Consider the following 53,637-nt stretch of genomic DNA (forward strand, 5'->3'; position numbering starts at 1 on the left):
AAAAAAAAAAAAAAAAGAAAAAGAGAAAGAAATAAAAACAAATAAATAAATAAATAAACAAATAAAGTAGGGACAGAGCCAAAGGACAAAATGAGCGATGTGATTTTTTTGAACCACACACAAAAAATGATGCAGGATTATGTTGTGCGTGCTTTGCTGACTGAATAACCCCAGAATTGAAAAAAAAAAGAGCACAAATTATTTTCTAAAGGAAAAAACGATTTTGTTCACAGACAGTTCTGTGGCCTGAGCTGGAGACTATTCTAAAGCCCTGGGCTGAGGCGTGACTGATGCAGGGACCAGTGAAGCAAGATCATTTCTTTGACAAGCCCTACCAAGAAAGAAAGAATGCCAAGAAATGAAAAGTTCAGCACAAAGCAATGGTATCCTTATTGGGCAATGTGGGCCATGTGATGCACACACACACACACACACACACACAAACATCTGACTGTGCAGGGATTTTTTTTTGAGATGATGATCATGAGGCATTACTGTGCGTCACTGAGCCTGGGTTACGCTGATGAAACATCACTGATGCTCCATAAATAATAGGGGTTAAAGGAGAAACAGCAATTAGCAGTGATGAAGAAATTGGAAGAATTGCCTTTAAAAGAAATAGCAAATGTTACAAGCAGACCTATCAGCATATTAAATGTTATATTTAATCTATTTCTTTTAATAATTAGTCTCTGCTAATATAAAATTAAAAAAAATATATAGTTAACCGATAAGACAATACTTTATTTAACAATCATTTACTTGATTTATAGTGGGTGGGACCAAAAATCATTGCCCGAAGCCTTTCTCAAGGCTGAAGGCAGAGCTATCGCACAGGGTTTATCTTTTTCTGTCCAGGGGTTTAAGCTAGCAGATCAGGTACTTCACCAAGTCACAGCACAGAAGGTGATAGGACAGCATGGAAGAGAGTTCAGTATTCAGTATTCACAACTCTGATTTTTTTTGATCAGAGGACCTTCACGGACAGACAATCGGACTTCACCGTGCTGGGCAGGTGATAGGTCTGTTTACGGTGTCTGTGTGCTCTGAAAGATGTCCTAGCACTGAAAAGGGGCGTCTTCACCTGGGTGTCATGTTTATATCACTGCTGACTGGAGCCAGAGGTAATAAATACCTGTGACTTAGCCCCCTCATTAATATTTTTTGCCCACTCTGATTAAGCTTTAAATCAAAAAATAGCAAAAACAACAAAACTATTTGCCAGAATATATGTGAGTTGTCACAGGCAAGTGAAGGGACAGTCGGGGAGGGAGGAGGGGGGGTTGGTTGGTTGAAGGCCTCGCCCTAGTACTCACAGTTCGCCACTGCTGAGCTCTGATATGTTTGCTGTTTGGGCTACTTAGCATTCTCAGTAGGAAGTTGCTAATCACACTGAGGAGATTTTAGGACCATCTGCAGGCGACCAGGATTTACACACTTACACAAATCAATCAATTGATTTGTCCATTCATACTGTGTCGAAACTGGTGCTTGGTTCCGCATGATTTCTTGACTTCAGCCGTCACAGTCAACAGTTTGTGTAGCACACACATGAAGACATAAAAAAAAACGAGACTATTTGTCACATGATCACAGAAAAGAAAAAGGTGAAAGGGAAGTGGAAATGCTGGGATAGAAGGAATCAGTTCTCATTTTCATGATGCTGTCAGCACAATTTGAATGATGATCACTGTCAACCAACTCATCTCAAATCTGTTTGTATTGATGGATGGGATGTTAAGGCAACAGATTATCAAAAACAAAGCAGCCGACTACACAGATGTTCATTTCTGGTCATCACTGTTTCGATTTATCACCTTTCTGGCCCTGAACGGAAGCCTCCATCTCTGTGCTGACCTTTCAGGGTGGGTACAGGTTTCCTTTCTCACCAAAGTTAGAAGAAAATACATCTCTAAAGACCACTCTTCTCTCTGATGAAAGCACAACAGTTAGTTGCAACATTCAGGTTTTATCCATGTCAGTGACTTGGGGTAAATCAAATAAGTTCAGTTTAATGCCTTGGAGGGGCTACTCTGTCTGTCTTGATTCTCTGCCTCCTTCCTCACAGACAAGTTTATTCATGGTCTTGCTAATTTGTCCTGATGGGATCTCGCCACGTGCACACCCAGTCCCAGCTTGGATAGGACAAGTTGTGATGGGAGTAGTTTCACATAAGACTAACATTAGCCAGAGAAAAGAGGCATGGGTAACCTCTTGTCTCCTGGGGAAGCTCGCCTGCATGTGAGGTGGTAAGCTCAACCCTGCATGTGTGGTTTCCAATAACACAGGTAATGAATATGATAATGGAGGTTCAGTCTGCCCCATATGCCAGTCATGTTTGGATCAGGTAAAGTGGCACATGCTATGGAAACTGTCACGCTTGAGGAGATGCAAACACTCCAGAGACGTGGGCAGAAAAAACACAATCAAATGCAGCTACAAGTCCCGGGTCCTGTGGGATGGCTTGCAGCTAACTCTAAATAGAGATTGCTTCAACCTCTTGCTACAAAAATAGTCTACCAGTGTGCTACTTTCATCTGTTCAAATGCACCCGCCACATAAATAGGCATGAAAAAGAATCCGTTGAATTTTAAATGCATGTGCATTTCTCTTAATAATTAAAGGGAGGTTTATTTCAATATGAGCTATTTAGCATTATGTAGTATATAGATATATAGAGCAACAAAGTCTGTGTTAGGGGGTGGCCGGGGGGGGCTTATGTGCTTCTGCTGGTGAAGCTTTGAAACACAATATGCTGTTCAGGGATAACCTCTTCCTCTGCATGTGTAAATCAACCACGGGACGGGTTATATTGATTTATAATGATTTTTACTGCATAATGCTAAATATACAATTGTAATGACGAAATTAGCAAACACTGTTGCTATCGAGACATAAAATTGTGTGTCTAGCTAGCTTGTGTAACTAACTGTATATCTGAAAGAAGCTGAACATGCAAAAATAACGGTGGAGAATCAGGTTATGCTGCAGGACTGTGTCTGAGAAGTAAATTTGGGCTAATAACAGCTGCTGTTCTCTGCAAAAGAGCAACAGAAAAAATTGTCCCGAGTCACCAGCCGAGCCTACAGGACGGAGGTATTTAAAACAGAAATAAAAGATTTTCAATGCACTATTCCTGAAAGTGTCACATGTTGCTTACCTCTCCCTGATACATGTCCTTTTCCTTGATTGTCAGAGAATGTATCCTGATTGTTTTGGGGCATAATTAATTGATTGGCAGATGAGTTGGTTAATTCAAACATGAGAACTAATCAAACACATGGTCTTTGCACAACCTCACAAACACAGATTTTACCAAATAATTTACAATAACCAAAGAAGTAAACATGAATCATTTGAATCTCTATTTTTGGTTTAAAATGTAAAATCAGGCAATGGAAAAATAAATGGCACTGACTCGTATACACCCCACCCAAATGAGGGGTGGGGTGCTCGTGCAATTTAAATGAGATTTAAATTGTATTTATTCCCTTAAGTCATGTTTGAGCTGCAATACATTTTAGTGTGAGTGACCCAGATTTTACATTTCAGTGATTTCACATCTCTGATTTCAAGCTTTATGAAAGACTGCTGCAAGTTTATACACACTGCACGAGCTGTCCTAGGGGAGAGACTTAACATACCCATGTTCCTATTTGTCTCTATATTGTGTATCATATTGGTATTGGTCTAAATATTTCTCTACGGAAGCAGTTTGGAATAGATTGTTTAGACACAATCATTGTTTTCTTTTTCATTCTTGGCATTTTTCACGCACAATACATCACATCTCACTGCACTGCACTTGAAACTGCTGTTTACTTACCAGTGAAATACAGCTTGTGACACATTCTCACATATAACGAGCTTGGACACCGAACTGGGGTTTTATAAGAAACAAATTACAACCTAGCATGCAGCTGTCACTTTGCTTTAGTCAGGAGGGCCACCCACTAAATATCACCTAGCTCATTAATGTAGCATCGAGCGTTATGGCTGCTGCACATGAAAAAACCCCCAGGTATTTCTAATAAGCACACACTTTAATGTATCACACTTAAACCCTGGTCTGTATTCACCATGCATTCCAGGACATGTGTGTTTTGATTTGGAGGGTTGCAGACTTAATAATATTCACTATTAATATATTACACTGGTATGGGAAGTGTCAGGCCTAATGCTACTCTCCCCTATAGAATGGTGAAAGTCAGTTTTACTGAATGTAAGCTCACAAGATAAGGTTAAACCAGGTAATTTTTTGTACACAACATGCCTCGTGGGGATAGTTGCCATTTATGCATGACTGAACTGGTCTGCACCACGGAGGGTCAGCTGCTGCGCTGTAGGTGGATAACAGGGCTGTATTTAATGCTTCTAACACAAGCGATCATTAAATAAGCTAAACAAGGAACTTAAGTGAATTAAAAGCAAAATGTTTTCCAGGTTCGCTCCAGTGGGCGTGCTCACTTCCACCGCAATCCACTTTGATCGTGCTCCAACACCGTGAGCACTTGCTGCTGTTTCATTGCAAACACAAATTGTGGATTCTGACTCACATAACACTGACTGATTTGTGGCCCCACAAAATGAATTCACTGGGCCGATGCCAGCTGTGCAGCCTCTCTGTCTTCTCATTCTGTCACTTCCTCTCTCGTTTCCCATCCACAGTCTTTCGTAACCTTCATTCTCTCTTCCTCTGCTCTTTTTCCGTGGGTGATGACATTCACCGCTATGGTGCATGTAATAGCTGAGGTTGACACTACAGGCCCTCAGTCTAGATAAAATCTTTTTAGTGCCACAGAAAATCCAAATCCATATGCATTTTTGTCAACTTTGATTCTCCAATGCAAATGAGACACAAGCTTCTTTTCAGCAGGCATGGGGTTCAGAATCAGACATATAATGGAAACACATTGGGCTATGTGTGGAGCATAGACCATGGTCATGGCTTTAAAAATGGAACAAGAAAATGATGTGCTCTGCACTGGGCTCACATCCTGCATGCGGTAGCCTTGACAACACTGTTAACTTCAGCGTTGAACACGGGTGGTGCAAATGACCTCTCCACTGCCATTAAGATACAGATAAAAAAATGCCATATGGCTGTCATAATTACATCTGTCATGGTCCACACCAAAAATAACTCTCTGGATGCAGAACAGTTAAATCATGCTGGTTTTTTTTTCTTGCTGTTTTGTTTTTACAGATGAATGGGTAAACTAGAGGAGCGGTTGCACTGTGCCGCTACACTCCAGGTATAGAATGACAGCTCACAAATTGGATATTTTTAGAGGATGATAAAATCACTATCATTCTCCCGTCTTTGTCTGCCTTCAAAAGTGTCCCAGAAACAATATGATCAAGGCAATCAAGAGATTATCTTATCTGATGATTTTTAAAGTGGTTGATAACACTGCTGTGTGCGACTGAGGCAAGCAGCTGAAACACGGAAAAAGGAAGGAGAGATTTTTTTTCACCTGTTTCTTCTGTTTTGGTGGGACTGAAAGGGGTTTAGTTAGGGGTCAAAGACAAAAAAAAAAAAAAAAAAAAAAATGGAAATGAATGGAAAGCGAGTGGAAAATGTTCTGTGGTGTTAGGAGGGAGAGGAGGAAATGATAGTCAAACAAACTGTGAAGATAAATGTTTGAGGAGAGAGAGAGAGAGAGAGAGAGAGAGAGAGAGAGAGAGAGAGAGAGAGAGAGAGAGAGGTGCTTCTGGAGCTGCTCCCAGCTTGTGTTGCTTGCACAGTGAAAGAGGAGGGGTTCTCTTGCCTGCATTAGCACTGCAATGTCAGCGAGGACTAGTGTATATCCCAGACTGTATGAATGGATTTTTGCATGGCTCCTGCAGGAAACTATTTAAAAGGCCAGCTATGCGCTTCATTAATTGGCTGCAGGCTGATGTGAGATACGTTTTCTAAAAATAGATCTTACACAAATGTGTGATACCCTTAATATATGTCGCACTGTCTTGTTCCCTGTGGCTGACTGCGTCTTCTTGTCTGTTACCATGAGGGAGCTAAAAGAGGTGGAAGAGCATTGTGATTTATCAGCACATGGGCATGGAAGGTGGACAGGGAGTTGAAAGAGGGGGCAACGCACTGAAGCCCAGCCAGCACATGGAACAATTTGCGGCAGTGCAAGAGAGCGCACAGCATGCTCAAATATGAAAAAAAAAAAAAAAAGAGGGAGGAAAAAGAGGGATCAAGGCCAAGCACCAGCTGTTAAAAATAGCTGCCCTCCCTGGCATATTTCTATACCTTCCAGCAGTTCTCCACCTAATAATAGCAAATATAACACACATAGCTCAGGGCCACTGCAAACAGAGTGGGGAGAGGCGGAATGGCACGTCTGGAGGATAGATGCGTTAGGTTATGGTAATGCTTTTGGAAGACAAGCTTCCTCCTCAGGACATGCAGCTCACTTCACCCAGTGCCTTAGCCCTGTTTAATGAGCTCCAACAGACAGAAATGAAGTACATGGAGAGGAAGCGGAAGGCAAAGGCGGTATGGTGATATATCGCTTGCCTGTCCGCAGCAAACAAGAATCATCTCTAGACATGCCATAAAACACATGCAGAGTGAGAATTCACCTTGAGCCCGGTTGAATATCAAAGCCCAGGTTGAGTGAGGTGCACACTTAGAGGAAAAGCTTTAAGGGGAAAGCATCAGATGCTCGGGTCACCTAATTGTGTGAACGTCCAACACAATGACTCTAATTACATCCATTTCACAGTACCACTACAGTGGCAATGTCATGGTCAAGTAGACAAGGCTGTGAAGGAATAGTCCAACAAATGATGGATGTCTCCCTCCACAACGGTGTAATACTAAATAGGTCTTTTAAATTCATTAAATACTTCCCTTACTTTGGATAAGCCCATGCAGGCCATAACCATTATACTTGCAGATCACTCTGGCACGGTGCAAGGTGAAACTCATTCCCAGAGATTTCACATATCGGGCCACTGTGGCGGAATATCCTCTGTCACTTGCTGTTTGTGATTGGTGAATACACAATGTATGTTTTCCCCTGGCACTCCAAACAACCGGGAAAAATATTGGAACATTGCATGGACATGAGAGTTGTGCTTGAAGGAGCACACTTTTTTTTTTTTCCTGGCAGAACCTGAGGGATGCTCGTTGAACTGAGAGTGGCTTTTGTGTGATTCAGCAAACAAATTACTCAAAATGTGACAGAAAAGAAGAAACTGCAAGACCTCCTGTGCACATAAAAAATGGAGGAGCTCAGACAAATGGTGTGGGCTCCTGCGCCACTTGAAGAGAGGCATCAGTCAAGCACGGCAGATGAAATTCAGAAGGCAATGGAACACAAATACAGCCAGTCGTATGCAATATGATTTCTAAATTGCTATTAGCCTTGGCGACGTAAAAGTGATACTGTTTCAAAATAAAACATCTGAAGGTGTAATTGGATGTGCAGTGTAACAGGGAGGCTGTTGTTAGCCAGGTCACACTTTTCCCTACCAGTGCCACCACGAAGATGTCTGATGGCATTCCTCAAAGCAAAATGGCATATATTTACAGAACAGAATGACATCAGTGTGTGTATGTTACCATGAGCAGGTGTAAACCAAAGAGCATTATGAAGTGTAGTAAATAATGAATTTTCACAGTGTGTTACTGTGAGATCATTCTGAGGGCACATTATGAATAAACTTACACTACTATCAGCAGGTTCATTTGGGGACTTCTGGGCTTTTTTGGCTGTAAAATTATAAAAACACGTCTCATCTCCTGACGGACTCAAATTATTAATGTTAGTTGTGACAATTTGTCACAAAATGCAAGAGAAGTAAAAACATCATATTATTTTAAGTTCCTCTTAAGAGGTGTTTTAAGGTAAGTAAAAAATTTTGTTTAACATGTTTTCCCATGTACAAGTCAAAAATAAGGAAAACTGGGGCTTGGAAGCACATCTACACTTACCTCTCATTAAGAAATTGTGGATCAGACTTGCTTGCGCTGGGTTGTCAGGTGAAAGAGCAGACCGTATCAAGATGGTTAGTGGAGGAAAAATCTGGGGCTCGGCCACAGACTCAGGAGTTTGTTGAGGAGTGAGGAGTTTGTTGTACACCAAAATGTGTGACTAGAAGACCTATCAGAACAATAAGCATCCGGTGACCGGTGAAAGAGCAGTGCGTATCAAGATGGTTAGCGTTGGAGGAAACATTAGAGAGGCTCAGCCAGAGTCAGACTCAGATGAGGAGTCTGCTGAAATCAGCGAACAGCAGACGTATCAGAACGGTAAGCACAGTTGAGATCTTTTGTTAGCTAGTAACTGGCAGTGGCTGACACAGTGTTAGTAGTTGTAGTAATGCAAACTCTGTTTGTACTGACAAGGTTTCAGATTTATTTGCCCACTCTGTTTCCCCTCAAGTTGATGGGATTGGTTCCTTTGGTATATGACATATGAAACCTTGGCTGTCTGAATCCATTTTTACGAGACTGTCATTGGTTCATGCAATTCCAAGGTGGAAATATACAGTCATGGAGTTGACTGCTTATTTCAGTAATGATATGTCTTATATAATATTGAAAAAACACCATATTGACATGTTAACAAGATTAAAAACTTAATTTTCATCAGAGGGGGTCTTTCACACATACAGACAGCCAGCATCATTACAGTGATACACCTGGTATCTCAATAAGAGATAAAAGTGTAATTGCCCACAATTGAAAATGTCAAAGTTGCAGAAAAATACATAATATATGCACATCTGTGTGTTTTCACACACACAAATAGAGCACCAATTAAATTTTTCTCCCATAAAATATCTATGATAAATCCTCTACAAAGACTGAACCGAAGCTTTTTAAATCCCAAATGGTCGTGTCATAATCCAGTAAATTCAGGAGTCTAATTGGATTTTAGAAAACCCCAGAATAGTAGCAGAATATTAAATACTAGCTCTGTCAAATTCTGAAGTGGAAAAGGGGTCAAATACGCCTACTGTGGCCTTCAAAGTCATTTTTCGCAAATCATTTACCTCGATGCAAAAAAAAAAAAAAAAAAAAAAAAAAAAAAAATGTGGTCAGTCACCAGAGCCAAACGTTAATGGTGAAGTTAAACTCCGGAACAAATATGAGAAGTAAGCCTTTCAACATCCAAATATAGACACTGGATTGTAACACGGAACCAAGAAACTAATTAAAGCCCGTCTGTGTGACTCACAGTGCCATGCAAGCATCCCAGTCAGCCACTTTCCCTTCAATATGCTGAGAGCAAGGGAGTTCAGACACGGAGCGCCTTGAAGCGTGACCTGTCTCATTCCACATCACAATGGATCTGACCAAGGCCAGACACAACAACTCACTTCTGTCCATGCTCTTGAAATAGCTGGCAACTGAGGAGGAAGTAAAGGAACAGGACCAACAAGGTGCACCAAATCTCTGAGCTGTCCTTTTAAAAATGCAAATCAAGCCTGCTTGAAGTTATTGTGGCTCAGACACTGGCTAAAGAGGCTGATGTTTAAAAATAACACCTTGCGATTCCTGACCTAAATTTAGCTCAAAAATAACTCCCTGGAAGACCAGATACCAACAGCGGAACATGGGAGTTAAAAAACCAAATCTCATTTACATTTCAGTCACACTCTCACATGCTGCCAGCATTATTTATTGATAATATTTTTGAAACAAAAAAAAATACACAAGTGAGGATGAATTATTGGATATCAGATGTTTGTTAATTAGCTCATTGTGCGCTCTGATTCAGAAGGCTTTTATTAAAGTGTTCTCCATAAGAGATGAAAGGCTTTCTTAAAATTTTGAAAGAGCACAATCAAAGATCATTTAATACTATAATTGTTAAGTCTGGAAAGTCTCCTTGAGGGAGTTGTGTGATAGTCTGAGACCATGTGCACATATAGTATCTTGATTTGTTGGGTTTCTAGCTTGACCTTTCATCCCCTGAAATTTTACCATCAAGCTGTTTCCGTGACATCTGAGTTACTGGGGGCATTCTCGCTTAATTAGAGGCTGAACCTGGTCCTGTGCCACTGCCTTCTCCTCCTTATGCATATTTCAGACATATCAGTGGAGGTGATAGCTCTGGGCACCCGGTGATTACCTCCCCATCATTTCTTTTAATTGCACCTAATGCCATTTAACTGCTAATGGCTTTTATACTTGGAGAAAGTTGAAATCAAAGGTGTTTATGAGGGGAAATGTTCATTTTCCCCTTTGAAAAATACTTCCCTGTGAGAAAATCTCGACAGGTGAGGAATTGGAGTTCTGTGTGCAGTAATCAGGCTTCTCTGTGAGCACACTAATGAATGCAGAGACTGATCCATCTCCCAATCGGCCCTCTGTAATGAAAAGAGAAGGCCTTCCCCTGCAGCACTACCTTGTAAGCCAAGTTAACGCACATGCATGCCATCCCTGTGACTTGCAGATTGGAATTTCCATTAAATTATTCACTAATCTCTATCTGCAAAAATGCCTCCTAAAAAGGCTGCTGTATAGTTTGTCCTGATATTTTATTTGCATTTATAGTGGTGGCAGTGCTTCAAGTGGTTGGGTGGGTGGGTGGGTGTGTGGAGGTGGTTCTGGCAGAGGTTTGTGCAGCATGCAGGTGATACAGAGGGAGCATAACAAGCTGAAATGTAGGCTAAGATGATGCTTGTCTTCTGTGATCATTTAGGACTGAGAGCATGCACAGTGCACTGTCTGTTTTGAACTACTCATCGTGGACTGCTGAATGTCAAGCTGAATTTTTCCATTCTCACTCTGACAAACTTCAAACAATTCAAAGACAGGATGCACTTTAGCTCTCCTGTTGTAAGCACCATGTTACGATATCTCAGATGACAAATAAAATGTTGTATAAACAGTTTGCTGAGGGCATATACTGTATTTTCCATGCAGCTAAATACTGGAGCAGTGGCTGGCAGTTTAAGTCTTCTCATCCACTAATACACCCATTCTCAAAACAACAAAACTAACAAAACTACAAAAGCCTCCCTCACCAAACACTGCAATCACAGCATCTGCAGCCTGTCATGAGACAAGCATTGAACCAATCACTGAAAAGCGGCACTCACTGAGAGCAGCAGTATCTTCAACATGCAGTACCACCAAGCGCATACTGAGCCAAGTTCGAGATTCAGTATACGGGTCACGTGCCCATACTGAGAGCTGTCAGCAGAGTGCACCGGTGTACGTACAAAAGTCTCATGAGGAAGAGAAGTCAAAGGTGGACAACTGCTGAATACCAGATGGCAGGAGAATTTGTTGCAATATGAGAAAATAAAATGATTATTTACTGTATTGCGATTTTCATTTTCATTTCATTTGCTAGCCTAATTGATAATGGCAAAATAAATGGGTGAGACATATAGGACAAAATGTCAGGATATGAGCATTTGCCAAAATATTAATAGTATATTATTAACTATTATTATTATTATATAATATTAATAGTTCAATATCATCATAATGCAGACTGACCACTGGTGGCATGAAAAATGTGGTCACACAGCACTATTTTGCCCTACACACTGATGGTGTAGGGCAGCTTTGGGAATACGCTGGATGATCATACCAAACTGTATTCTTTTTTGTTTTTTTTGTACATTAATATTCTGATGTTACTTTGATATGCAAGTATTCAAGTAATATGTGCGTGCCAGCCAGTAAAAGGTCATATTCTGATTATAGATTCAAGGATGATAACAAAGTTGAAATATGCAGATATTATCTTGGATGCTAAGCATTTAAAGCTCTAGCTTTTTTTTCCCCCTCAGTAATATTTGTTATAGCTCCTCTATATTTAAGTGTTTACAGAGACAATTGTGTTTTATATTTAAAGAGATATGAATAGCTTCTCCAGAATGTGACTTTGACTTGGGTTATGAGCCATGAACAATAACTGTGCTTATTACATTTTTCTTTCTATCTTTAACCAGAGGATCCTCCTACACATCATTGCTGTAGCTGATCAGAGAAACTTTTTGACCTGTGTCCTGTTCTGTGAAACCTCTGTCAACTTCTCCACTGTTGATTTTCTCCCTTTACCTTACTTAACACCTCCTCTCTCCCCCAACAGTGTTCAAACTATCAAACTGCACCAACCTCCCCATGCTCAGTTTACACTCCACTGAGCCGATGTCATCATTCCTACATATCTTGCCAGGTAGAATTGGCCTCCTTTTCTCCTTCCTGTTGTTCAACAGCTAAAAATAAAGCTCCCTTTTGCGGAGCTGCCATGAGGCTCCAGTCTGGTCCTCTGCGGGACTTAAAACTTCACTTCCTGACAAACAGACTCCACTTTCAAGAGTCAGAGGCAAACCTGGGTGTATGATTATTCGAGTGCGGAACTACAAACATCTCTGAAGCACTGCGTTGATCTCATTAATGAAATGGAAAAAATATACAGGAAATCAAGTCTGCATATAAACAAATACTATCCAGTAAGACCATTGTGAATGGTATATCAGACAAATACTGTAAAGTTGCAATAAGAATTCTATATCAACTTAAAACTTTGATAGTGACATTGAATAAGATGATTCAAACTTGTTGAACTTTTGCTAGTATTGCCGATCCCACTGGGAATCACACACTGTCCTGTGTGTAGTGGTTGAAAACCACATAAAGTAAATGGCTTTCTTCATCAGTGGAAGGAGAAGACATCTGCACATCTACAGTAGCAAGCCAGAAGGGACCACATGTTTCTGACCATCAGGTGGATTCACTGGGAAATTCTGATGAACTGTCGTCCTATCCCACTTTCTCACTTGCTGGTTTTTACTACCTTTAACTCAGTCAGATGTTTCTTTGCAGTTTAGATATCTGACACTGTTATTGAGATTGGCCTGCATTTACTGACAATACTAACAAAATAGCCAAGTGTGTAAAAGCCTTTGATACAGAAACAATTTGGACCACCTTTGACTAAAGCCTACATCCTCCCTCTTTTGCAACTCTACCTAACACTGCACTACAATGTAAAAAGTTTTCTAGACATTCTCCCTCAGGGACAGTCTTTGTTAGCTCTTGTGGAAAGTAGTTCATAAGATTCATAAGATTATTGCTGTGAGTGAAAACTCTGCAGGCCGCGTTCCAGTCTCCTCCTTAATCCACAGTACATGTACTGTAAATGAGTCACTCATTTTCACATCATGACAGCAACTTTGTTGAACTTCTTAAGACTTTCTCTGTCTAACAGGCACAATTACAGCTCAGGGTGTGCTGAGTAGAATAGAGCTGACAACAAAGGAACAGAGATCTATCCACAATTGAAATCTTAAAAGCCAAAAAACACAGAAGAGAGCAAACAGGGATGTTTTTTGCCCTGAATTTCTAAGGTAATTCAAATGGACATAAATGCCCCTTATTCTTGGATCCCAATAAAAGACATTTAGACAGGCAGAGATGACAAGATTGCCTTTATAATTTAAGCCCTTCAACTGATCGCCATCAAACATGGATGTACGAGACAGGTTTGAATGGGTCTGACACTTAGCAGCTTAGCCTGATGGTTTAATGGCACATGAGGCAGGAACTAAAGAGTAAGACAATGCTGTTTTTGGGATGTTTTCAATAATGTATTGATACACTTGAAGTTGAAGGCCAGATGGTTGATTCCTGCACAGCCATGTCTTGTTTCAGCTGTGCCCACTGAATGGAAAAAAGAACTGAATGATATAGCAGCATGGCTGGATTAGTCATCTGAATAAAAAAAAAAGGTCATAACGCTTAGTCGATGGAATATTTGATGAAAGCTTTGACAAGCTAATGTCAGAAAGTCTATAAATTCATTCACATGCAGGAGAAAACACTTCCAGCCATCTATCCAGCCCAATTGTCATACATACTAGTGCAGGTGGTTGCTCACCTTGATCACTGGTCAAGTTCACGCGTGAACAGGCAGACACCAGATCCATGTTTCTACACAGATGGGACTGGACAGATGGAGATTTTAACAGGGCAGCTGATGTCCTTGGGCACTGGAGAAATGAAGTCTTGTGGATGGAAAGTAGGTACCCTAACTGCCCGAAACTGTACTTTATGTGAGTGAGCAACCCTATTAATTCAAGCTTTGGTTTCAACCCATTAATATGCAGTATGAGACAAATGTCATGTCAGCACTAACTTTGAAACATTACAGAAAGAATACAGATCCACATAGGTTCCAGGCATTGAACACAACATCGATCAGGCCACTCTGCTGCAGAGAAATAAATCAGATATTGAAATAGCTTTGCTGCGAGTGTTTTCTGTATAACTTACATTGGATTTCTACCCACAGACACATTAAGTATACCCCTTCCGAGTGTAAGAATAAGGCTGTTTTCACTACAATATCGAGCTTTGACTTTGATTGCCTGATATTTCAGGGCCACAAGATCAAGTATGTTAAACACTTGGAGCATACCTCTTCAGTTCTTCACTTATCTGTCTTCAGTCAAGAGGTGATTACCTTCATTGTTTTCATCTTCTAGGAAGGGAACCTGGGAAGGGAACTGCACCTCTTACCAATACGTTTCTTCACCTCTGGCTTGGCAGATACACTATAATGGGACCTCTGCATGATCTTAGGACAACCAAATCAAATCCCTTTGTCATTGCTGGTGCAGTAAAATGAAACATGACTGAGAAAAGCAGGGACTACAGTGCTCTTTTTTGTTGGATCAACATTTTCTTTCCTCATTTCAAATCTGTAATTGACATGTTAAGATACTTAATCTTTACAAATGCATAAACCAATAGGAGATGCTTTCAACAAAAAATTGCTTTAGTAATCCTTTTTTACATTAAATTTTCAGACATTGTTATTTGTATTATTACTTAAAATGTATTGATTTCCTCCAGATACGCTCACTGGCCCCTCCCCTGGTGATGCTACCCTCCTTCAAAGCATTCACCATCCTACTATTATATGTGTCCGACACAGAAAAACAATAAAAGAGCATTGATTTTTTTTTTTTTTTTTTTTTTTTACCCTGTTGATTTTAAAGGACAAAGAAAGGGGAGTCCATTGCTCTGAAGAATGTGCTTTAATGGAAATGCAGAGAGATGCCTTGTCTGCTGGCAGGTGTCGCTCAGTGGGACCTATTGTTTGTATTTCCAGGGAGACACTGCAACCGTTTTGTGAAAAGAAAAAAAAGAAAAAAATCAAACTTTGTTGTAATTAGTTTGTGATAGGAGGTGGGCTAACAAGCTTAGGGACACATTTTGTTTATGCACTCCACTGGCTAATTTCTCAGCTTGAGTGTTGTTTACTTAGTAAATACAATTACAGAACACATTACTGTGCCCATTGGCCAATGTCATTAGGGACACATTTTATATAACATTTCAGGTTTATAAACTGTCATTCATATTAATCAGAGACACTAAGTAAATCTATATTCTTTGATTTTGTCTTGCTAACACTAACTTTTGACACCAACGCAGCTTTGACAAATATATAACTTCAAAATGGACCAGAACTATTATTATTGTATATTAATGATGCCTACAGGTAAAAAAAAAAAAAAAAAAAAAAATCAAATGAAATGCTCACAACAGTCATTTTGTTTACCTGAACACGTTGGGAAGGGAGAGCAAACTCCCATCATGTCACATGACTGCAGGGAAGAGAACAATGAATCACAGCGGTTAATCGCTGCTCTCTATTACCCAATGTGTCAAACCAAAAAATGGATCCCGCAGGTGCAGTTATTGTAATTAGTTTGCTCAAAGCAAATGGAGGAAAGAGCCAGCGCTTTTGCCAGTGGGGGGTAAGAGTGAGGGAGAGGCAAAGAGAGAGCTGGCTTCAAAGTGTGGAAAAAGGGGATAAGCTCAGCCAAAAGAAAAAATGCCACCATTTATAGAAGTCCTCCCTCAACAACAATCCAAGGACAACCACGTCAGTGAAACTGACCCGGAGGTGTTATGGTTCATTGAATATATTCTCACCCATCTGTCAACATGGTACTACCAATACCTGAAGAAGTCTCTGTGGCTGTGGCTGCACTGTGGGAGCAATGGGGAAGAGCACCCTGTGACCTTTGAAGTACAAGACGGTGGTCTCAATTAGCTGCATATCAGAGTGAGCAGGCCTGTCTCACAGTCCCAGTGGACGAGCACTTTAATTACATCTAAGAAAGGTAAATATACATCTTTATGACTGTGTTAAAAGAGGAGCTTGGCGGCCAAGACTGCACATTAATATCAGTGCACTTTTAATTCCCATACTCACAAAGATTCAGTTTGCTTTTGGTAGTTCTTAAGATGAAGGCTCATTTGTAAACATATTGTTTTTACACAATTTGATTGATAATCCACTAGATTTTTTCTAGTGAAATACTGGATGTTTCCATCTCTTCAGATGCCTAAATATTCTTCAAACTAAACCATCTCACAAAAAATAAATAAAATAAAATAAATAAATATTGGTTGAGGGCTGACAATTCATGTCCACACTAAAACATCTTCCATCATTAAAAATATGTTATGGGAGCTCATTCTGTGTCTTTCCAGGAGTTAGATGATCAGACAAAGACCACTATCATATGTGGCAAGAATGTGAATGCCAAAATCTTCCTTTAAGTAAGTCTGATATAATGTCCTGCAAATGTATATGGTCTTTTGCTGTAATCTGCCATCATCTGTTTTTTTTATTTGATGACAGTTTAGAAACACAGCAGCTTCGTAAAATGTAACCGACAGTTACAGCAGTTTGGGTTAAAGCAATGACACATCATCCGAATACAGAAGGTTTCGCCCAAAGCTGGGTGCTCAAGTCTTCATGCCAGGGTTGAGACCACATTAAGTGGGTATGCTGATGTCCCTGGAGCTCATCGTATTTCCCAGCCATGCACATGCTTAAGAGTAGCTGATAGATTTAAGGGGGTCACCTTGGCTTGGATGCTGTCACCTCACTGCCGGCCTGCCCCTCTCTCTCCCTACTGAAGCAGCAGTCCTTAGCGTATGAGCGATTTTGTGTGTGTGTGTGTGTGTGTGTGTGTGTGTGTGTGTGTGTGTGTGTGTGTGTGTGTGTGTGTGTGTGTGTGTGTGTGTGTGTGTGTGTGTGTCTCACATGAGCTAGCACTTCAAACTGCTACATCTCCATCGATAGACAATTACCTCAGTCCGGTGAGAATTTATCTGCGGGTTTGCCTTCATTTGCAAATTCAATTGAGTGAAACAAAAGGTTAATAGGTGTGAGGGAGGCAGCGAACATAAATAGTTTGCGAAGGAACTCTATGGAAATGGATTCTCATGTGAGAGAGGGTTAACTAAATTTTCTTTTACGATTTAATATGCGTCTCTCCAGCGCTAATCTGCATCAATACATCAGATAGCCAGATGGCAGGGAGTCATTGTGGGAATAGAATAACTGACAGGCAGAAGAGCTTTTAAGATAGATAGGGAGAGAGGGGCAGAAGCAGGAGCAACACACACTGAAATTCCTTTGTGTAAATAATTAAGCACACATGACCTACACAAAAACACCACCAGCAAAAAATCCATATACAGTATGTGGTAAAATGTACAATGGTATATATTCTTTATAGAATGTAATATTGTTATATACAGTATTATAAAGATCACAATCTAAATTTAAATCAGTATAGAAATAGGTTGAACCATGAAACAAAAAGGCACATACTGCCTGCGCGGAGAAAGCTCATACACCATTTGTGTATTTTTATTGTTGTATTTACTTTCTCTACTGGGTGTTACTGTACTAGTTGCAAAACATTCATGCTTGCCAGCAGCTAATGGGACAGTGAGCCTGTAAAAGATTTTTATATAAAATGGGGTCCAAAAGTCTGAGACCACGTTCCCATGCACTTAACTGATGTGGTTAAAGTCGAACTGATTTTTGAGTGAGGTTTGTTTGGTTGCCAGTGATGCTGAGACATGCACTGTCAGTTTCCGTGGTGGGCTACCAGCCAGAGCTTGTCATAATATTTTTCCACAGCTCTAGTTATGCACTACTGAGATTTAAATAATGATTTAACACATCTGTCTCTTTGCAACATCAGCATTTGGTAGGACCCCTCATGCTATTAAGCAGAGTCCAGACAGCAATGGCTAATCTTGCCCCCTCATTAGTTAACTGCTTGTGTGGCCATTAGATCTGTAATGATAGAATGAATTATTTTTACTGCCCGCCTAAATTAGACCAATAAAATTACAGTCAGTTGAAATATTTGGTAGCTTTATCCTTTGGTAATGCAAAAATGTACACTGTGTCCTCGCATATCCCTGAATTGAAATGAATAAAGGTTAAATTATGATTGACTACTGCAGTATGTCTTCATATGCAGCAACCCGTATACTGTCATGAACAGTGTGCACAAGTCTTATTAACTTGAAATGGCCCACTGCTATTCAGGAAATATAAACAGGAGTGAGGAGCAGAGCAAATCACGCCACACTGCAGAGGCATCACCTGCTGTCAGAACGGAAGATTTCCAGTGTGTTGATGCATGTTCTGAGCAGCCCACTCATTCAACATCTCAGCACAGTCTTATCTAAAAATACTTGACATTTTCGAGTGAGTAAAGCAAATTCACAAACAAAAACAGAGCCCGTGTCTTTCCACTGGGATGGGGTAATCCCTGGACATCTGTTGGTGAGGCGTCATGAGAGATGGGCCTGTGGAGAAGAAAGTATGGCCCTTTTTTTTTTTGGTCCTCTTTTTCGGTTAGTGCCTTGCTTGTGACTGTGACAGGCTATATCCTGTGTGAGAGCAGTGAGAGCTGGTTGGGCTAATGGCAGTGAAAGCAATTACAAAGAACAAGGAGACCCCGTAGGCATGGCAACTCTCATGATACTGTTTCAGAAAAGTGAAGTCTTGCCTGGTAGATATGTGGCTTAAGAAATGGGACCGTTTCAGAGGCATATGAGAGCAACTAAATGTGTCTTTGTCCATCACACACACACACACACACACACACACACACACACACACACACACACACACACACACACACAGCTGAGAAAAGACAGAGGTGAGAGACCTGAGCTTCCTGTACCCGCCAGTGCTCTTTCACACACACATTTTGACGCTGGGCTCTGTTTACACGGCTGGTTATGTGATAGAAGCCAAACTTTAAGTCTAGACTAGGCAGGAAATGTTCTGTTTACGCTTTAGTCATGGTTCTGCTTAGGCAGAACTATGTTTAGCTCTGATTACACTGTATGTTGTACACTGTATCACATGGACAGAGCCTGCTAAATTTCAGTTCTCCAGTACATGGTAATTGTAATGTACTGCAGTTAGTATAAGAACAAGAATGAGGTGAGAGATGCTTTTAAACCGGTGATTATGGAATATGTTTGTTAGAAAAATGCAATCAAAATATGTTGTATGTATTAACATTTTTACATTTCATATCAAAAAATAATAACATTCTGTCAGATGAAGAATCTGTGTATTAGATTGCAAGTAACAAAAGAGTTGAAACCATTTATTGAGGTGATTTGATCTTTTCTGTGGATGACATCAGTAATTGTGTTTTTTATCAGATAATCAGTAATCTGTAGCAAATCCCTTTTTTTTTTTTTAATCAGTCCTTGCAACCTTGGCATTAACCCTGTTTACATTCTTCAACAGCCTATTAACAGGGATTTACCATTCCCTTATATCTCTAGTCATTTTCGTGTTTACTTGATGTTGCCAGCCAAGCTGCACATTTAACATGGAGCCCAGCCAACAGTTTGAGGCCATGTTGTTTTATACACAACACTCATCTCGCATTAATGAAGAGGAGCAGGAACAAAAACTAAGGTGAAAGGTAACATGTTAATTTTTTTTCCCCCCCTGTCTTGTTGTGAATATTACCTCTCATTGCAAAAGCATTGCATTTCTGCTTTGTTTTTTTCAATCCCACTGAAGACCAATTTGTGTGCTGCAGTCACAGACTTTATTTTGGGGGTGAAATAATATTTACATGAATGATGACACATACAACGGAAATTTTTACTGGTTACAGTTACTGACTGTAACTGAAATGCTTTTAGTGCCTAAACCTCACCACAGACTCAACTCTGAATGCAAAGCTGGGAGTCTAGTGTGAATGCCAAGGGCTTTGTACACCTACCATCCAACCTGCTGTGAGTCACAAAGATAAATAGACAAATGAATGAATAAAAAATAAAAAAGGGACACTTCATTTTCCATGTACTTGAAATCAATAGATTAAATTCTGTATACCTTACAACTTAATGTATTTAAAGTGGCGTGTGCATGTGCGTGTGTGTCAAGTGAGGTTATCATGCATAATTCAACTCGTGTCTAAGTACGGAGGACCTAAGGTGAGAATGTGAGTTTGCACTAAGACAGGAGGCAGCAGATAAAATGATACTGGCAGAGTATCACATGGGCCTCTTGGGTGAACGAGGTACGTCATAAATAAATGCAAATGTTGGCTAAGTGCCCACAAAAGGAGCTACAATCACACAGAGAGCATCATTTCCTTTTCTCAACAATGCGCTAGGAAATCATCAATATGAGTCATGCTGACCCGTGGATTTGGAGAGGCAACAGTTACTTAGTTCCAATAAAAAAATCCTTCAACATTTATTTCATCCTTATTTGTTCTTCACACCTTTCTGTCTGTGAGGCAGTTGTGTTTACATCCAGACATGTCTTTCTGAATGAGGGCTGTAATTGAGCCAGTTTCCTTATGGCGTCAAACAAGCGAAAACCCGAGAAGGGAAGCTCACTGCAGATAGCGAGTTAAAGTGAGCATCATAATTGGAGTAGACACAAGTTGGGCTGGTGGGCACACAGATCGCACACTGTTAGGCCACACGCCTCTCTGATAGGATTCCTGCCCCTTTACATTTAGTGAGAGGCATCAGTGGGGATAAATAGAAGATCAGTAGTTTCCCCCTCCCAGATAGTCTCAGTTTAGCTCAGGCCAAGACCACAATCCAACTACTGAGCTACTCATCTGCACTACTCATTTAGGCCAAATGGGGACTCTTGCCTTTTAGCACCCACACAAGTGAGAAAATGACAGCATTACCCACAGGTTAAATGTACTTGTGAACTGTCACCATTATAGGTCATTATTTATTAAATGGCACTTTATAGGCCCTGCCACCTGGCATTACAGCTCTTGTTGATTACTCCTCAGTAATCATCTGTCTCAGTAATCTGTGTCCAAGAGGACAGCGCAGAAAAGAGGACTGGATGCTGCATGTATCTCAGTGACTGAGCCTTAGCTGAAAACCTGACAGAGGTTGAATATTAGTGTCTGATTTCTGAAAAGATGACCTGATCCCATATAAAGTGACAGCCAACAAGGGGGCACTTCCCTTATCTCAGTGCTGTGACTTTCCAGAGTCTCACAAAGCTCCCTGTTATTCACTTTTTGCCAGTCTCATGTGTATCAAAGTGCATCGACAAGGAGCTGCTAAGAGCCTTTTTTTGGCGAGCCGTTCCCCTCACTGGGTCCCTTCCTCTCTCCATCCATCCATCCCCCAGTCAGCCTCTGAGGGATGACTGACAGGATGTCCAAGACAAGGTGTCCAGGATTTTCAGGATCTTGTCGGGACTGGGGCCCTGGGGGTACGTAGAATCTACACTTGTCAACAGAGGTGCCAGCCATCATCAGCTTGCAGGAAATACAATATGATAGGCGCATGGGCTAATATCATGTGGTTTTCCTATAGTGGGTGCTATTTGGGGAGAATGTCCAGACGGTTACTAATGACCTTTGTCTGCTACCAGCTTTGCCTAGGGGAGCTGAAGACTGGTTTGGTCAGGTGGTCCATCAGGCAGAACAGAGGGAGTTGAGAATAGAATAGAAGTGAAAAGAAGTGTGGAGCTGCCCTCCCCTGCAGCAATGAGTATCCTGCATTTTCACACCATAGAGAAAAAAAAAATATGGCAACTGACAACCTGTCTCTATTATTGTCTGACCATGAATTAGTAATAAGTACACTAGTTCCCTTCACACAGGCATAATCTGCTATTTTAAAGGTCAATTTTTTTTCCCCGAGTCTGATGTAGTGAAGTGGTAGAGGTGACAGAAATCTGTACAATTACAGAATCTGCAAGAACAGACAATATCCTTGGATTTGATCCCTTCTGACTTACTGTTCTGCGTGTGTGTTTGTGTGGCCGGCCCATTAGACGGGCACTTACAGGACCAGTGGTTTCCATTAGGCCTGCGGATCAGCTCTCTGTTTTCACTGTTGATTTGCTGGGACTGACTAGCATGCAGTTGTCACTCATTACACAGAAGTCCGTCCACTAGAGCGTGTCTGCCTGGCTCCAGAACATCAGCTTGTCATCTCTCGCCAACTGGAGAATAACAAAGAAAAGACAAGGAAAGGGAGGGGCCAAGAGAAAAGTAAGATGAAGTAAGCCTTTGTGAACTCGACTGCAGATGTAACCGAATCCCTCCAAACACGATGACAATGTGCCTAATGTTTAGCTGTTGCTGTAAGAGCAAAACCGGGCTCAACATCAGAGAGCTGGAGCTCTGGAGTGAATTAAATGGCAACGATGAGTGAATGTGACAGAGCTATCATGAGAAAGAAAGAACAACGGAGCATCAGGCATGTATCTGACTTAATAAGAAGTGAAGTGGGAGTAATCCCTATGTTAGGTCTAAGAAACAGAAATGCACATGGCAAGAACAGCACAACCAAGTCATCAGTCATGGTTGTCATCTGCAGACCCTGCCCTGAGGAGCAGGCCTAGGCACTAACAATGTAGAATAATGCTCTGAGTCAGCATGCAGGCTGAATGTAAAGGGCAAACCCCATATTATGAAAGTAAATTACTCCTTACTCAGTTGATCAGGCTATGAATTAATGACATTACAAGGTTATTAACAGGAGGCATTATTACAGCAGATTATTTCTTATAGTGTAATGCTATCCTGAGGCACTGTTGCATCATGTTTGTAATAGTTCATCTTTGATTTCCAGCCTGTTTTTCTGCTCCAAATAAACTCATATTTTACTGTCACCTTTAAATCCACCAGAATAAACCAATGCTGTTTAAAAGTTTTATTTTCATTTGAAAGATATTGATAATATACAGATTTTCCCCATGCCTTTTCCTTGTGTAGGGTATCATCAATCAGTCCAACAAGCATGTTAAGGAGTCCTTCTGCAATTGAAAAAAAAAAAAAAAAAAACCCAGATGAATGTTTGCTGCATTCTTTAAACTACACTTCTCATACACACGTAGTCCAAGTATGTCCTTTTCAGTTCAGTCAGATTAAGCTGTTAAATTGTACTAATACACAGTATCATGTCCCTGTAAACATGGAGGCCCAGCATTTCACAAGAGCTGTGGGTGTAGCTACCCTAAATGTGAATGTCAGTTGGCTGTCTTTTGTGTTTAGAAGCTAATAATGAGAATGAGTGTAGAATTTATGAAGGCAGTCAACCATGTTTTCCTTTACCTGTAGGTGTCTGGAGGTAAAAGCAAAAAAAAAAAAAACACAGGAGCACTATGAAACGACAGGGGATCACAGGGTGCAAAGCAGGACAAAACAGAAAAATCCCGGTATCCAAGTATAACAGACAAAGTGACAAAGATGAGGCGGAAGACAGAGACTTAAATACACAAGGGAGGGAAGGGCAATTGAACACAGGTGAAACACATTAGGGCTGGGCAGACAATCAACGAGGAGGGAAACGGGACAAAGACAGGGGCAAAAAACAACATAAGACACACAAGGAAATAACTCCCAAATAAAACAGGAAATGAACCAAAAAGTCCAAACAAAGAGAATCAAAACTCATTAAAAAGTCCAAACATAAAATGTCTGTCAAACCATGACACTAACAGTACAACTAACAATGAATATGTTTGTAGGAAGTTATTTGCCACACTGGACACATTTAAGGGGAACAAGAAATATTTGAAATTAATATTTTGAACAGTGGACATAAACAATTTCTTGCCACAATCCCCTCGGTCTGGCCCAGTCAGGCTATTTGGCGAGAAAAACAATCAACACTACGGAAAAACGCAGCAACAAATACTTTACAAAAAGAACTTAAATATCACACTCCAAGTTGGACTCTTACCACATCAGCTTGCTTTGCACTTTAGCACATGGCAGTCTCCGGTCCGCGCCAGGATAGCAACACCAACAGCTCCAAAAATACACCATCTCATTAAAACATTAACAGGTTCCTAGGCAACATCCTAGGCACCAATATGAATAATATCACTGCTATCTGTGAATGTCAGGTTTGGAATTGAGTGTCTGGGTGTATATACTTTGTCTCTTTCTGTATATTAATATAGTTTTCACTGTAGCTTCTTGACAATTATCAACAGGTTTTCCTTGAACAAGCCATCTATGCAATGATCTAAATGATCAATCTACAAATGGATTGACTTATCTGTGGAGGCGCACTGTCCTTTCTCTGCAGCATCACCATTTTCCCCACTTGCATCAATCATGCTTATGTCCCATAATGCAATCAAAAGCTTAATGGCAAACACGACCCAGCAGCACAGTGCTGATGCAGGACATTTTTCTTGCTGGCATAAGTGGACACATAAATAAGTGAGTTAGGGTAATCAGGGAGTAGAGATACTGTGGTTGCGGCTTGGGTTATGTGCGTGCTTGTGTGTGTGTGTGTGTGTGTGTGTGTGTGTGTGTGTCTGCCTACGACGTCAGCCCAATATCGATCACATTCACAGTTGCAAGACCATGTTGGGCAACCTGCCTGCTAGCTTGACGGGTGTCCTTGCCGGCCTAATTCCTCTTGCACCACTTTGTTCCTCCTTCTTCTCTTTTCCTCACAGTGGTGCAGCACCCAGGAGGGCTGCTCATGTGACAGGTGTCCCAGTTGATACAGAAAGCACAGACAAAGACAAAGGTGAAACTGAAAGACACCTGCTTCTGCGGCTCCCTCTTTAATATCTCGTTAGTGACCTGTACGCAAAGTCACATACGTGCTTAAACGGTCGCTCTAGCACATCAGCAAACATACAGATGCAAACAAACACAAGGGTGTCCTCAAATGACTGGATTAAGGTCAGGTGAGGCGCCGCTATGTGTGAAGAATCCATAGAGTAGCTAGATGAGCAGCTGTGTGGCACATTGAAGGAAGAGAGGTAATCACTATTCAGAACGCAAAGCCTCCTTATTATAGGGATACACGGCAATGATGCAGGGCAGTCTTGCATGAAATTGAAGAACTGACATACTGTGTTTTCATCTCTTTTTATTTGTCAGCTTTGCATAGTTCAATACCAAGTGGAGTCAGTCACTCACTCAAGTCCAGTGACGCCGTGTTATCATTCCCCTTTTTCTCTCATGCACAACCTTTTCCTCTTCGTCACAGTGAACTGGGGCAACTGTTTGAAGCAACGTACTTTCGTGACACCTGGAAACTTGTGTGTCTGCATCTGGAAGGTTGCACCCCTGTGATTGAGGGAGAGAGACCTTCCTTTGACATGCAACACAAATATGGCCAGGAGAATGGGTCGATAAAGGGGCTTTGGGAAGGGACTGTCAGCAAAAATTAATATCAGCACGCGAGGACATAACACAGGAAACGGTTCAGTGGTTCACCAAGTTCTGGCAGTTATTCACAACGACAACTTTTCAAACACTGCTTTGCGTGGCTGTACTAATGCATTCATCCAGGGCAACAGAATCTACCTGGGTTATGAAGAGGATATTCCGGGTTTGTGTCAAAACCGTCTGGTTGTCATTTAAATTTGGTTGTCATCCAATATGTCTCCAATATGTCTCAGTTCATACTATTCAAATTAGTGGCGACATAGATGAAGAATATTGTTGGCCTCACCTCTAAACCTGAGACACGAGACAGACATGCTCTCTAAATTCTTGAATTCACTGGCGTGTCTTGATTTCTAAGGATTGCCTGTGGCTTGGCTACCCCTAAAGGTGCTTGATTTGCCAACGTTAGTATTTCCACTTTTCACCCCAGATATAAAACAAGACCGCCAGGTAGCTGCTATTAAACATTTCTACTGCCCACTTTGAACAATTTTTATACCTGGTGGCAACAGTGAGGGCTTCAGGTTTGGTTAATGGTCAACTGGCAAGTTAGTCTTTGCGTCTGATGTAATGTGTTACTGCCAAAAGGTTTTCTCTTTCAGAATAACTTCAACTTCATGTTTTGCCCCACTGTTGCAAATGTGTATCAAGTTCAATGATTTTATGGATAAAATTCAACTGCTTCACTCACATAACTTGTAGAAAAGTTTCACGTGCTGTCTGCAACAGGTCTTTCATGTAGTCAGTGGAGATGTTTTGGCAGGGATGTGCACGGAGGTGCTATCAGTTTGACAGACTCCAGCCTGAAGCGTGTGTTTGAAGTCTCTCCATCCTGCTGACCTGCAGTGCTGTCTCCACGGTACTGTAATGGGGGATTTACTGCCAAAAGAAATTCTTCATTTGGAGTTAAGGAACACCTGTTTTTTTTCTGCATGGACAGTTTGATTTTCTTTTACACAATTTACTTGAAATTGACTGACATCACTGGTACAATATTCACTGTTCATTTCTCCTGTTAAATCAGTGGATCTCTAACTTTTTCTGGCATGCCCCCACTACAGAAGCTGAAATAATCCCCCATTGGTTGGCCCAGGTTCCACTTTACCACTGCTTATGATAACATTTTTCTTGAAAGGTGAACCATCAAGATAATGATTGGAGAATAAAACAGTATTATAAGTGATTTAATATTTTCAAACTATGAAAGTAAGTCGAAAAATGAAAAATATTTTTCCTCACCCTGCTTTTGTCCTTTTCTGCAGCACAGACATTTCTTGTTTTGCACCATCTTCCTCTCTTTTACTGCTTTCTGATAAACTCTGAGTATCTCTCTCCTTCCACTTTGGTATATCCCACTGGCCTCCTGTCCCTTCACTCTCTACAGTGCACTTGACCCGCTCTCACGAAAACGTTTTCCTTCCTTTAGCTAAGCCCATTATTCTGTATCCTGTCCTAAATTCTACCTTCCATTAAATCTCAGATCCCCAAGGTATTAAAATGAGATGTTTTTGATGTTACCCTAACCCTAACCCTGCTTTTATATATAAAATGTGAGCATAGACAGAAAAAATACTTATATAGAAGTAAAGGGTGTAAATAACATAAATACTTTATCTTTTTATTGTTTTTGTATGTCCTGATATTCAAATAGTGAGCACCCTGGAAGATAATTTGACAATACCACACACAAGATTTTGTTTGTGGTTTGCAGATACACTAACAAGTCCTCTTTTTTCAAATAAAGTTGGATGTAATTGACTTCTAAATTAGCAATATGAATGTTTTCTAACCAGGCACCTCTATCAGCAGACTGACTTTTGCTCCTGTTTTCACCAGTGTTACTAACTGAATTAAAAATAGCAGTAGATAAAATTCTACAGTCATGTAGCAGGCATCACTTAGATTTCACATGTTGGTGGACATAGCACTGGCCAGAGGGAAACAATCAGCAAGTCAGTATCAAATATCAACCATGTTTGATAATGACAGGGAAAGTGTGTGGCCCCAACATCTACCTTGAACTCATTTGACATTCAACAAGAATTCATCGCATATGCAGGTGTTCTGCTAGGCAGCTATCATTTCTGGCTGCCATCCTTGTTTGTATCTAAGCATGGAGATGGGGAATGTTTTTTTTTCTTCTTGAAAAAAATTGTCTGAAGGATTGTTGATTTGTCCTGTGTTTGATAGGACTCAGTGAAAATTCTTAATCTTAAATATAAAAATACTGATTTCACAAGAGAATTTGAAAATACAGTCATCCTCCCTTCAGCATATGCACGTCCTTCTGCCAGCCGTGAGCCTTTGGCTACGGTCGGTACACGTTCAATGTACCGACACAACCAACCAATACAGCACATTTAGACATTACAGGAAAATGAAGTTAGCTGTCTAGAAGTACAGCAAGTTCTCTCCATCTCAGAAGCGCTTCTCCAATATTGACACATGTCCATCTGAATAGATTCAAACATGCATCTGCCTTTGTAGAAAAGCTGATAGGAATGCTCTCTCTCTCTCTCTCTCTCTCTCTCTCTCTCTCTCTCTCTCTCTCTCTGAAAAGACCTGTGTTTGGCTGAAGTCTCCTGTCACATCCTAGATTTAAAAACAGAGCCAAAAGAAGGTGCAGACATCTAGTTTGCTCTCAGACCACTTGAATTACAATATACTGAAAGGTGGCCAAAAAATGACTGCCTACCCCAGCTTTAAAAGTGGTTGCCATGGTGTTTTAGCTTTTTAGTTTACATCTCCTAGATCTGCTGTTTTAAGATGATTCATTCAGTATTCCTTGTAATTATTTTTTTAAGCAGCAGTACTGAAAATAGCTTAGATGAAAAATGTGTGTGATGCTCCTACGCAGATCTTAATGCCATCGCACTTAAGATCAGATCAAGAACTAAAAGAAACCAAAACAGAACGAAACAGCAGGGGAGAGCTTAATTCTTGCCACCCAACCACAGCCATGGTGGTGGATAAAGAGGCAGTCTGCTGGGGTAACAGAGGAGAGAGACTGTGGGTAACACTGCATGATGGTGTAAAGGGAGGTGGAAACCGGGTGTATGGAACATAAAAAGCCTTAACACTGTTACCGTTGACTGTCTGCGTGTGCGAGATGCGATGTGACAGCTGAGCAGGGCTGTGAGGGCAGAGATGAATTCACAAATGTTAGCCCCAGGGACCAGTGGGTTAGGGGGGAAGGAGGTGGGAAGGGGTGAGGGGGTGACGGTGCATGCAGGGGAGGGCAGGGAGGGAGGGTTGGGAGGTTATCAAGGGCTTCAGAGGGTAAACTATCTGCAGTGCAGCCAGAATTCTCCTTCTGCCCTTTGCCATGTTGAAATCGACCATCTGATGGTACATCAACAATAGAGCATTTATTATCTCATGTTCTATCATGAAACACAGCTGCAGGTATGGAGATAGCTGGGTGAAGCCTTCATAGCATTAGGTAACATCCAAGGTCAACAGCAAGGTCAGTACTTATGGTCTTATCAAACCACACAAACTTAAAGCTGTAATGCTCTTGCCCAGAGTTAGATGAGAAGACTTATATCCCTCTCAGATGTATACAGTAAATATGAAGCTACAGCTGGCAGCTGGTTAGCTTAGCTTCACATAAATGCTGGAAAAGGGGAAACAGCTAGATTGACTTTATCCAAAGGGAACAAAACCTACCATCACCTCTAAAACTCACTAATTAACACATTTTGTCATACTTTGTTAAATCTGCAGTGTCTCTGCCGGTTGCCTGGTAACCTCATGATGACAACAAGATTCCAGGAAGTCACTGCTCCAAGCCAAGAAACACACACACTAGCTTTGAACCATTTCAGGGGCTGCATCCTTTGGAGGCTGCATTTGAAGACTGATTGTGTTACAATGGTGTGACTTGACCGTCGCATTTCAAAGGCTCCTTCAAAAGCAGCCGAGAAATGTGTCCTTCTTTTCCTGGGCAAGGATCCAGTGGGTGGATCCTTTGTGGCCCAACCTATCGTAGCCCTAGCGTATTTTTGGTCAAAGCCAGGCTAACTGTTTCCCCAAATTTTCCAGTCTTTGGGCTAAGCTAGGCGAAGTACCTGGTGGGTGTAGCTTCATATTTAGTGGACTGTTATTAGATTGGCATGGATCCACTTATGTACTGTAAGTCTCAATAGCAAAGTGAATACATGCATTTCCTGAAATATTGAACTATTTCTTTGAGACTGATATATTGTATAGGTATATTGAAAATTTGCACAACAGTACCAACAGCCAACAGTACATCCTATTATACCTGCTAGTGCTGCCAAATTCATGTGTTGTGTTGTAAAATGGATATTGAGAAATTCATGATGCACTCATGGAGAATTATTACTTCTTCTAAATTGTCATCCTGATTATTCAGAAAAGCTTGTAGTTTATCCAGAGGGAATACTTCCAAACATGTGAGTCAAATATCTCCCTCCATGTGCTATTCTAACAACAGGATGTAACCCTGGTTCAGTCAGATAACAACCTTTCAATAATGCAGAGCTCCTAGACTTCCATAGCTGTGAATTGCAACTGTTTCTCATTTACCTTTGGTTACCACATTCTCCCACATTCAGCCCTCTTGTCACCCTATTATTTCTCTAACCTCCATCTGATGCTGCCCTACATAAGGGTCTGTCCTGTCCTTCCTCCAGGACAAATTCATTCAGATGCCAGGTGAGTGTGGTGCCACAGTTCCCAATCTTCCCTGAACAATACAACTCTGCGTCGCTGGACCTGTTTAAAACACCGGCCTAATACCAGATTGCAGATGACATAAGGCATCAGTCTCTCAACTCATCACTGCTCTGTAGCTCACACACAAACACACAGATGTTCACTCACAAACACACACGCACACTTCCTACCCTACCAGAACAACCTCTCAGCGCAGGCAAAATTAATCACAGATGCCACCAAGAGTGAGTCTGACAGCACTGAGAGAGCGGTAAACGTGTGTGTGTGTGTTCTGTTAAGCAAGAAAGAGAAAATCCGGAAAACCATTTAGCATTTTAAAAAGCTGCAGCGTCTCCAACTCAGCTGAGCCCCATTAATTAAAAGGACATGCCCTGTTGAAGCCCAAATGAAATCTCACTCTTATTCACAGTGGAAGACGTCTGTGAGAACTATCTTTTCCCTGCCCCATGGTAAACCCACGTAATCTAGGCTACAGACTTTATCATAATTGGATGAGGATGATTTATGCCAGGTAGAGAGTAATGATGAGAGAGGCACCTACTGCACCCTCCCCCCAACCCTACCCTCACACACACACACACAGTCTCTCAGCTTAAGAGGATGTCATGTACCACTGTATACACTTAGAGCTTCTTGCTGCTAACATACTGAGGGAGCTCTAAATTATCTTGATTGACATTTTCATCACACTGAGAGATTTGTCGTCACTGTTTTGGCATGTTTGTGTCATTTCAGAGGGTTTACTTTCCACTTGGTTTGTCAAGTTGGAACTGAACTCAGTAGTGAATTTTGAAGCTTATGCACATCCAAATACCAACCACTTGTGTCTATGTCTACTCTTTACATGTGGAGCCTAAGGTCTTTAAAGTCATTGAATCCAAAGGCTGCCACCTATGGTATGGATCCATGCTGTGACAAACACAACTTCCTGTGTGTGCTGAAGTACAGAGCTGACATCACATTCACAGCCTGCTGAGTTGATGGCCCCTAATACATCCTCGTGCAGGATAAATGCAGAGGATTTTCTTCCTCTAATTAGAAATTAAAATTCAACTTGAAAAAAAAAAACATTTTAACTTCATAACAAATATTTTACTGGATTGGTTTATTTTGGCCTCTGTGGAAATGTTCAGAGTGCCTTAGCAATCTACTCTGTAGTTAAATATATAGCTTATAAGACGTCATCAGTGAATCAGGATCAAGTGTGACGTCAATGAAACACAAATTGTGAGTTGAGTAATGAAGTCCTCAGCCAATCTTTTAGCCATGTGGCTGTGAAGCAGAATTTTTGTGTGTGCTTGTGCTTGTGGGGTTGGGTAAGCGTGTCCATATTCATGCCTGTCTGCATTTTCATTTATGTTTTTATTCATGCGTTAGTAGTTTTACACTATTTCCTCTGCTGTTGCTAGCTGTGGGGTTTTGCTTGTGGCTATCCAGCCTACTTAAATTTCAGGTAGCTGCACTCCTTATCCCAGAGAAAGGTCCCTGGGGAGGTCTTGTTGTTTGAACAAAACTTTCTACCATGTCTTACTGTAAAAAGTAAATGAGGCTGCTTGCCTCATTGTTGTGGACCATGCATAAGGGAGAGAAAGAGAGAGAGCAGGGCAGCTTTAATAATATATCCGCAAAAGCTTTTTTAACCTATTCAACACTGCAACACAGCCAGGAGGCTTTATCTCATTAATGGGATTGAGTGATATGGTTGTCTAGAAAACATAATTAAATTATGGCATTCCATGGCATACATTGTAATGATACATACTGCAGAACCTAAACACATACTGTAGAACTTACAGTACCTGTGGCACAGATACATCTGCTGTAAACTATTCCCATTGGATGTACCTGCAAGCTGCGAATATAAAAACCCCTACTTTCTTAAATGTCTGTGAACTATGCAATATTCTTCATCCACAGCTTCTTAACTTTCATCAGAAATGGTATAATGAGGGAAAAGAAAAAAAGGAGAGGAGATGGTAATAATGCTTTCCCCACCATATATTGGGAGCGGATGCGTAGCTAATGAAATGGACGACACAGAGGACATGTTGCTGATACAGTGGTAATTACCAGCTGCTGCCACTGCAGTACTCACACTGCCTCAGTCACATGCTCATAGCCCTGAGCACGACTTAGGCAATGCTCAGAGCAACTCTTCCCTCAACTCTCCTCTCCCTGCCTGTCACTGCTCCTGTCTATCTCTGCCTCTCTGTCGCATTACTCTATACTTCTCTGTTGTCTATCTCTCTTTGCACAGGCTTCCGTTGCATTACCCTTCACTGTTTAACTGTGCCAAGTAACAGTGCAGTTAATGGGTTTCTTCTATACATATTGCATGTTCACAGCTACAATATTATCTCAAATGGATCATTATTTCCAACAAAATGCTAATTATGACATCCATTGTTCAAAACCTGTAAGAAATAAAGATAAAATAATCATACACTCTTGCATTCACACCAAAAAAATGTCCAAGAGAGGAAAAAAATGTAATTTAGTCAACATCAACTTCATTCTATTATCACATGCAGTTTCCACATTTTCATCAAAACTCACTTATCTCTGAGTCTGACGGCTACAAGAGTGGCTTTATAATATAAGCTTATGACTGCACAATCTGAAACCCAAGCTACAGTGCTCTGAACATGACCCAAGTCAACGAAAGCATGCATAAATCCAGTGATGCAGTGCATGAATAAAAATTTGCTGATTCACATGTTTACTTCAGTGCCACTGTTCATGACTTGTTGGGCTAATTGATTGCTGCCCCTAAAGCAAGAATTCTCATTATAATCCAGCGTCATCTAGTAAGGGCTCCTGCTGCCATTAAACTGACAAATATTTAATGCCAAGCTATTATAAATGTCTGTATCCCACACCCAGTGACACTTACTTTAGCAACATCAGCTATCAATGCACATATAAAAATCTAATGGAAATCTTCAGTAACTCAGTAAGCTCATCAATTAAAGACAGAAAACAATTATATGTCTGCAGTGTTTTTGTCTTCTGTACTGTGTGGGCTTTAAGACACAGTGCTATTATGATATTGATTGGGAGTGCAACAAACTGCAGAGCCCTGTCAAGTCCTGTTACTATTCTAAACATGTCCATTCCGTTAGCTGCACAGTGCACACATTTCACTCATTATGATTAGCATATGCTAATATGTCTATAGGTGAAATACGTTGGAGTAATTACAGTGCCACAAGACAGGAGGGTTTTAAAATTGCAGTCCATTGATTATGGTAAACAGGAAAGATCTCATGGGGGGTAAATGGATGCATGTAGGCAGAGGAAAGTTGTAAAACCACCGATGCTTCAGAGATCCTGTACTGCAATGTGGGATGAAAAAGTATGATTCGCTTGGACGATGTATGTTGAAGCACTTCTGAGACAGTCAGTAGGTCGATCCCGTTTACCGTTCCAAACCCAACAGACGGCTCATTAGTCAAAGAAACATGGTTTAACAACAAACAATTATGCACAGAACCTAGCACTGCGAGTGGAATTGCAACACCTGCAGAGACCCTTAAAGCTAATTTGGGAGAAATCCTTTGAGTGAGACATTAACTCAGCACAAATGATATGAAAAACTCAATTAACATTTAACCAAGTGATGAAATACAACAATACAAACAAGTGTGCCTCTGGGCGCAGTGAAAATAAACCCTCATTAGCCAGATGGAAATTATTAGAATAAGATAATAAGAAGACCTCCCCCCAGTGCAAGGCCGCACAGGGTGAAAAAGTTAAAGATGTTGCTTTTATTTACTGAAGATGAATATTAACAAAGAATATTCATAAGGAGGAAAAATGTTTATTTCTCATATAAATCCAAACTATTTTGAGCAGGTACACAAACTAGATACAGGTAATATTTTACTGGCTGATTTCTTACTCTTGTTGGTTATTTAAAGCGGAAAAGATTGAATCCACTCTGCTAAATAATGCTTGTCCTTATACTGGTATTTTAGTCACAGGGCTGCCTTTGTAGTAGATAACCATATTGATTTCAGTGTTTGTGGTCTTTGATCGACCAAACAGCTCGCTTATCTCATCCCTGCATCATAATCGAATTAAAACATTGGGAGAGGAGGTTGGGATTGCAGGGGGAGGTGTTGCTACCAGAGTGGTGATGGTCCCAACCTATTCCCCTTTCACGTGCCTCCCATTAATAAAGTCATATATCATTGTAGGCACTGGTTATTCTGCCGCTGTCACTCTTGTACTGCAGTGGGGTTTCCTCAACCACTCAGCCTGGCACTTTCCTCACCCCACTGATGAATAAAGAATTGGTTTGGGGTTAGTCCTTCATCATTAAAATCTCCTCACTCCTCTTGTTATATCTCTGAATCTGCTGAATTTGAATTTCCATCTGTTCTAGTCAATGATGTATTTCTCTCCTTTTGCAGCCTTCCAGTCAGTTGACGTACGTTTATGCTGCAGTTTATGACTTTGTCCGAACTCTTTGTGAAACACAATAAAGAAAACAATAAATCTACTATATACATATCCCCCTGCACTGTGACATGCTTGCAGTATCCTGGTTGTTAGATCGAAATATGTAGTCCCATAAAGTGGAGGCATGTGTTGCTATTAGAGCCACATGCAACGCGATACAATATAGAGATATGATTTATGGAACACCGCCGTAACCCCTCTGATTCCCATCTATATTTGCTGCTATAATTACACTGAACAGCACTTTTCTTGTACTTGCTGCATGGATTGATGTGCATAATATATTTGCTTTCCGACAGATTTTAAATAGGAAGCATCAAACCAAGGAGTAACCTTGGCGCCTCATCCAAGTGCAGTTACATCGCTGTCACTTTGAGGAAAGCAAAGTGTAAATATGCAAATTTAATTCGCTTTTTCATTCCTTTACAAGGGCTGCAGTTACAAGGCAATGACTCCCTCTGTTGTTTTTATTAAGACCAATGCAACGAATGGCTATTAGGCTTGTTGACAATACGCTGAGAAACTCTATGTCCAGTGAGATACATGGCCTCTAAAACAGGCTTAGAAAAAAAAAGCTCAACTTCCCTGAAGTGTGAAAAACTGTCATAGCATTGCTTACATGCAGGGAAATGGATGCCTGAGATGTCCAGCTTTTAGCTGAAGCAACACAGAGAGTGAGATGGTATGGATTCAGTGTCTTATTCAAGAACCTTTCAACACTTTGATGAGGCCTATATGTATTGTTGTGGGGACTGGGTCTATGGTTGTTACATTTCATTTCAGATTTTCTCTAATGATCGGGCCACCCTCTTGTTCATATTACAATGTGACTTTCTTGTGATTTGTCCCCACGCTACACTGTCATCATCAGTACATTTCCTACTGCTCAGTATTCCATCAACATTTTCCACTAGTTTATGTATGAACCTTTGCTTTTTGTTGCCAGAGGGACAGAACCTGCCCCACATCCAGGAACACCAGACAGAGAATATAAAATTAATATTTCATAGAGCTCCAACGCCCGTCAGACAAATTTATGTGGACATCCCATCAATAAATGGTTGAAAGATTGATAGAATATGATGTCCCCGGGTGGAGCATGAAGCAGCTGGTGGGAGTGTTGATACAAGTGCTATTTTTGGAAGATCCCCAGTTCTCTCCTTTAATCTAGTGGGGCAGGCAACTGATGCATTGTTGCATGCATTAGTGTGGTCTGGGAAAATGGAAAGCAGAAGGGCATAGTGTCACAGGAATGTCCCATCTCTGTCACACTGTCCGTAAAAAAAGATCACATTGTTGCCAGTAAATACAGTATGTATTTATCGAAACTGGACTTGTCAAATGTATATGTGGAAAACAGAAATGTGACTGTCTGCAGTTTGCAAATGCAGCTAATGGTGCTAAATAGAATAATTTTCAATGTAGATTCTGTAACATTTCACGCCTTGAACTTCAGCTCTTCATAAGTTAAAACTCAGCCTAATTATAAAATAAATACTTATGATTAGAGAGATTATGCTAAACTAAAAGAAAAGTGGGTTGCACCACACAGCCTAGTTCTTAAGTAGCTGTTCTTAATATTTACACTTTGGCCTACTAACTGTCAGGTGTAATCGTTTTAACTCAGTTAGCTGAGCCAACTGACAAAACTACTGTTTAGCTTTTAGCTAACATATGAACTGATTAGATTTAAAAGTAATATCTGACTGACACCTGAACAAAATGCTGGATTATAATCATGTAAACTAGGGAAATTTTAAGTTATGTTTCATAGAAATAACACCATATACCTCAAATTAGAAAACAAATAATGTCAGTATATTAGGCTAAATGACTGCTTAACATTTATGATAGCATAACCTGATATTTCCCACTCATTCTAGTCTGTATGATTCTACTTACTGTGACACACATGCTGTATTCCTTAGTGTATGCAAATAAACAGGAATAACCATTTTTACAAAGGATTGGCAGTTGACTTTGGTCCGTAAAGTTGTTTGGCAATTAGCCTGTGTGATGTGATTATGGCACCACTAAATTGTTTACTAGCTACATGTTGGAAGCTTTAGATAGATAGATAGATAGATAGATAGATAGATAGATAGATAGATAGATAGATAGATAGATAGATAGATAGATAGATAGATAGATAAAATACTTCATTAATCCCAAGTGGAATTTCAGACTGTCCAGTATTTTATAATGTATTGAGTTAAGATTTGAGTCTGTGTCATGATTCATTGCACTTAGTTGAGGTGTCTAATCTCATATAATCTAATTTAGTAAATACTTATCATCCAGTAAGACCATGAAGGATTTAACACACCAACTTTGTAATGGAATCATGAATCACTAGTGCAAGCCACTTCTGAAACTGAGATGCCCATAGACTATGTTTTAAAAGATTAATGAGCAGGAATTATCAAGTGCTCCCTCTGCCTCTGTGACATTTGTCTTCCACCTGCAGGTCTCTGGGCATGTGCCCGGAGGGTTGCCTGGAGGGCCATGGCCCTCCATGAAACCAGAATGAATATTCCAAATAGCCATTAAAGAAAAGGCAAAGATCTAAAAGCCTATTTGTCTGTGATTTTGGGACCAACACAGTGACTCAAGGCATAATTAAGGAAAAGTTTAAAGAAAAAAAGAGCATGCAAATCAGTGGTAAACCATTTGCTTTGGAATACAGGCGCATAATATTACATGTACATCATTCTTGCATGGTTATTGAAACAAACTAAGTGAACCCATACAAAAATGTTTAATTTTCAGCTCCATTTTTTTTTAATCCTAAAAAATTTGACGCACAAATAGTGACAGTATACTGCTGACAATTAGTGATATTAGGACAGTGATGACAGTAATTCTCATCGAGCCCTTCACACCTGTCTCCTGTAGTAGTTTCATAGCTCTTCTGCAATTCTCTGACATCATAAATAAATTAGATGAATGCCAAGGTAAATGCTGGATATTTTTGTACAGAGAAACCCACATGCCAAGGATAGGGGGACCACACATTATTAGTTGTGACAATGACAGACCCAAACCCCTGGAACAACCTTCAATGGATTTGACATGGTCCCATCTTGCTGGATCTGTCAAACTCCTCTTGAACTTTTCTTTCTATTATTTTGTGGTAAGGAGCACAATACAGCCTGGAGCAGCTCCTGCATGGGTTTGAAGTAATGTGCTTTACCCTGACAGTGAAGATAAAGGGCCGAGGCTGGGGGGGTGAGGAAGAGAAAACATCAACTCCGAGGTCTTCAGAGAGCTTACTGTGAATTTGAAGGTTAGCTCTGCAGTTTTATGCCAATATAAGGCTGGTCTTTGATTCAAACAGTCCACAAGAGCTACTGCAAGCAATTAATTTACACCTTGAGTATTACACAGGAAAAAAAAGTTGACCTTCTTGTGCTCTCCATAAACACCTAGGCAGCTTCTCCATGAAATGACAAGGCTAAATGAAATTTTATTTCATTTGCATCATTGACTTCTCGGAGGTTGGCAATTTTAGCCAGTGCCTGGGGTAGTTTAACAATCTCTTAACTGTGGGCCAGTCATGCATGGTTTATATGAGAGTCTATTTTTTAAACCACAGTAAACATACAAGGATGATGACATCACTTCAGCTGTCCCGGCATACGATCAAGTGGAACTCCTGTCTGAGAACAGCTGTGTTATTTTGTTTCAAATGGAGGAATTTCCTTATCTGCTATAACACTATAAATTTAAACCCATGCCATGTCCTGTGTAATTTCTTCAATATACTAACATTACAGATGGTGGTCTCACTGACTGCAGGGTTCCTTATCCAATGAGTGTAATTTTCTCAGTGCAATTACATCATTGACGGCGGTCAGATTGCTAGCTCGAGCTCAAGTGGAAATCAGAGAGAGATTTTTAATCTGGAGGTTTTGCATGTAAAGCAAATATTTGCATCACAAGGAGATGGCATAACACCCTCTGATTGGCTGATTACCATAGCGATGAGAATCCTCAAAGAGAAAACTTTCCCCTTCGGGGGGTTGAGCTCAGAGTTATAGGTTACGAGCTGAAAATATTGACTGTCTCTGAGGGCATGTTCTGCTCAGCAGCAGGAATATGGGATACTCCACTGCTGATTATAATGAAGTAGGGAAAAGGCAGATGCTTACTTTTGGAAGAGGAGAAAAAAAAGGAGAAGCAGTCTCTTTTTGACAGACCTCATTATCTTGTCTGAAGGTGTTTGAGGCTTTAAAAAGCAGCAGCAGCAGCAGCAGCAGCAGAGAAGAGCAGAGAGGAGTTAGAGATGAAACATCCGGAGACGCTGTAGATTCATGATGTGATGAGCTTTATACTGTATGGGTTCCATTCCTTAATTATTCCTCTAGGACGGTCATTTCTCCTCCATTCCTCGGCTATGAAACACCCTCCATATGGCACCTTTGGCAAAGGGCATTATTCTGCTCCTCAACAGGCCGGCGTCAGGGGTGAGCCTGGCCATCTGAAATGTGCTGACACCTCACTTCTTGGAACAGTAAAAGGGGTAGTGATGGGAGGAGTGGGGTAGAGGGATTAATGTATGTAAAAGAAACGTCCCCTTTTCTTTTTACTGCAACAGATGCTCTTGATCATGCTCTTCATCAGTTGCTGTAAGTTAATGACTGTTAGTCAATGGACACCCTCTCCAGAGGGAACTGGGCTAATAAGGGGATGCTATTTGAGTTTAGTGATGGAAAGGAAAAGGGGTTTTGGATGTCCTGCCGCAGTCCGTTTTGTGGTATGGGGCCGATGCCAGACATCCCTCTCTCTCTCCCGCTCTGTCTCTCTCCCGCTCGGTCTCTCTCTCCTTCTGATACTGCTACTCAGCACTGCAGCACTGTAGCAACAGGATGGATCTCTGCCTTAATGTGTATACGTGTGTTGAGAGAGAGAGAGACAAAACGTGAGAGGGGAGTCACAGAAATGGAAATGAAGTCACAGCACGTCAGGGGCAGCAGCAACATGCAGCACTGATATTGAGATAACAAGCATGTTGCAGTGGGGGAGAAAGAAACGGAGTGGCTCGGACACCCTTCAGAAGATTTTGCATCCATTTGTTTTAGGAGGGTGCTGAAGCGGGGTGGCACGCTGCCAGTGATGAGCTCTTGTCTGTGTGTGTGTGTGTGTCTGTGTGTGTGTGTGAATGAGGGAGGGAGTCACTTCATCAGATGTGTCTTACAAAGTGAGGACAGAACATTTCCCTAAAGTCCTACACTTAATATTTGAAGCAAATCTGTCGAAACAGATTGATTGAAAATGATTATTACTCTGCTGGGGAAAGGATGAGTAATGTTTAATTTGCGTGGCTCAGTGTGTGCACTATAGCTTTTCTCTCAAGCCTTTGCTGCAATCTAAGAATCTTTCTGACTCACCTAGTGACATACAGGATTATATGGACATAACAGATCATATGTATATTGCATATAGACTCAGTGTTATTAAGTACAGCACACTGCTATTGTTGGAGAGGCATACTGTATGCAGTATGTATTGTCACTTACCCAACTATCTAAAAGCAAGCCTATAGACTGCAGTCCTGAATAATAAATGACATCCACCACAAAAGTGGTTCTCCTGCTACCCTGAATTAAGTATGATTGATTCACAGATTGCCACTGGAACTATAGGAACCACTCAGACACCATCCCTATCAATTGGTTCTATCCAATAGCAGCACAGGAGGTGTGAAATAAGACTCTGTATAGTCAGGGGTTATTGCTGGATAAGCACTGAGTAGCTCTTACAAAGTTACCGGCCATTAAACTGTGCACTGGATGCGCTGCATGGGAAGCTGCTCTGTGACACCACAACGCTAAAGAGGGATGGCTTAATTAAACTTTCATCTGACAAATATTCATGTGCCTTTAATGATCCCGAATCACTTAATTCCACATGAATTATGAATATTAATGAACAGGAGGGAAGGGCGGCGGAAGGGTGTGTTGTGTATAGGTTGGAGCCTAAAGCAAGGGTGGGTGTTGGTGAAGGAGAAGGATGTGTCTGGCCACCAGTAAATCACTTCACAGTCCCACCAAACCCTCCAGGCCAGAGGTCATAATTGGAAGTGAGTATACGCTCTGTGTGTGTGTGTGTGTGTGTGTGTGTGTGTATGTGCGTGCGTGTAGCCTCATTACAACAGTCTTGTGTGGAAGCATTAACTCGCCATGAGATTTCACCCAGATCTGACCAGAGCAGAGGTGGCTGGTGGTGGCCTATTTCTGGGGTCCTGCCCTGTCACATCTCACCTCGCTGGATGTTCACTGGCCACCATCTTGCCCTTGAGCATTGCTCCCATTTTGTCGAGTTTTTTTCTTTCCCCTACTAATTAAAATACTGCTGCCAAGTCTCAGGTGCAGGCATCCAAGGACCCAGTCATAAAAACAGACTCATGTTCATGACTGTAAGTATAAGACGTGTTATGTTTTAGAGCTAAAGTGCATACAGCTATTTAATATTTAGCTTGAAAAGTGATTCTCTAATTGGTATAAATTAGGACAAGGGCTTTCTGCTTAGAAACTAGCAGACAGCTTAAAAGGCATAACGGCGCTCTGCTTGTCAGTGTCTTGGATCATAAACAAAGCCTTGCAAATCTGTGAGTTTCTACAGTGCATTAAACTTGAACAGCTGAATGAACATGTGCTCTGTGAAATAATGAGTATTCATAAGAGCAAAAACAATGAAGTAGCATATGAGGTGAACTTCTGATCTGATCAAATTTAACCTGAGATGTCTTCGTTACCTATACAGGATGTCACATGTACAAACAGCAAAGGATTTATTGAATCCATATACGATCATATTCCAATAGTACCAATATATACATACCAATATAAGTGGTACTGAATGTAAAATGCAAATCTGCTCTGTGACTAACCAAGTTTCTCTCAGGAACTCTTTTCTTAACTTGAAAAATAAAAATACCACTGTAGAATATAATAGTGGACAACAATACGTCCCCCCTAACAAGCCATTTAGAAGCCTTTATAGTTATGAGAAACCTGAAAGTGGGCTACAGGCTAAAAGAGAAACATGAAAAGAGGATATTCCTATAACAATCGAACCCAGTTCATATCTCCACATAAAAAAACTCCTTAAATTCAGCATTTTTCCTTCCGCAGTGCATAGCAACTGTCTCATATCCCCACACAGATGAAGACTCTGCTTGTGCAACTATGCCATAACCAGTATCTCTGGATCAATGCTGCCATCTACTGCTGCTTTTAAGATGCTTCAGCACAGTAGCATCTTACTTGCACAGCAGTATCTTGGAGAGTGAATGAAATGGTTACTGTTGAGAGATTTAATTGATGTTTGAATCAGATGTAGGTCTGTTTAGAAATCAAAAGGTCTTTATTTATTGGTGAAGCAAAAATACACAATACTGTATTCAGTCAGTTTCCATAGGTGGTAATGTTTTTTTTTTTTTGTTTTTTTTACAGATTTAGAAGTTCCGCCTGTTGTGTCTTCCATTTCCTTTACTCCTTGTCCTCCTTTCCATACTGTATTCTGTGTCCTGTAGAACGGCACTTTCATAGTGCTGCTGAATTCCTTCCAATGGCTGTAAAAAGGGAGGAAGAAATACATCAGGGAGATGTATGGGGTAATGGCAATGTAGGAGCCCAAAATAGATTCAAAAGCTTTAGTCATCAAACAGTATACTGCACAGGTGTGGTTTTATGGATTAGGCCTTTTTTTTACTACTTCCATTGCAACCTTGCAGCATTTTAAATCATAAGCATTTTGTGGGAAAGCGCCAATACATCCAATATGTCAAGTGTTGACAACTGTGCGCAACAGCACAGTGCACACAAGACACTACGAAAGCCAAGATCTTTGGTGTAAAATTGCAGTGTTTTGCCGCAGGATTAATATGAGTGATGGAAACACATTTTGCATGAAATAAATAATCATAGAGATTGCAAAGTGCAGATACTTGTAAAGTGGCTGATGGCTACCTTCCATAAATTAAACAGCAAGAAAAGCAAAAGAAGGGCAGTCTTCAAATTGTGGTGATGTGTCTTCCCTGTTTCCCTTACTTGGGCTTTATCGGGCCAGAATCTGTGAGGACGTTTCCCAGGCGTGAAGGAGAAAATCATTACAGATTAAATTGATGTAATTAATATGGAGGACAGACACTGAGGCCCATCTGATTAGGGTGGAAGTCAAGCCTCTCATGCCGCCCGCTTGACCTCCACACTCAATGATGTCGCCAGAATCAGAAACACTCGGTTCCAGGCTCTTGGGCGACTCAAACAATCAGAGTGAGCCCCAGGGTAAGAAAAAAACAGAAAAGAGAGAAGAGAAGAGAAGAGAAGAGAAGAGAAGAGAAGAGAAGAGAAGAGAAGAGAAGAGAAGAGAAGAGAAGATTTTTGTTTGCAAAGGCAGAATGTAGAAAATTGTATTGGATCTTACTAAAGGAAGGCATCAGAGTATGGGCTATGAATAAAAAACTGGGTATTTAAACTAAACATTGCTAAATAAATAAAATCATGCAATCAACATAACCAATGAAAATTATGAATGTGCAAATAAAACACTGTTTGCCTTTCAAGGACAGTAATTAATGCTGCCTTTAACATGGAAGGCATTTTGTCGCATGGGAAATCAGGTGAAAATTATAAACGGCTAAATTCCATTTAGCTGCATCACTTTCAGGTTTCAGGCATTTCGCATGCTGGCTCATTGTCTAACTGTCTTGCCTAACTAGGAAACCTAAATAGAACAGAGCCACTGTTAATGTCATTAGTACTTTTCCAACTATGAACTATTCTGCTGTGAAAAAGGCCTTTTTTTTGGTCCTGGATAGAGGTCTATGTTTCTCAGAAAATCAATATTCTTTAATGAGGATTGCATGCCTCTTGGCAAGTTCTATAAATGCAGATTTGCAATTCAAGCAACTCAAACAGTTTGGCGTCAAAAGAAATGCTTGAAGGCTCTCAGAAGACTTTCTTACTCTCACAAAAACAGAATGAAGATGAGAAAGCAGACAGTCATGTGGCTGTAGGACAGAAGTGATTAGTTGACTTATTAGTAAATCAGCAGAAAATCATTCTCTTGAATATGAGGATTGTTTTCTTATTATCGGAACTATCAATATTTTCAGACATCTTAAAAACTAATGGATCTAAAAAAAAAAAAAGAAAATGAATTGACAATGAAATTATCAGTTGCACCCATCGAAGCCAAATTATAAAAAAATTATAGTTTACCATTAAATCATCAATTGTAGCGTTACAGGTAAAGTTCAAATACGTTTTCAAAAACGTTTTAAATGTTTTAACAACTCTTCCGTTTGTCTTGTTTAATTTATTAAAATAATTGTGCTCTAGCTCGGGATAAATATAATGAAATAATAACAATAACAACAACAACAACAACAATAATAATAAATATAAATATAATTAAATAATTATCTGATCAAAACATGTTAATATTCACCTCTGACCAAATGAGTTATGGTTAACCAACCGTATTTAAAGTGTCGTAAAGTAGTTACTGTTCACTACGACGGAAACTCAAGTATAACGGCATTTCACTTTCCGGCAACATAGGCCTTCCGTTTGTATTCCGCATAGAGACTTTTTATACGTTAAACGTTGGTATTTATATCACCTGGACACTGCCCGTGTTTGCTCAAATACAATGGGAATAGAGGATGAAACGGACCGGACGCTCTTCATAAGAAATTTAGACCAAAGAGTGTCGGAGGAGCTTTTGTTCGAGCTGTTTTTACAGGTGCTGTTGTCGCTAACAGTTAGCAAATGTCAAGTGTATGGCTAGCATAACACACGTAATGCTAACAAAGCGAAAGAGTGTCAGAGCTGAAAGGACCCAAGAATATTAAGTTATGAGTTGGTAGGCTCTTGTGTGGGTTCTTTACATATGTTGTAACGCCAGTGTTTTAGTTCACACGCTATGGATTATTTCTTAATTATTTATATTATTGATTCACTCAGGGCGGGTAGCTAGCTAGCTATCGATAGCTTTAGCTGGTGGCTATTTGGGTACGACATTAATTAATTGCTTTTACAGGCAGGACCTCTCATCAAAACTAAAATTCCCAAAGACTCGGATGGGAAACAGAAAACGTTTGGCTTTGCTGTGTACAAACACGAAGTGTCCGTGCCGTACGCCATGCAGCTCCTCGACGGGACTTCGCTGTTCGGGAGGACTATTCATGTGCAGTTCAGATCAGGTAAGCTTTTTTTTTTTTTTTTAATGGATGCATCACTTTTCTCTAACTCCATGCCACACAGTAGGAATAGTCATTCACCCTATCTACACATAGCCTAAGTTTGAGTTGCAATGTTTTTATGCCATGCGCAAAGACTGTAATATAAATTCAAAGACATTAAATTATCACTCTTCAGATCTTAAGACGGGTTCAGTCGTGATCTGTTTCATGTCCATTCTGGTTTGAATGACAACTAAACCCACAGCAGGTTAGCCCTTAGAGCGCAGTGTCAGATTTCTTAAGTGTAATTTATATACCTTATTAGAGGGCTTTTAATGCACTATTGCATTATTGGCAGTAGTGGATTGAAATTGACCAGGCTGGAGTCATGCTTAAGACAGGTTTAAGAGGGCTTGAATGTTACTTTTGCCACTGTATATTGCATTTCATTATAATATCAATAAGTAAGTTGTTTGTTTTATAAAACAGTTGACAGTTTTATAAATATTATATTTTTCTCAGTTAAAAAAAATGTATATCACACATTGTACAAGTACAAGATTGTCATACCTGCACAGTATGTTTGGTGGTTCTTTTCAAACTTGGAAAAAAAAACAAAACACTCTTTTACTAAGAAATTGTGTTTTCTTCCATTATAGGTAGTAGTCATGGCAGCAGTCCAGGGAACTCACAGAAGTCAAGTCCTGCAAATACCCCAAATCCCCACGGCCAGAGGTAAGAATGTCTAATGAACAGCTTTTCCGGCACTGCCAGAAACAAAATCTGATTAACATGAGCATCAGTAGCATTACAGCAACTCCTGACTCTTTTCTGCCTCTCAGCACCAACGTAGATAGTTCTTTCAAGTCTGACTCATCTTTTCATTTATAGCTCTCTTAATGGTTCTCAGTTGCACCTAGAAAGTGTGCCTTAACCACTGACTCAATGTCAAGGAGGTAGAGTTTGTTGCATGAGTGGACAAAACACTGTCAACATGGAGTCAAACACATCTATGTTGGGCTCTTGCAATAACAGTGTCACCACAGCACTGGATGTTTCAAGCTATCTGACCTGATTGGAGGAACTGTAGCAGTTGAAAGTGGATTTTGTTTTTAGCTCTCTTCTTGATTATGTAGCTTACTGGGGAAAAATATGTGTTAAGTTTAAATTAATCATTACATTCTGTCATTTCTGACAACTGGTTCTTCATAAGCTTAAAGGTTGCTTAAAAAATACCAAGCAGTTCATATATCTTCGTATAATAGTAGGCTGTACTGAAATAACAACAGTAGAATTTTACACACCTATTTTGTTGGGTCATTAAAGCAGCCTTTTTGCAATCAAGTTTGTCAGTAGCAAATATTTTGGAGGAATAGTAAGTACTGTTTGTTTGTAATTGCAACCACCATCTGTGTGTGCTAAATATGTTCCCAAAAAGAATTCCTCCTTATTGAATATTACTTAGACATGCAAGTTTTTCATGCTCTTTGCAGTGCCCTATGTGCTAAAATTGGAGCTCTGACATAAGATGTGGCATGAAATGAGATTGGACTGGTCTGTATTTACACATGTAGAAGACTCAGTATGCAATCCTTTCCATGTTTGATGCCAAAGTTTGTGCAGTAGTGCCTGTTTAGGGCATTTGCTGGAAAATCTGAAAGTACTGGCATCAGAGTTGAATTAGGAAGTATCAGACTAGTGTAATATATATATATATATATATATATATATATATATATATATACACACACACACACAGACGGGTGACAAATTAAAGGAAAAACCAACATAAAGTGTCTTACTAAGGTGTTTGGCCACCATGTCCTGCCAGAATAGTTTCATTGCGCATTGACTCTAAAAGTCTGTGAACTCTCTCTATGCAGGGATGAATGCCATCCTTCCAAAAGATATTCCTTCATTTGGTGCTTTGCTGATGGTAGTGGAGAGCGCTGTCTAATATGTCTGTCCAAAATCTCCCGTAGGTGTTCAATTGGGTTAAGATCTGATGACTATGAAGGCCATAGCATATGACTCACATCATTTTCATACTCATCAAACCATTCAGTGACCAATTATGCCCCATGGGCGTCAGCATTGTCATCCTGGGAGAGACCACTCCAATCAGGATAGAAATGTTTCATTATAGAATATAGGTGATCAGTCAGAACGCCTCTGTACTTATATGCAGTTGCGCATCTCTCTAAAACTAGTGTTGTACTTTCCACATCTGCGAGCACGTGAGGGTCAGCATGATGGGGTGTACTTGAAGCTCTGTGTGGACTAAAATTAAGTACAGTAACGTCAACTATGCGTCAGTGGTGTTTGCAGCTGTCCACAACGGAGTAGAATTTAGGCCTAAGAGGGCAAGCAGATGCAAAACATGCCAGCAAACTACCCCCCACATCATAACAGAGCCATCAGATGCCCTCGCTGTAGGGGTCAGGCATCAGGCCTTTACCGTTTTCTTGGTGTACGCCACACATGCACTCATGGAGAATATGGTGAAATATGACTCATCTGACCACATAACTTTTTTCCACGTCTGTAGACTGGTGCTTATGGTTTTTGCTAGGGCTGAACAATTAATGTAAATATTATCAAAATTGCAATATAGCCAAGTGCGATATCCAGATTGCAGTTTTTATGGTCAAGGTAAAATGTGTAACAGCGTACCATAAATGAAGCATTGTGGTTCTACAGAGACGCCCTGGCCTAAAAACATATTCTCCAGACATGATGGAATATGCTTATTTGATACAAAGATAACACATCCTCATTTTTATATTTTTTTTTCTGTGAAAATTAAATGTAAAAATGATCATTACAACTGAAACTTTGACTCATGTTGCAATAGCAATATCTGCCAAAATAATTGCAAAATGTTTTTTTTCTTTTGTTTTTCGTTTTGCATATCGTTCAGCCTTAGCTTTTGGAATGAGGTTAGGTTCTGCAACCCTACTACAATATCCCTTTCTAACTAACTGTCGACAGACTGTTTTGGATGACACAGTCTGATCATGTCCTGCGTGGACGTTCTCAGGCACCTGAGGAAGAGCTGATCTCCTGTTTTTCTTTACACATCGCACTAATGCATGAGCATCACGGTCATCAACTGTGTGCTATCCTATTTCCCTATTTCCGGCTTTCTCATAGATCTAAATGCAGGTGTCACTTTAGTCACTGTCCCTACTGAAACACTAGTCAGCTGAGCAGTCTTTGTGACTGAAGCTCCTGCCATCTGTATCCCATCAATGAACCCTCTTTCAAACTCAGTTAGATCTTCTCTTTCTGCCATCTCAATACAAAATCAGAATTAACTGCGGCTGCTCTGCATTTTTATACCTGCCACAGAGCATGATTGGATATTAATTACCCAACTATACTATGCTATACAGCTGTGTGAAAGAATCTGCATTTATTAGGTTTCTCCACTCATTCGTTCAGGTTTTTCCTGATTAAATGAATTCCTGAACAAATAATTTGACTCCCATGTGTATGTTTTGTCTGCAGGTCCTGCATTCTTTGGGGCTTATATTCTGTCAATTACTTCTACTATAATAGAAAAAAGTGTTCAGATGAAGTCTTTTGTAAAATGATATGAGGTTTTAAAATAACTGTTGCTCAGTTCATGAACAATACACAGGTGACCACAATATCCTTTGCTGTCTTGTAGGATGATTGTAAAGAAAAAAGTAAGCTTGTTTTAACCTGCTTCCCACTTCCATAGTAGTTTGGTTTGGCCAATTCAGTCATGTCTACATCACTGTAACTCATTTCCACTGAAGGCTTGGCTAAGACAAAAATAAATAGATAAAATGAGCCAGAAGTTGTCCAGTTAGGATCAGCCTACTGATTGAAACATTAGTTGCAATTTCAGTTCCTTGGAAATGGATCTGTTGACTTGGCTTGCTATCAGTGTGGCTGGACTTGTTCATCAGATATTCCATTACAGATCTTGGCACTGCATCCTTATCACTGAAAAGGGATGATTCATTACTTTGCCTTTTATATGTTGTTGGACTAGGTATAGCTTGTTAGCTCAAAGTCCGAGTTTGAATTTGCCAGTTCTTAACAGTATGTAGCATGTTTGATACAGGGGTATACTCTTGCTTGAACTGCTAAAAGATGTTTATTTTCTTATCTATCCATAGGTGTTTTCTCAACATTTACATTGCCTCCTTATGAAGGTTAATGTGTGGTTAGATCACACATAATGAAAATGGTATGAGACCATTGGACTGTGGGCTTGTCACCTTTCAGTAATCTTGTCATCTCTATCTGTGCATTTGATGGATATTGTGTTGGTGAAGTTTTGTTCTTTTAATTTCCCAATGGTTCATTGCACATCTGGCTGAATAATATTCTTTCATAAAGTGATCCCACAAAATTTTTAAAAGAGGTGAAATAAGATCAAAGCATGAACTAACACATAACTTAAAAATAATTTAAATAATCAAAAAATGCAAAGAAGTCAAACATACATTTTGCCAAAATGGAAGGTTGTCAATATATGGAATGTGCACCTGACATTATGCAGAGTTTTTTATGCTTTTTGTGACAAAACATATGACAATGGTTTGCTTTACTCTTGCAGAACTCCAGTCCAGCTCAGTTCTCCTCCATATACTCCGCCCCAAATGCAGAGGTCCTTTTCATCTCCTGATAATCTGCAGAAGCATGCCATGGTAAAGTCTTTGTTTTCTAGTCTTTTACAGTGACACAGTGCTTCAGAGTAATGACAGAATGTAGTCCTTATTTAAGATGTGATGAATAAAGACCTGCTCTTTGCTTGATTTGAGGTAAAAATGTGCCTCTGCTTCTCAATAACAAACGAGGAAATGTTTCACTATATCAGGAATGACAGAAATAGAAACAGGCTTTTTGGCCTCAATGAACCTTATTAAACACAGGTCTCGTTTAACTGACTTTCCCTTCATCTGTAGATGAACAACCTGATGTGGCAGCTCCACATGCAGCAACTTGAGCAGTTGAACGGCGGCTTCTCCAAGCCTCTGCAGAGGCAGTCGCATGCAAGTGGAAATTCTGGTGGAGGTGGCTCAAGGCAACACGATAACATCCCCTACCGGCATCATCCGTCTCACATGAACAGTGGCGGCAGAAACCAGCGCCACACAGACGAATCGAGTTCCGGCCGTCATCAGCAACACAGCCACAGCCGGGACAACTATCACCATCAGAGCGACAGGAGCGGCAGCCGTCACCATGACAGCAGAGGTGGACACAGACATCATGACGACAGAGGCAGCAACCGTGGCTACCAAGATGGTAGATGGCGACGGTACTGATCCATGCTAAGGACTTCTTTAAAGACTTCAGTTCTTCACAAATTTGTGTGCAGCTTCCTCAAGAGAGCATGAATTATGATGATAAATTCACATGTATACTCAGGTGGTTTGTACATGATCCTACCAGTTTGAAGATTTAATAACCGAAGCCTTAGAGCCATTTTTCTTTACTTTTAAGGCGTTTTTAAATTTGTAAATTACTTTCATGTGAGTATTTCCTCACAGATGTTCCTCTATATATTCAGAGGAGAGGAACAGTTTTAGAGCAAGGACAAAGAAAAAATCAGATATGACTGGTATTCATATTTGGAAGACATGTCAAAAAAAAAAAAAAAGATTGAAGATATTGGCCAGTTTTTATGTTATGCAAATAGTCTTTAAATGGTGCTCTCAGAATTTTAAAATCTTCAGGTATTTTTCAAAACAGAACGAGTGTCAGCTAAAAAAAATCCACCAGCATCACTATCACTGCAATAGGGCACCATCCTTTCTTATTGTTAGATTAGTTGACCTTGCTCTTTCTATTTTATTTTTTTATTCTGAGTCTGTATGACAAACTGTTTTACAATGAAGATTTTCATTCTTATAAACCTCCTTTCATTGATTGGTTGCATTGTCTTTGATCTGCGGACAACACCAATGCTCTGGGTCTTGGCTGTACATCATGAATGCTATTTACAGCCCTTTGTATATGTGACCGAGTTAACTGAGGTATTGTATGTTGATGCTACATGCTGTAATGCATGCACACATGGCCTTATCTGCACCTATAAATGGCCCATGTGTAACTAATACACTTGTACAGCGGGTTATGAAGTAATCTACAGGTGGCGCCACACACATCCTTTCATTGAATCAATTAAGATGTTAAATATATCTGAGCCACATGATCAGCTCCTACATTTGACCTTTCTATTTAGGATGCTTTCAAGTCTTTACATGGATTTGTCACCAACTCGGTTCACTTCACAACATGCAATTATGTTTCAGTTTATTTGCTGTTCAGCAGAGTTGAACACAGTGGCATTTTCTCTTTTATCAGAAGAGGCTTCACACCACTTTGTTAAATGACACAGGTTGTTCTCAGTTTACAGATTTTTGAAGATGTCTCTTGCTCCATCCCAGAATTAGCAGCGCTTTGATCCTGACCGTCTCATGTTGCCATCAGCCTTTCAGCATTGATGCCACAGTGTCTTTGTTCAGGCTTGCTTACTACACAGTGATCATCAAATCCCTTAATGTCCGTGTTGAGGTCATAATCTACCCCTCCGAAAGTGTTTATGCCACTAACAGCGGCTTCCGCACTGTATCGATAACTATACCCCCCCCCCCTTGTAAATCCCCCGCTGTCCAGAAGTGGAGGTGCATTTGCACCCACCGCCCTAAGCTCTGTGTCTTGCCTGTTATCTGCTTCGTGTCAGATTGCATCATGATGCCACCAAATGGCTCTAATAGAGAGTATCCTCTGTTCGGCCTCAGTACTAGGAAGGCCCTTATTACGCTTCTGGCTGTGGCATAACTCTTTTAATTGGTTGATCTGCCTGGCGTCTCCAGCCCTGGAGCGGGCGGATTAGAGAGGCCGCTCAGTAGCCGCTGCTGTGTGGACTTATATAGAAGCGTGTCTCCTGAAATGATCCACTTCCAAGCACCCGGGGACCCTCCCTCTCCTGTAGCAGCCCCCCAAACCAAACCTCAAGTGACAAGATGCCTGCAGCCGTGATTCCCGGATCTTGACTCCATTCGCCTCAGGTTGTTGGGTTCACTGGTGCTTCATTAGCCCCAGTTTCCCCCGATCATAGTGTGTATTTTCATGCAATCTTAATTTCCTTCAAATAGGTGGAAAAAATTTTCTTGGAATTATCCTAAGCTTGTTTAAAGCAATAATTGCAGCTACATAAATTATCCTGGCGTTTGTGTTTTTAGATTAAATTTAAAAGGTTAAATCTAAGACAACACTTTTTTTTTTTTTTTTTTGCTGTGGCCTCCTCTCTCTACCCGCCCCTCAGAAAGTCAAATGTGCTCCACAGCAGTTGTTCTCATCTCCCACTTCTTTGATCAAGCCAGCAAACCTCTGAAAAGAAGCCGAGCTTTCCCATGCAGAGCTCCATATTTCCTCCTCCACAATCCTCCTCCACACTTTGAACACGGCGCCTTCGACAGCCACAAGCCGCCAGCCAGTTCAATTTATTCCCAACTCTCATGATGATAGTCATTTCCCCCTCCAGCACACTAACGTGAACCTGGAACTCCACCTGCACCCTATTTCTTCAGAAACGCTTTTATGACGGCATGTGAATTAGTCTGGATGAAAAAATACGCACCAAACTCTTTTCATTAGCCTACCTCCTGTTCTTAGTCTTCCGAACAAGTAGCCTGACTCCTCACAACAACATCTGACTGAGGTCTTACAGAAAAAAATTCAAATAGCTGAAACATAATTTTATTGCAGCTTACTGTGAACGTCTTTAATAGATTTATAGAAAAATAAAACGATGAGAAAGGGGCACAACAAGTCTCTGTCAGGGGTGGCGCGTATGGAGAGGTTCAGTCTGTCAAGTGCATTGAACGTGCTGGTATGTGAGCTATTTCCTCACATTAATGCCAGGCTCATCAGCCCCTGGTCCGCACTGACACTCCGTCCTCCTTCCAGCCGATTTGCTCTGACTGACAAATGGACTCCATCGATGAATCTTGTGAAAACTGTGTTGCGCTCAAAGCAGAAGTTGGAAAAGAAATTGCCGGCGCTCCTGTTGATGTTTGGCGGTGTTTGATTTGAAATACGTGGCTAGAAGTACAGTCCTGCCTTTGAGTCGGAGAGCCTCCTGCCGTGTGCGCACGTACGCAATTACTGATAATAATAAATTACCCCCGCGTCAGTTTTTCTTTCTTTTGGAAAGAAAATGACTAAATGTTTTATTGTATAAAAATGACACTGTTTCAACACGAAATAACTTAGTAATTAGGTATTCTTATTCTTCTTGCTATTCTTATTCTTCTTACTACTACTACTACTATTATTATTATTATTATTATTATTATTGTTATTATTGTTATTATCAACAATAATAATATTATATACTATTTAAATAATGATAACAGTTTACAAAGTTAATCTGTCATTCTTAGTCTTGTCGCCTGACTAATCTTAAACCTACTTAAAACTTTTTTTTCTGCTCTTGACAGAAAGAAAGAAATACAGAAAAAAAGAAAGAAAGAAAGAAAAGAGTTTTATTCACCCCTGTTATACCTACTGCTTTAATTCGCCTTGGTATATGTTAGGCTACTTCAGCTTTTTTCAGTTTGAGTCCAAAGTTAAAACACGTACTACGTTAGACTGCATATTGTCTAAAGCAAACTTACAATAAAATACATAATATGTTAATAAGAGTTCAAATAAAATATTTGAAACAAAGTAACGGCAGCGTCACTTAACCACAGGGGTCTTTTTTCATTGATCTGAAACTTTCATAATGACAATATTCATACTAGATTTAA

General features: G+C 40.4%; 1 protein-coding gene and 1 long non-coding RNA gene across 2 annotated transcripts; one reads left to right on the top strand and one right to left on the bottom strand.

Annotated features, from left to right (window-relative positions):
- Window positions 1-14,703: 14,703 nt before the first annotated feature.
- On the bottom strand, window positions 14,704-23,530 carry LOC139614565 (uncharacterized). The gene is made up of 3 exons (XR_011687080.1): window positions 23,395-23,530; window positions 22,122-23,096; window positions 14,704-15,105 (listed from the first exon to the last, which is right to left on the bottom strand). It is a non-coding gene; the product is annotated as an uncharacterized lncRNA (long non-coding RNA).
- A 20,645-nt stretch (window positions 23,531-44,175) lies between these two features.
- rbm7 (RNA binding motif protein 7) lies at window positions 44,176-50,746 on the top strand. Its single transcript, XM_071471849.1, has 5 exons — window positions 44,176-44,397; window positions 44,695-44,857; window positions 45,496-45,571; window positions 49,431-49,521; window positions 49,780-50,746. The coding sequence occupies exons 1-5, from the start codon at window positions 44,305-44,307 to the stop codon at window positions 50,140-50,142; spliced, it is 786 nt and encodes a 261-aa protein (XP_071327950.1). The 5' UTR covers window positions 44,176-44,304; the 3' UTR covers window positions 50,143-50,746.
- Window positions 50,747-53,637: the final 2,891 nt, after the last annotated feature.

This window comes from Trachinotus anak, unplaced genomic scaffold, assembly GCF_046630095.1.
Source record: "Trachinotus anak isolate AG129_WGS33_773 ecotype Australia unplaced genomic scaffold, CSIRO_AGI_Tana_v1 ptg000034l, whole genome shotgun sequence".
Lineage (NCBI taxonomy): Eukaryota > Metazoa > Chordata > Actinopteri > Carangiformes > Carangidae > Trachinotus > Trachinotus anak.

Bases quoted from the DNA above. Each gene is read 5' to 3' on its own strand.
- rbm7 (XM_071471849.1), top strand. From the start codon at position 44,305: ATGGGAATAGAGGATGAAACGGACCGGACGCTCTTCATAAGAAATTTA. The intron at 44,398-44,694 runs GTGCTGTTGTCG...TTGCTTTTACAG, and splicing joins TGTTCGAGCTGTTTTTACAG to GCAGGACCTCTCATCAAAAC. The intron at 49,522-49,779 runs GTAAAGTCTTTG...CTTCATCTGTAG, and splicing joins ATCTGCAGAAGCATGCCATG to ATGAACAACCTGATGTGGCA.